The sequence below is a fragment of the Athene noctua genome, chromosome 1, assembly GCF_965140245.1.
Source record: "Athene noctua chromosome 1, bAthNoc1.hap1.1, whole genome shotgun sequence".
In the NCBI taxonomy this organism is placed as follows: domain Eukaryota; kingdom Metazoa; phylum Chordata; class Aves; order Strigiformes; family Strigidae; genus Athene; species Athene noctua.
Window position 1 is genome coordinate 100989763 of NC_134037.1, and position 72089 is coordinate 101061851.

A 72089-nucleotide genomic window follows, 5' to 3' on the forward strand; every position below is an offset into this window, starting at 1 on the left:
TATTTCTTTAATAGTTCTGGTAGCCTCAAAAAAAGATAGTGGGATCATTCAAATGTATCCCTGAGTTCATGGCAGTATCCTGTAGCACATCAGGAATTTAAGATTTAAGATTTTCAGGTTAAATATACCTAAATTGCACTTAAATATTTGTAATAAAAATAATTAAAAGCTGCAGAAATTAAACACACACTTGGCTTCAAACTCCATTTGCAGATTGATAATGATCAGCACCTATAAATCCTCATGGGCAGTGAAACGTTGGAAGGGAGAGAGAATGTTTTCAACAATAGCTGATGTCTGCATCAGCAACAAAAACAGTCTCTGAGCACTGGCATCAAGGAGCATTTGATGTGAACAAAGTGACATCTTGTTTCATCAAAGGTTAATGAGTACAGCAGCTCTGTCAGCAATACATTAAGACAGCAGTGTCACTGTTCGTCATACTTGCTGAGTTCAAGGCAGGCTGCAAGCATCACCATTTGTGGATTTGTCGGGGTTTCTTTTCCCTCCTGGTTCAGTAAGTTTAATGTGCAAGTTAGTATTTCCCCATAAGCAACTCTTTACACTGTTTTTCTGCAGAGCAAAAATGCTTTTATAAGCTTGGTACTTGTGCTGACTGGAAAACCAGAGTCTTTTCTCAGTAAATTTAGTTTGTTAAACTAGAAAGCAAATCAGAAAATGTAATAAAACATTGTTAGCTTTTTTTTTGTTTTTCAGTTTTCTGATAAAAACCTTTTGATGGATTTTTTTTTTTTTTTAGAAAATGCAATATTGCTCAGTTAAAGGTCTTCTTTACACAAAATTTATATGTAAAACTTTCAGTTCATGTATTTATCCATAACTGTCCATTAAAATAAGTGGAAAAAGATATAGCATCAACAGGGAGACAAAGAAACAGCAGCAGTGAAATAGTGTATAGCCAAAGTTCAGCACTTCACACAAATTCTGCTGCTAGATCCAGTGACACTGGGCAGTGCTCAGTGCTTGAAAATATTACAGCCGGCTTCTGAGCTGGTAGTTTTCTGTCAGTATCTCAGGAAATTATGGCTGAATAAGCACCTGACTCCAGGACAGGTTAAATAAGGACTGGATGTATGAGTAAGGCTCTGGGATCCAGATCTTAGATGCAAGAGCGCTTGCCACATTCTGTCATCCAAGTCCGTAACAAACAGCAGCTTGTTTTCCTGCTGGTTAATACCTTATCTTTCTCTAACTGCAGACAGGATATGGATGACACTTCATCATCTCTCATGGCATCAGCTTCCAGGACCCGTGACTGAAGCCAAGAATGGGAAACTTCTTTCTGCTTGGGAGCTGCCCAGGTGAGGTAAAAGTCTTTGTAGCCTTTAGCAAGTCAGTAATGTGGTGTTTACTATGCTAACATTTATGAGTTTTGCTCATATTGTTGCTGAAAATGCCTCCGAGTCCTGCAGCTATTGTCAAGTTGTGTCTATTTTCAAAGGCTTCGGTTCTCCCTCCTCTGAAGGCTGAATGACTCATTTGGGGCAGTTTATTTCGATAAGCTTTTTGTTATACACAAGCCAAACTTTCCGCTCTGTCAGTCTCCAGCTAGACAAACCTTAACAGCTTATTGCCTAAAGGTCTTATTTACATTATTGCATATCTGTGTTTCACAAAGCAATCTGGACTTTATAGAAGAAACATAGAAAAGGTGGTTCAAATGCAGCTCAGAAGGCCTTGTAGTTTTCAGGTATTAATGCCATTCCTGACAGGTATTTGCATAATCCTGTTTTAAAAACCATGTAACGACAGAGGTCTTGCCTATCTCCTGCACAATCCACTCAAACTTTGCAATAGATAGTTTCCCTCTCCCCCATAAAATATCTACCTTACCTCCTGGGGCAAAGACAACTTAATCACCATCAACATGGAAAACAAACTATTCCTCTCCTTTCTGTGGCCTGCTGTAGAGGCTAGCCATATATTCTTTTGTCTTTGGATAGCTCAACACCACATTGAGCCAGGACTCCTATACATAACTTTCGCCCATTTCCTCTACAGCTAGTAGTTGTACTGAATCAGTCTATGCAGCGATGAAGATTTTAACTGGTATCTCACCTGCTACATTCGTGAACAATGCAGTCCCATTCATATTGTAAATTTTATTCTTTCACTTTTTGGCTAGCGCCCCATCCCATTTGCTAAGGATAAAGATAGCTTTGAGTTTGGAGATACTGTTCTGGCAAGTCCATTCTCTGGTTTTCAAAGTAAATGGAATGAAGGCAGGCATGACTTTTGCCCTGGTTTCCTAAAGATATGAGACCTACACAATCATGCCACACAAGACTTTCTGTCCACCCATCCCACTTCCATAGCAATTTCTGATCCTGTAGGTCAGTGTCAGCCTTATTTGACAGGAATGAGGAGTTTAAAGACTGAGTTTCTGCAGGATTGGGGGTGAGGGGCAGGAGGGCAACCAACGAAAACTAGAGACTTGCTGAATCAGAATAAGCAGATAGCATATCAGACATTCAGAATCCTTCTAGGAAAGATACTTACAACAAGGTATCTGTTTTGGATGACAAATTTCAGATGAAGCTTGTTCCCTCTTAGAGCTGGACTAGGCTAGAGCACATATTGGGCTTCCTGGTTCCAGAACTCCTGGATCCATTTGCACTAACCTGGAACATAAGTTTGCCATTATATGAAATTCTCAGTGAATAGGGTTATTATTTGTTACTGTGAAGCTCCTTTCATCAGAAGATCTGAAAGCATGCAACAAAGAAGGCCTTGAGTGTTATCTCTGGTTTATGAATTGAAGAACAGAGAGGGGAAGCACCTTGTCTGAGGTCAATAGATCAATGGCAAACCCACCTGTCTCCCAGGCAGCCCAAGCAGTTGTCCATGCTGCTTCAGACACACCTCAAATAGAATCAGGTAACTTTTATTTTGCTATCCTATTTTTTCTGTTATAGGCTTGACACTCACTTGGAGTAGTGGTCTAAGCTAGTTATTTTTACCTGACAGACATGAACCAAAAAAGCCTAGTTTTGTAGAAAGTAGCACATCCTCAGATTTTTAAAGCTGTGTTCACGTGAACATCCAAATATTGAGGGATTCCAACACATAAGTTGGTTGCTTTGGAAAGTTATCTGTGTCTGAGTTAACAAAAGGAATTCAAGAATCACGTCCAGCCACATCAGTTCTCGTGCAGTCTGAAGGCAGAAACTCTTGCTGAATTCTGGGTTGGGTTTGCTATAGTTGTCCAGAAAAGTACCATTGACTCCCACTTAAAAATTGTGTAATGTCTGTGCATTCAAAATCTCAACATATTATTTGCTTACCTTTAAATACATTCTAGGAGATTATGTAGCTTTAACTGTTGTGTTCAGCTATCCTAAATAACTGTTCCATAATCAACGCCTATCTGTAAGCAGTGACTAAAAATCAACCTGAAATATTCTCACACTGAAAATCAAATTTTTCAGAAAATCCATGCTCATTTTATCAGAACCTGATTTATTATTCCAGACAAATCCATTCAGTGTCAGTGACTGAGAATAAAACCACAAAACAGTGTTGCCTCTGCTAAATAGCAACAAAGAATGATTCATTTGCAATAAGACTTCAAGATTGCAATAACTATATAAATGAGGTACTAAAAGCACTGAATCCCAATGATATCTAAGATGTCAGGAAGGGAAAAAAGCTAGCTCTTACCACACAACTGCATTTAAAATGAAATCATAGTATTTCATTTCAATGGCTGGTAGGAGACAGAGCCATCGAAGAGAGTTGAGAACAGTAAGTGGTACTTGAATTTTAACTCTAGTTACAGATACTTAATTCTGCTCATACCAAAATCATGACATGTCTGTGCCTTCAGCAACCCAGGTATAAAAATGCTAATGTCAGGATCACTGCTTGAGCCCCAGTGAAGCTGGTGGCCCTTCTCTCTGAGTCGTGATTGGCAGGCCTAGATGTCCAAGCAGCATCCTGACTAAGTGCAATGCTTCATCACAGCTATTCTAAATATGTTTTAGGCTGATACATTTACCTACTTCTGCCTGAATGTTTTTCTTTGACTTTTTTTTTTTCCATTGTTGTTTTGGGCATTGCTTCAGTGAACACTTTAGCAAATATTTAATTTTCATTGTGTAAGTGACTGAGCCACCTTCTACAAAGCAGAGCTTCTGCAAAGCACACAGTCTTTTTCCACCTTAATTGCAAAGAGGATTTAAACATATGCTTATGCCCTGTGATGGCCTGAAAACCTTGTTCTCATGACAGAAGCAGAGCTATTGGTAGCAGTCACCTTCCCAATACTGCTGTGTCACTAGAACTCTCACCTGATGTAGAAAAGTCTTTTAATCTCAGTGCCCATTCAGCTGCTGTGCCCTCTGCTAAGGGCATCACTAATAGATTTAAAAGACACTTCTCTTTTAGGTAACTGGAGCACAGTTTTCAATCACACACAGTTTTAAAAGTAGTACAAATATACTAGAAAGAAAAAAAGGAGAAAATTAAGATTTGCTTGCTGTCAGAGGAATCACTAGTGTAACATGATACCTCCTAAAACTAAGGATTGTACCAGACATGGACAAGAACAATATTCTGAAAATGACAGCACATAAGAAGTATCTATTTTGACATGTAATATACAGAAATGTTCTGATTTCAATAAAGAACATACACTGTTAATTAGGTCTGAGTTGAAAGTAATATCCAACACACTGTGGGGATTAGAGCAAAGTCTGAGTTTGCACTTACTCTGAGGGTGATTTTAGTATGGTTTTTTGTGGGTTAAAACTAATGAAAGAAGAGAAAGGGCCAATAGAACATGAATGGAAACTATTTAATTAACCCAAGTGATTTCTAGATGTATAATCAGTTTCAGAGCCTAATACTTAGTGCTTTCAATGGCTAATTAAAACTCTACTTGGGATGTTAAAGATTATATGTGTGCTTGAACAAAAGTAAGAATTCAGGATTTGTATTACTTTGATCATTTAGGGTATGGCATCACAGTCTCATATGCACATATCTAAATGGGATGGCTCATGTGAGTAAGGTTAGTCATCTGCATGTGCAGTGGCCACAGCCTTCACAAACACAGCAGGGAACTTTAGGACTAAGCATAAGTCTTCACATTTGGCTTAAGAGACAGACTCCCAGGCTAGGAATTGTTACAAATCCAATAATCTGTCTATCAAGCACAGAGATGATGTTGCCAAATGCTGCATTATACACCTTGGCAAAATTGTGCTTCTAATGTGCATGACAGATATACTAAAAACTTTATTTGCAGGCTTGGGTAGCCCTCTGAAAACCACCTGATGTCAGCAAATCAGAATAGTTGCAAGTTACAGAAGCCTTTATGTCAAATCTTCTGCCTGCTTTCATGAAGTGAAAAAATCATAGTTTAAAAATTTAATTGATCCACAGTTAATGTAAAAGTTCCACAAAACTACAAGGTACACATATATAACATAAACCACGCATGTAGCATTCACAACATCAAAACATCCACTAAAATGCATGCACAGCATGAGCATGTCTACTTTCTGGTGTAATAACTGTCCATTTTCCACATATTCAGGTCATGGAGACTTTAAAATATGAACATTGTTTTGAATCACATAATCTAAGATTTTACTTTGGAAACCAATCAGCATGTAGCCGGTTACATCTTTAACTTCCGTGAGCTCCCTTCCAGATTTTCAGATGTCAGAAAGGTCATTTCACAATGTAATGTGCTATGTAGGAGAGTTTCAAACTTTCCTACATCCATGCTACAGAGACATCACTAGCCTATAGACACACCCCCTTAAAATAATGAATAACACTGTATTAAGTTGTTGCTAGGAAGGCAGATTAAGATAAGTGAATCAGTCTTTTCATTAGGAGTCTTCACCTTCTCATTTCTTTATCCTCAATTTGAACAGATACAGCTATATCACATGTCCCCACAAATACTACAAAATAATGAAAGGTAAGATGGTTCCTTAAATCCAGCTCATGAATCCCTAAATTTACTTCTGTATGCCACAAGCACACACACACAAAAAAATACCTGTAAATCTTTTTTAATTGCCAGTTTAAAGTGACAGTGCAGGGAAGATAAATTTTGTAGTTACTCCATCAAGATAACAATTTTCAGCTTATTTACCCCAGATTCATTTATGTTGCAGATCATGCTGCACATTAAGGAAACAGGTCAGAGTGCTTCAAATACACATGACACAAAATAGAGGCTGAACAGCAAGACTGAGTGTGTGGTCACTGTGAATGTACAAGCTCAATATATTCCTCTCAGATGGGTGAATCCTGAGTGAGAATGAAAATATGAATGATGAAAATACAATAATGTACAAAGCTAACAATGGCCCACAGAAATGCACAGCAGGTGATAGAAAGCCATCTGATCTTGCTTCTAGGTCAGGTTGTGACTTTGAATGCTGAATTATATACAAAAAGATTATTTACTAATATTATATTTCCATGTGAATCTTTTGACAATATATGAGAAGAAATACTATATTTCTAGTTCTCTTTGAAAGGTTGATGGGATATCAAGATCATAAATTGTGCCAAGGCCAGCCCAAGAGGATAATTTCATTTGTAGGGGTGCTTGAAGGGAAATTGCAATTGGTCAGATTCGGTAACTGAAGTTTCCACAGCAGGAATTTGCTCAGGCTTCCTCATCTCAAGAGGAGACAGCATCACCAATGATACTTTGATCTTGCACACTAGGAACTGCTCATCTTACAGACTAGTGTTGACTTCTGGGTTTTCCTGTAGTGGTTCTGTCTGTCTGTCCATATTGCCTGTCTCCTGTCATCAGTTTGCACTGTGACATGCTCTGGGACAGGATCATCTTGCTTGCACAGAGTTTAGCACAGTTGAGACCTGACCCATGGTGAAAGGTCTGAGTGCTGAATATCAGAAGAGTCAAAAACTTCTGTGTGCCTTTCCTTTACCATTGCCTGGCTGCGTGTCAAGCAAATCACATCAGTACTTCTAAAAATGGGGTGTATACCACCATTTTTAGAGTAATGAAAATAACTTGTATAATACTACACATTTTAGACATGTGAAGTAGCTGGAGAAGTCAGTTCTTATTAAAAGACAGACTTCTCTTTATGGACACTAAAGAAAAGAAATGCTGACTAGAGGACAGACAGATTATTTAGATAAGACAGATATCTCCAAATAAGCAAGGCTTCATGAAATCCAGTCTTGACTACTTCAGGAACTAATCAAAATGGTCTTTGAACCATAGGAAATCACTTTAAGAGTATACAAAGGACAGGGATAAAAAGAAAAGAAGACGAAGGAATCACAGAATGATTGATGAAATCGCAAACCACTCAAGTCCTGTAAAGGTTCTGGAGCAAATGATTAAGCAAACAATTTTCAACTACTGGAATATAACAGTGATAGAAAAAGCTAGAAAAAAAACATGGCAAGTCAGTCCTATTTCCTTTGTTGATGGATTAATAGGTTTAGTAGATAACAGGAGAGTGGTAGATATCTTTCAGGTTAAATAAAATTTTTGACATGCCGTACACAACTTTATCAAAAATCAATGAAAGAAGTAGTTTAAATGTAAACACCATAGAGAGTGTTCACAGCTGCCTGAAGTATATCTATCAGTGATTCACTGCCAAAACAATTCCTACAGAAGAACAGGTATCTCAAGTATCCTTGAAGTATCCATCCTGGAAATAATTCTTATTCAGTGAATGATTTCAACAGTGGAGTAGGGCAGACAAATCAAGCAAGTCTAGATTCAGGGTCTAATCCTGTCTTCCAGGGCTCTTGACTAGTAAGGAAGAAGAGGAATATAAGGTGATAAAGCAAACTAGAACAGTCAACATGTCCAAAACCAGGAGATGAACTTGAGTAAAAATGACTTTGAAGTATTACACTTAGGAAGGAGAAAACAAATCACAGGTGCCCGCAAAAGAACAACTCGTGATGCTGTAATACCATAGAAATAGATCACAGACTAAACAGGAGCATATAGCGTCACGGTTTAAAACCAAAACATCTTATTTGGGTCCTGAAAGGAGTGCTGTAGGACACAGGCATTGTAAGCAAGATCTCAACTCATGTACCACAACATTAGACACCTCAAATTACGTGACATATTCACATACAGAAATTCCCTTCAGAGTAACTTGTTCCCTTGCATTTGCTTGGGAGCCAGCCTGGTCCCTGCCTTGCTGGGCTCTAGGTGCTCATACAGCAATAGCATCCGCAACAGCCACTCTGGTTGCTTACACCGCACCCCAGTGAGGAAAAAGGCCCAAATATTTATTATTGCTTTAGGAAATAGGAAGTGGAAGAATGTAAGTTCCACCATTAAACATGGACTGAAACTAAATTCTGTTGCCAAAACAAGTCTGAACAGATGGGCTCCTGGTCACAAAATCTTAGCTATGGATATATTCAATACCACTGCTAATGGGGAAAAAAAAAAAAAAAAGCCTCCTCTAGTAAAAGCATTGAAGATTAGTGTTCACAGCGCAACTGTACAATCAGCATCACTTCATGATTTATAGTTGGTCAAGCAGATTTTTAAAAAGCTGCACTAGGCTGCCTGCCTTTTTACAACATAGACCGTAGAAATTTCTCATGAATACTGCTTCATCAGTTTTAGCAAGGAGGAATGAGGGGCTCAGAAGTTTCTAAACCAATGTAAGTTAGGTTAGTACCATTACAACGAAATGACCAAGTGCTGTGCCAAGCACGGCTCTTGCTATCCCTGCTAAACTGAGCCATCAGAATCGGTTTTGATCATGAAAACTACCACTATGAGAGCTGGCAGAGCAGTAAATGCTACAAGCTTCCCTCCTCACGTTAATCCCTTCCTCATCTCTCCTCCTCAGAGAGTGCTCATGTTATGGTATCATTGACTCTGTAGACAAACAGCTTTTTAACCGCAAGATAACCAGTAAGGGAAACATAACAGCACCCTTTTCCCTAATGGCAATTTAAGCAACTATGTTCATTGCAACTGCAAATAGGTAGGCAAGTGAGTTTGGAGATACTATATATATATAGTACTGACACTCCGTTGGCCGCCCATAGGTTCAGAGCTATATAAACAGAATACAAAATACAGCCCTCCAGCCCTCCACAGACAAGAAGGCATAATGTCAGCATATTGCCTGAGAAAGCACTTCCCCATCCCCACCTGGCATGAAAACACAGACTAAGGAAGCATAACCAAGGTACCCAGCAGGGCACATAGAAAGAAAACTTTTCAACAGCAATTAAATTCATTCAAGTAAAGGCTCATTTGACTATGAGGGGGGAAAAAAACACCTAAAAACCCCACAAAGTAAACTTTCTACACCATTAGACTTTGCTTTCTTTGTTTGGACATTCAATCTGTCCTCACGTCAAATGACAGGTTACAGTGGAACAAATGAGACAAAAGCTGGTGACAGACAGCCATAAAGGATTTTTATAAGATGGAATCAATTTTATCTAGGAAATCAGTGAGGAATCACTCTGCAAAACAATTCAATCATATGTATATTTTTTCAAACATCTTTGAATGTTTTGGAATAAAGGAAGTAACATTGGGCATTCATGCAACTAGATGGAAATTCTTGTCAGAAGTTACAGGAGTACTCAAAAATTATTTCTTTTGCTATTTACCAAATAATTCACTAAGTCTTCTTCTCAAATATGCATTGCCATGTGGCAGGAGAAAAGCCAAGGCAACATAGACTGACTGGAGGTTTGAACACAAGGCTGCTTGTGAGGCTACATGTGAGAAATGTAAGCTATACTACGCTTCGCTTTTGGCATCTAAAAAAATCGTCTGACTGAACATACCTGCCAAAAATTACATTAGCAACAAGGTATCTTGTGTCTGTGCCAACACATTTCACTTCAAACATGGAAATAACTTACCCCACGTGTCTGGCCTTCACTGATGTCTAGAAAGCCGAGATATATCTGTTGCAAATTAATTTGAGTTTCTGCTTTGGATAAAAGGACAGTCTGCTGACTTGGTGGGATTTGAAGCATATAATATAAGAGGCTGAGAAGAGAAGAGGCTGAGAGAACTGGGTTTGTTGAGTCTCAAGAAGGTAAGGTAAAGGCAGATCTTATGGTTTTCTTAATCTATATAATGGGTGCTTTTAAAGAAGACAGAGCCAAACTTCTGGAGGTGCACAGTAAAAGGAAAGAGACGATAGACACAGGCTGCAGCCAAGGAAATTCCAATTAGATGTTAGGGATTTTTTCTTTTTTCACCATAAGAGTGGTCAAAGACTGGAACAGGCACCCAGGGGTCCAAGGAGTCTCCATCCTTGTAGATGTTCAAAACTCAACTGGACACAGCCTATAACAACCCAAGTTATCTGTGAAGCTGTATTTAACTTCAAAGTTGGACCCACTCTAAGCATGGCTGTTGGACCAGGCAGCCTCCAGAGGCTGACTTATTCCCTGACTTGTAAAGATCTGCTGCAAGGCTGCTCTCTTAGCAAAGTGTCTCACAAGAAACAGGGTCTGATCTTAACAGCAACAACAACAAATAAAGGGTCACCTCTTAGATGTTTCTCTACGGGGGATTGAAGATTTGCCCCAGAATTTGTTGCGTATGCTGCCAATGTACAGAAACATTCTTCAGTTTTATTGTCTCAAATGGGAGTTGTTCCTTCAGGGGATGCTACTTCAGAGGAAACACTTTACAGGAAAAGGAACATGCAGGTCTTGTTTGGTAGTTTGTTTGGTCAACCAACACCCCCACCCCCCACCCCCCGTACTGACATAACAGAAACCACTTCTTTATGCTTGCACTGGAATAGAATAACTCTGAGTCGGGGTTTGTTGGTTAGGGGGGTTTTGTTTGCTTTTGTTTTTAACATTCCTAAAAGCTTCCTAGTGTTAGAACTAAGAACAAGCAAACAAACAGAAAACCCAAATGGGATCTGAGCTTCATGTTACATTTGCATCCAGCACCTCCAATCTGATCTCGACAAAACAGGGGTTTTGTTTAGAATTAGTTTGGATTCTAAACAAGTGAAGACATGGAAGATACTCTCAAAACACATTCAATCAACAAAAATATGCACTGCACTGGACTTGGAGATCTTGCTTTAATACCCAGTTCTGCATGAATAACCTAAAGGACCTTCATTAAGACATTTTGTTTTTCTCTGCCTCACTTCTCCCTCATAAAAAGGAAATTGATATCACCTTTTTGCCACTCTGCCTTTCTAAATAGACAAGACTGAAAATCCCATAGGAAAGGAGTTCTGTCATATTATAGCATGAACCACAATGCAATCAAGTTATCAAAAACCTCTAAGTACACCTAGCATGATGAACAGAAACAGAAAGACAGAAAAAGAGCAAGTACTCCCATGCAAATATAGTCTTGATTTTGCTTAATTGAGAAAGTAGCCACTCCTGGATGGTAAATCTTTTCACACATCCTTACGCAACACTGTCTATCAGTTAGTTATGTTGTCCAGATTGTGTCCATGAGCACACAATAAAGGCCTCCTTCCTCCAGTGTAGCTTCTTTTACAAGAAACAAGAATTCCCACCTCTTTAAATCTCTCCCACCTAAGATCCAGATTTAGAAACACAATCCCATAGGATCTCTGTGAGGAACCTGATGGAATCTAAGCTGGTGGCTGGCACACAAGGACAGGGCACAGTCTAGTGTGGAGCCACATTGTCAGTTTGTCTCTTCACAGTTTGCATAGATCTGCAGAGCTGGTTTTGGATTATTATGCCTCAAGATATCACACACAGATAACACTTTGTAGAGTACAAATGTAAGTATTCAAATAAATGCGAAAGACAGAGCAGGTACATTGTGGAAGGGAAGTTTTCTTCATGTTGGTTTGATTTCCAGTGTTGTTCTTGAGAATATTCAAGCCTTCAGGTGAAGAGGTTCCCCCGTTTGACCTCAAAGCAAGCCCTCTCCTTGCCTTAGTCTATACATTCGTAGACATTTTATAATCCAAGCTCTGACACGTGTTATCTGGAAGCAATGGCCACAGAAAGGGCCTGCCTGCCACTGTGTCCTGACTAATGCAAGAGAACAAATCCTCCATTGTCGCCCAAGCACCATATGTCCATACAATAAAATCACTGTCTTCTGTACTCAAGGTTACATTTGTTTATGATTACAGTGTTTATTTCTTGCTGTGAGACTATAACTGTACATACTCTTTCTTCTGTTAAAATACATTTTTCCACCCCCACCCTGTTAATGCTTTTCCCACCCCCCACCCACTTTTCAACGTGTAGCCAGAGGAGGAAAATTCTCTTGCACATACGTAAAATATCATGTTTCTTTTTTAGAAGTATTAATAATTGGGTTATAATGGCATGCCTGCGGTGACAACATCTAAATACAAAAATGCATTTAAGCACTTGCTTTACTTAACTTTAAGCAAGTTAAGTAAAGCCAATGTGAACAGCTGTATATTTGTTGTTGGGCTGGGGTGCTACTGAAAGCACCACAAAGATAAGGGGACTTAGGTTTCATCCCATTTTGTTCCACTTGCCCTATAATTCTGCAGCAAGTCTCTCTTCCTGCCTGTGCCTTCAGAGAATATGGCTCATGCCACAGAAAATACTGTGTGATATTTTTTCTGAAGTGCTCTGAAACACAAGGATGGATCAATTAAAATACATTATCGGTGTAGATCAGAATGTCTGTGGTGCTCCAAAGTTTGCAGTGTGCTGGCCTTCCCACTTAATGGACAGAGTCTCTGTACAGGAGAACAACATTGCTTTCAAGTTTCCACCAAGGAAGAGTCGTTTTGCAATTTGGTGGCACCCACCAGAGTCCTGCAGACTCCAGACACCAGAGGAAGCTGCAGAATCCTTCATCCATGAGCTGGACCTGCTCTGGTCCTTGGGCTCACTCTCAATCAAGAGAGGATGTGGCTGCGATCCCACTGCTTACTAAGCATCATTTTCCTTTAAATAACACAAAGCTGTAATAAAAAAGCAAGACAAATCAGCCCCCCCCATTGTTCACAACAGGGTTAATCCTGTAAGTGCTCTCTAGTGCAATCAGCTGCTCCAGAAAGGATGCAGGATGCAGTACTGTCAACACCTGTACTAGTGAAAACCTAGTCTCCATTAAACTCCTGCCAGAGCAATAATAAAAAGTTTTCTGCAGTTTCTTATGGGAGTGAAAAGTCCTGCCTTGCCTTCCTGGAGTGGTTTTTGATAAAAGTCTGACTGGGGTCCAGATGAATGAAGGTAGCCGCCGGGTTCCACCCGCTCTCACAATATATACTTTGTTTAATGTGCCGTAAAGCAATACAACCTGCAAATAATCACCTGATGTTATATCTCTGGAGAAATTTCCTCTAACTGGGGCACCAGGAAGTGATTTTCCAGTTTGCAAGTTGGAATAAAGGGGAGGAAGGAAAGGTGGTAAAGTATAGTCTCTTTAAAAAAACAAAAACAAAAACCCCCACAAAAAAACAAACAAACAAAAAAACCCAAACTAAAACAAACAGGCAACAACATAAATTGTTTTGCCGATGCCACAGAGATTTCAAAAGGAGCTGCATATAAAAGGACAGGTACACTGCAGCTCTGAGGGATCTCGAGGGATCTCTTAATAAAGATAACATCTTTACTAGAAATTAACAAAGTACATAATTTCCTGTTAAAGATGCTCATGCAATACCAGTGCAACAAATAATCATAGCGAAATATTGACTATTCATAGAACAGCTTTCATTCCTGAACTCTGGACATGAGGTATTCATGTAACACAAGTTTGTGTCACACCAACTGTCAGACACGAGTCTTTATACAGAAGCACAATGAAATTATGACCCCTTGTCTGCCTTGGTTTCTTCTGTCTCCATTTACAAGGAAAAGTTGATCACAGTTTAAAAGACAGACACTACTCTGGATAATTTGTTTGGATATGGATAAGAAAATGCTCAGCAGCTATATTTCTATTTTTCCTGCCTAGCTGTTGACGTAAAACCTATTAGCTAATGAGATAGAACAGGTATTATAAAAACAAAAGACAACACAGGAACACAAAAGACTGACACAAGCAACTTAAAGGCTTTGTGAGTAATAAAACATCCAATGTTTGCTTTTAAAAATATTAAACTCCTGAGGGGCTAGGGAACTGTGATTTATGCAGATATTAATTTGCACTACCTTGGCTGATGACTTTGTACCAATCATGCAGTTAGTTAAATTCACATCTAGAAAAACATGAACCTAGAAATAAGGGATATGAATCTAGACTTATAATAGGTTGAAATATGTAACCTTATTGCACTAGAAAAGAAATAAGAAGTACTGCATACTAAGTATGGCTCTTAGGTCCTAGTCACAAACAACAAGATCTACACTTGGTGTTGTCTCATTCCTATGCCTTAATTCTCCAGCCTGGCTTTCTTATTTTCACATGTCATTGCCTTTCCTGTTGTCTGCTGTTATGATTTTCAAAACTATCTTTGAAATTAGTGCTTCTCCAAGATTGACTTTCATTACTTATTTATTAATTAAATATAGGCTATTTTTGTGGATTTATTTTTTCTACACTGTCATTTATTTATAACCTCATGTGCAGTCTTGAGCCATCCTATCCTTTTTGTCCTCTTATTTTGCCTTATACAAGACTGCAGTTTCCATATTGGGTCATTCTGCCTTGTGTTATTTTTCACAAAGAGGCAAACTGACAGTCAAAAATTCAGCTAGTTTGGAGCTAGTTAAATTTCATCTTCTATTTGCATTTCTAGGGATTGTTGGTTTTTTGGGTTTTTTTTCATTCGATATACTCTTGGACTCCTGTGTCATACAAATCATTTCAATAATGGTATAATACACATTTATTAATCTAATAACTGAAGAAACCCTCCTCTAGAGGAAACTGTGTCAGAGCTACATACAGGATTACTGTCAGGATTTGTTCTGTTGCAGAGATTTGGAGATTACATGATTTAGTCAAAGAACATGAATGCTAGCCTCTATAATTTTCCAGGTCATTGCTGAGCAAAGTTAACTATAAGGAAGCAGTGTTCTAACACACTGTTTTGAATCATCAAGTATTTGGGCAATAGTCCCTTTTGTTAGTATTGTGGCTGATCAGAAGTGTTAAAAGAACATGATGTTGTAGCTATTAGTGAAAGGCAGCGAAAAGAGCAAACTATGCAGTCTTGCTTATACCTTATTTTAGAAAGCTTCAGTGGAATTAGCTAGTGCAACAGAAGGGTAAACAAAGTCAGAAAATCCACACAAATTAAGACCAGAGATACAGGTAACAGGTGATATCAATTCAAGCATCAAGTCTCAGCACATAAGCAGAGAAGGGGGTCAGAGGTATTTGTGGTCCATTTATTCATTAACTGTACTGTTCTTCAGTGATGGAAATATGGGTAAAAGATGGGTACAAATAATTGGAGATGAAAAACATAGCTCTGTTCTGAGCACAGATTTTCTTCCTCTATTGAATTTCAGTTCATACAACTGTATGCAAATTTGTTATTAAACAACTAGGACCATGATGGGATCTATCGACAGCTGTTCCCAAAGATAGCGTTTTCGTAAGTATGCACAGTGCATTAAAGCTATGGGCAGGAAAAATGTTGCCATTGAAGATGATTTTTATATATATTTATATATAAGGATTATAAGGATTGTTCTCATATAAAAAACCCAGAATAATCAGTCTGAAAAGCTAATAGAAAAAAAGTCCATTAAATTTTCTAACATGATCCAAGAGGCACCCTGAACCCTCATTAGGCCACACTCAAGGGCATGTCACTGCAGGCCATTTACAAAATCACTGAGTCAGGAGTTTTTTTCAAAAGGAAACATTGGAACTGAAAATGTTTATGGAGTTAATTCAAAATTTTTTCAACCCTTTTTACTGTGAAAAAAAAAACAACTTATGAATATGAGATTCCTCACTTTTCTGTGCAGGTAATGCACAACCTTTGGTTTACAGTTTGGGAAGACTCATAGGTAATTTACATGTAGCATACTATCAGGAGGAGCTGAGGATGCTCTTAATAAGATGAAAAATTCTTGACACTTAGTAAAAGTGCTTGTCTTAGTTTATCCCACCTCAAGAACTGAGGTAAACATCTCGAGATACAAAATATCTAATGTTCCTAATAACAGCATATAGGATCCCGAACCACAAGGAAGCAGTCTGATTGCTGGTGACTTTCCTGAGCAGAAAAAAAAAAGACTTTGAAGATTCATATTAAAATATCTCACATCACACAGTAGTCACTTGCTCTGCTTATCTTCCCGTCGTAATTAATAAATGTAGAACTGTTTTGAGGTTTCAGAATGTTCAACAATTTTCATTATTAACACAGCAAATAATTATAAAACTATTGCAAAGGCAAACATTAAAAAACAAGAGTAACTATTGCTGGCAGTTCCAAAGATAGAATTTTAACGTCTATACTCAGTCTATTCCCCGAACACTCATGTATTTGACATATATTTTGGGAATGAATTGAACTGATGTATAATTACTTTCTGATGTTGAAACAACTGATTATTTTCTATGTATTAATGTACTGTTGCTACACAGGTCTTGCCAACATCTTACCAGGCATAGTACATACTAAAACAAATCAGCATTTTCAGTGCTGTTAGTTTATTAAGAACAACTTTCTGAAGTTTAGAGAACTGCAAAAGGCTAACCTGTTGTAATGATTTCCATAAAATTGTCCTGCACATATCAAAAAGGAGAAATCAATGGAGACTAAATGGAAGAAAGGCCAAGTTGTACTCTCATTGACCTCACTGTAAATCAGTCCTCTGACTTTAAGTCAATGATTTCAGATTTGTACTCCATGCAGCTGAGTACCTGATAAAATACAGGTACAAGGGTAGCTTGTCCAAATGATGTTCTCTTAATTTGAAAACACGAGGAGTTTAGGACATACAGGTATGACTATCTTAGATTACATCGTCTTGCAGAATAGAATACATCTTTCACTAATGTACCCATCACATTTTTTCAGGTACCAAAAAGAGAAGAGTTGACAGGGGGCCAGGCCAGCTGTTATGAATAATTATGGAATAATTCACTCCCGAAGTTCAAAAGTCTTGGATTAAATTTCAAAGGTAGGTACTGAAACTTTTCTCAATATATATTCATGACTGGGATGGAAAAGGAAAGTTTTGCTTTTGGTTGTCAACACCTCTGTGCTTCACTGATGCAGCCTGCAACCTCAGTCTACACATTTGTGACAGTGTTGGAGCTCCTACATGAGTACTAAATAGAGGAAAGCAAACACACAATCGCTTACTTAATTTCACTGGTATTATCAGCAAATGGCAAAGGATAAACTGAGTCTCCATTTCAAGTGTCTTCCATCCAGTTGGAAGATAAACCAAACTCTTGTTATTGTTTAAATGGCCTTTTATACAGAATACATTACATGAAATTCCTGAGTCTGCAGGAGCCAAAACAGGTGTTTCTGGTAGAACACAAGAGAGCTCCTACCACCGGTAATTCAAGTGCAGATGTAAATGATCAAATAAAAATTTGATCAATCTACTCTCAAGGTGTTAATACTTTTCTCAAATCGGACTTTGTTTATTATATAATTGAATGGCATGCTTCAGCATAAGCAGGCCCAATATCAGCTTTCACATCTTAGTAGAAATTCTAACTAAACTTATGTATTTTAGGAGTTTGGATGAAGCAATCAAACATATTGGGCCTGTTTCAGTTAAATACTCGCCTAGTAATTTTATTTCCCCATATTACAAAAACAGGTTTGCTTTTCAAAAATTTAATCACAGCAGAGTTGCCCACAAAACTACACCCGCCATGCTCTGCTCCATATTCCCACGCATTTTAATATTTGTCATATTTCATCTTTTAATGTAGTCCTAATGAGAGCATATTGGAACACCACAGAACCAGGCTCGTAAGAATGTGGTCTTGAAATAAAACGTGGAACAGAAGGAGCATTGTATTACAGCCTCTGTTAATGTTTTAATGGTTGAGAGATTTCCAACATGTTGGCAGTGTCAGGACAAACCAATTTAATAAATTATTAACACTAATCAAACATTTTTATGATGGCAGTCAAAACTTCCTTGGCAGTTAAGGTTAATTCTGTTGAAGTTTGACAATGATGTTACTGTTTGATAGAAACCACGTTTAGAACTACAGCCTCCTTCAAATCAAAACCTTGCACTGCACTGAGAAGAAATGGTTAAGCAACACGTCTCAAAGTACATAAAGAAACTGTGAAGGCAGGGCTACAGCCTCCATCAACAGCGCAAGAACTGACAAATGGTACTGAAATGTAAATTGATTACAGCGTATATAATATGCCTGCCACTGCTCGGGAAAGGATAGAGAGAGACTGTTATCGGGAAGAGATAAAGCTTGGGCTGTCAAGAGGAGAGCGCTAAATCAATATACAAAGAAAATCTAGGAATTCCAGGCACTTGACAAGAAGGGTGGAGGGGAAAATAAAGAATCCTGCCAGTTTTGATGTATTAAACTTTGGAGAAAAGGTATTTTAAAACATCCTTTCATTCAAAAGGCAACTAAGAATAACAACGCCAGACAAGGCCACATTCTCCCTCCAACTCCTCTAGCCCTGCCAGCTAGTTGAAATCCAGCACAGCAGAAGCTAATGAGGGGTATGGATTAACAATACAATGTTTCTTGGGCCTCCCCTGGGGCACCCACAGTCTATACATCATCAATCTACTGCAAATTGATGTAGTCAGCCTGTGACAAGGGTCAGGTTTCCAGGACCAGCTACCAGGCATGATCTAGTCATTTTGAGTTATCAAGACAAAGCTCTGTTCTGCAGAGCTCCAGCCATATAAAATCCACAGTTCCCCAGGCTTTCAGGGAGCTGAAATCAAGCCATAGAGCCGTCTCTGTTCTCCTCTATGCCCACTGAGAAACCAGCTCACCTTTCTGAAGTGACACTTAGTATTTTGTGCTCTTACAGATTATGCCATCTCAGAAACTGCAGGCTCACAAACAAGAAAAACATATTAACCCATCAGTTTATTATTAATAATAATTAATATTCTTATTTATTGTATGCTAATTATTTCAATCACATAAAAATAGTAACAATTAAAACCATACATATTTATTTTCAATATATGAGAGCAATGAAGAAGAAAAAAATATGATGGCTGATGTAGATTTCTAAATAAGTAGTAAGTTTCATAGGAGTACCAAAAACTTTTGTTCACCCACAATATTTTTCCTGAATAATCACACATGAGATCTTGCTTTTATCCAAGAACTCATGTGTCACAGCTTTTCCAAATACACTGTGGATTAGTTTGATACATGCATATTTATGCTGACGTCCCCTTAGCTTAGTAGAAGTCAGTGGATTTTCATGCAAGCCTGGTGGCAAGCATACCTTGGCTGACAGCACTGCAGCCTCAGAAATATATCTATTCAGATGGGAAGAGACACAAGGAGCCAAGTATACAACACACTGAGAAAAACGAGATGTTTCGTCAGTAAGATACGTGCAGCCCAAACTAAAGTAGATGTAAATCACTAGAAAGGCCCCTAATTAATTTCAGTGGTTTTGATATCATCCACCCTTCTATAGAAAATGCAGCAGGTAAGATTTACATAATATCTATAGGTTTAGCACCACCTAAACTTATAAGTTCTTATAATATAATAGTTCTTTCTGGAGGTAACTTTCATGGCTGTTTATCTACCTCAGAAGGATTAAAAAAACCCCAAGCCACCATACAGGGGGGGGAAAAAAAAAAAAAAAAAAAAAAAGGATTATTGGATCCCCTCTACCTAAAATATGGCAGATTTCTGAGGCACTCAATATGCTCAAGTTAACTTTAAATATTCACATCTACTTGTGGTCCAACACAGGTGTGAACTACCAATAGAAAACAGGCTCTTTTATTCATGAACTTAAATGAAATTTAATGTATTTTCTACTTATAATATTTCTATAACCATATCCCATTAATATATTTTTAGAATGTATATGTCTGAAAAGAATCCTTGCAAATATTACCTAGGCATTTATTAACAAAAAGTAAATCCTCAAATTAATTTTATGTTTTGTCTTCTCCGAATGGACAAGCTTTGAAAAGCAGTCAAGAGAACTGAGCAAGCCACTTGTGGTATGACATCTGATGAACATTTGTTCATATTTATTCATGCAAGCATTCTGGAATTTCTCTGTCATGGACAGTCTTCCAAACACAACGTCATGCATATGAATGTGCACGAAAAGCAAATAAAAAGATGCACTAATACCTTTGAAGTAACTTTGTGGCTTTTATCTGATGGATGCTGGCAAATACTTTGTTTCACTATTCACTCCAGTTTTTCACACTGCCAGCAAACTTCTACAGGGGAGAAAAAACCCCTCTAAATTACCAGGCAACCTTCAGTTCTCATTTTCCACTAACCCCTCTGGGCAATGATGTAGCTTGAGTAAGTTTCTAAACCATATCTATGTGTACGTGTTCAAAAATCTGGCTTGTGCTCAAAATGTTTCCATGATCTCTCACGATGAGCTCCTGCCCCCAGACTAGCCAGGGATGACAAGTTCTTCTCTTTATTATTCTAATGAGCTTTTACACTAATTGGGACATAACGAAGACTGTGATATTTTTGCAAAAGGTTGCAAGAGACTCTAAGAGAACTCTTGGGGGGCCTGTACCCAACCCATGGGCTGTAGCAGGTAGCGTTACATACACTTTTTTGAAGAACCAATACTTAAGCCTTTTAGGATTCCCAAAATGGCATGCTCTTTAACCTACATTTATTTACCTTTTTTTTTTTTTTTTTTTTCCATGTGTTTGTCTGGGGGTACATGTGCATGTTCACCTTTAAGTGCCTGTGTAGCACTTTAAGCACATATCCCATCAGTTAAAAGCAAAGTCTCAATTTAAGATTATATGAATGGAAGTTTGGAGAGAGAATGATTGCAGCTCTTTTTTTAGAACGTTACCACACATAAGTGATTTGACCTACTAACTTTGCAAGTCTTTTGATTTATTCTGTGCTAAAGACAAAAACATGTGTTCACATTATTATAGCTGATTACTGTTAGTGATACTATATGAAGCAGACATTTTCAGAACAGCTGATAATCAAAAATGAATATACATTTTGGAAGTAAGCATCAGCACTTTATAGAAATGCAGGTTCAGTTCACCTGAAGCAATCTGCAAGTTTAAGTTGCCTTCTATTTATTTTTTTCAGTTGTTAAAAACTACAAGGGGGAACAAATTTTCCCTTCAATGGAGATGTGCTCACAATTAAAAAAAAAAATAAAAGGAGACACTTTAGAAATGGCTTACAGAAATTACGCTAGCTACCCATCTAAGTACTTGACTATGTGTATCGTTAAGATATGCCAGAGGAAAGTAGTATGCAGGTGTGTTTCAATTAGTGGATTCTGCCCGTACATGGAAGCCCATGGAAAATACATCCCCTGAATGAGCTCTGCTCTGCTGACCTCCATTTAAAACCTTTGCTACAGCTTCACTGCTGCTGAGAGTGCTTGCTAGCTTTGATCAGTAATGAAGGATCAAGGCTAAAATCCTGATTCACAGCTGGAGGAAATTTAAATCATCATCCAGACATGAAATTTTACCTATCATATCTGGTAACAGAGCACACCAGCACCAACCATCTCCCCCACCTAAAACATTTGCCTCCACCCCTCCTCCCAACTGCAGCAACCCCTACTACACAACTACTCCCTACAGGAGTAGCAAATCTTACAGGGCTATTCCCTTGGAAGAAAACTGCTAAAAAAAAAAAAAAAATCTTACAGGGCTATTCCCTTGGAAGAAAACTGCTAAAAAAAAATCTAGCCTCCAAACCAGACTGCTCTAGTACAGACCAAAGGCTGGCTCTGGTCTGACTGCTCTCTCCATCTACTGAACTGCTACTGCTTTCTTTTTCCTATGCTAAAAGCTAAAAACAAATGTTCAGTGTAAGTCACCTTTCTGAGCAATAATAAATGTGAGTGGTTTTCCTGTGCAGCACACTGGAGAGAAGCTTCTAACACTGTTTACGGTAAAGTTCACTATTCCCCTCCCAGAACAATGCTGCTCCTCTTCCCACTTTAAAGGCTCCCGCCCTTCTTTGCTTCTCTTCCCACCTATCTTTGTTTGGCTGCTTTTCCAAGGGCAGACAAGAGCTCCATGCAATTCTCTGAATCTCTTATTTTCAGAGAACAAAATACCTTCTCCCATCTAAGGGAACTGATGCACTCTGCTGGCTTCAAACTTTAAAAATATTTCTCTGCTGAAGCAGTTGTTGAATAATTTATATTTCTTAGAACTGCGCTGAGTATACGTACATTTTTGCTTTGATATATACAGTATAGTTGTTTTTCCTTACTTTCCACTGCCATCTTGTTTTTCACTTAAAATTTCAATGTAGGAAATTCTGAAGACTTCAGAGTCTGGGAAAATGATTTGGGTTTGGGGAGTGAAAGAGAGAGGGAGAATGCAATTTGTTTGTGAGTTGTTTTTTTAATGAAAGGAAAAAATCCTGAACAGCTTGCAATTAGCAGCTCTGAAAAGTTATAGTTTCTTCAATGGCATAGAGCATGCCAAGTAAACCTACAAGAGATTCCTTAGCTTAACATGCCTGGAGCTGGATACAGTTCCTCTAAATCAAAGCACAGCTCGCACTAACAGTTGCAGTATGTTAGTGGCTGGATGGTTGCTTTATGAAGAATTATAAAGTGACACAGCAGTCTGGTTGAAAAACACACACACCACGCTTTGATGTTTTTAACCACTAACTTCAAGAGGACCAACAGAGACCTTCCTGTTTTTATTGCAGCCTCTCTATCATCCCTCCCCCTGCTCCCTCCCCTCCTCTCCCACTGTTAGATGGGGGACTGTTATCTTTCAGTCACTTTGTAAGCCTTGGCTTGTTTACAGACTGAATGTCTCTGTTTATAGGCCTGTATCCGAGAACAAACAGGGCAAGTGTGACTTCCTAGGATCTGAAATGCGATGCTTTTTCCTCTTGGGCAAGCAAGAGTGGCAAAAGAGAGGGGAAGGAAGGGGAGAAGAGAAATCCTGTAATTGTCCTTCTCCTTATCCCTGTTCCCTCCAGGTTAAACATACACACCTGTATGCTACTAAAGTATTTTAAAGGTACCAGTTGCTTAAATGTTACCCTACCAAAATGCAATGAAAATTCACAGCAATCGTCTCAGTAAAAAACAGGTCCACTTCAGAATCTCATCCACCACCAACAAAATCGATGCTAAATAAAGGCTTCTCTTAAACCACCTATTTTTAAAGTTTTATATTATAGATCCATTTAGACGTTCATTTGGGGAACCTTAAAAGCTTACTTAGCATTTTACTGGGGACATTTAAAGGGTGTCAGTGGGGTAATTATAAGCATGCACACTGTAATGATGAAATTTTAGAAACCATTAATGGCATGAGTTTGGATAGTCCTTACCTTGAATAATATTTTTCCTCAGGCATAACCCCAGTCCAGTCAATAAGAATAGTCCTTAATAAGGTACTCAAATGACATGAGAGACAGTTTGCTTATATTGCTAACAGCAGATTTCTTTTCAGTTCTCCATAACAATCAGGTTATAAACACCCAGAGGAGGTATGGTTTTGTCCTTACTAAGGGTGTCTTACTTTTACACTGGAAATTTTTATTTTAATTGTAGGATTCATTTTTATAGGTTTCTGGTTTCAAAAGGCTTACTTTTGACAAATGTGCACTTGGGAGCACAAGGGAGTTTTAAGGAGGGTACAAAGAAGCCTATCACATTTGTTCTTACAGTACTTTATGGTGAGACGCTGGGCCAGACAGTTTTGAGCTAGGTCTATCTAGGCTTTCTCTTGTAGGTTGCTCACAAAAGGAGACTGAAAAGCTTTTGAACTAAAAAAAATAAATAAAATAATTATTATATCTAGGAAGTTAACGCCTTAAGCACAATCCTTTCCAAGTAAATAGATCGGACAGGACAGAAGAGGAAAGATATTACACAGGGCTCTTCCTTCAACAGCTGTGTCCATGCAGGTGGGACCTTAGAGCATCAATCCTTGGTTAGACAAAGCCCAGTTATGCTGTGAGTAGCAGCAGTGCCCAGTCCGCACTGAATCCTCCCATCTACTTCCAGACCTGTCTCCTCCTTGTTCCTCACTATCTCTAACACTGTGCTGTGGCCTGCCAGTGCCTCTCATCCCCTTCAATGCGCTTGTAGCACTCCAGCAGAGGAGCAAGCCCCTCTCCCTCAGAGATACCAGTGTACATCCCTGCTTCTTATGGGTGGATCACATCCCTGTACATACCATGGACAGGAACAAATGCTGCCTGCACACACCTCTGCTGTGAAAAGAGACAGGCAGCCCAGTACTAGCTGTGTCAGCTCAAATGGCTGAATTTTTGGAACAGAAGTGAGAATTTAGTCTCTGATAGAGTTTGGGTACAATTTAATCAGTTTAAACACAGCACCCAAGTGGTCATCACCTAAATGTGTTCTGGTGCCACTCTGCACTATGTGAGATGTGTGCTTCTCCCTCTACAGTCTCCTTACTCCAGAAGCTGTGAAGATCTGTGAGCTCAGTACATGCCACTCCTGCCAAAAAGCAAGCAGCAAGCAAGGAGACAAACCAACCCTTCACAGAGCGCCAAAGTCTCACAGAGCAGCTTGGCGTAAAGGGAAGGCTGAGATTTGTGGCCACTCTATTTTGTTTTGAACTGTCTGGGCCATCCATACCCCTTCCAGTTTTTGGTCTCATCTGAGGAAAACAGAGGAAATTAAGCTATATGAGTAGAAGGTGGTTTTTAATCACAACCACTTTTCCCCCTAGAGACCAAAAGCAGATGCTTGAATTAATGGACTCTTTCCATTAATCACAAAGGGCCCAGGATAGATGCAAGAGAAGTTAGGTTTTCTTCATCATGCATAAACTTCTTCCAGCTCTCTTCAGCAGTTTCACATGGGGATGATGAAGCCATTTAGCCTAACAAAAGGCCTGACTAGAATCCTGGACCAGAATTCACACACACATTAATTTCTGGTTTTGGCATTCAGATATTATTAGCTCTTCTTCTGTCCATTTTTACAGGCTCCTCCTTAAAGATGCCTGAAAAAAGACTTTAATGTTCAGTTCTAAGTACAGAAGTAGGCCTAAATTTGAAACACATGCCTCTCTTCAGCATGGCCTGCTGGAAACTGTAGATGACTCTTTCCCCTATACCTCAGTAGTGTCAGATCCCGTACTGACATGTATAATTCTGCCTGTGCTAAAGACACTGAACTTTGTTACGGATTCTACTACTTAGGAAACACCTAGACACAACGTGACAGGATGCTTAGCCCTTTTTTCAGCTCTGGTCTTTACCAGGGAAGTCTGACAAGTCAGGCACTTAAATTTTTTTTCTTTTTTTCTGCTATGTCTGAAAGTAAAGCCTTGATAGCCCTGCCTAGCTGGAAAAGAGATGATCACATACTGTTCCTCATGGTCTAAGGATAATCAAGATTGAACTTGAAGGTATGAAACTATCTGAGATTTAGGTGTATTCATGCACCTTGTGAGTGTATCTAATTTTCAGAATAAAGAGAATTAATATTTGAAGTCCTCAGTCTTGAAACAGGTAGTATTCAATCAGCATTACTGCTGTAGCTAATAAGAACCCAAGGCACCTCACAGATGGACAAAAACATTCACATCCAAGCCTTCATCTTTCCCACTCATTCTGACAAATTCTAGCTGGATTGCCCTTCCACATGAATTACTTTGCTCTAGTCCCCATGGGAATTATTGCCTCTCTGAAAGTACTAAGATACAGGTTTAAGTATCAGGATCCACCAAAGAACCAGGGAAGACGCAGAGCTGATACATCTCACACAGTGTAAAGGTGTGTGACTCAGGGTTGTGTCTGAGCTGGGCAGGCAGGCTGACTGAACATGGGCTTCCTGAACTTTTGTTCCGTTAACAGATGCTGTAAAATCTATGTTTCTTCCTCTTCGAAGATACTTCTATATGCTTGCACAGTGTGCACCACAAAGTAGTGCTCATGGGCAATTATGTTTCTAGAGCATATAATCATGTCACAAAAAGTATAATTTTTTTTATTGTATGATTTTCTGAGCTACTTTGCCCCATGAAATCCAGCACAAACAGAGAGAACCTAGGACCTGAGAGGTTCTCCTGAGAGCTCATGTGCCAACTGTTATTTGTGTTCCTGTGCATATATCTACAGTGATATTCAACATCGCAGAAAGGGTCAAAGCTTTAACCCCAGGAGTGGAAAATAGCTGACAGGAAAACAGGCATCAGAGCTACAAGTTCCTTTCAAAAAAACCTGTGACTTACCTGTCTAGAGACCTTTATGAATGTCCTGCACCCTACAAGACTGGTTTGTTCCCCTATCTTGTGGGCCAAAGCAGGACGAGCTCTAGGGCAGGGGTTCCCCCCACCCCTCGACTATAGCTCTGTTCAGTGCCTGGGACTCCACAGCTCTATTACAATGCAAGTGCTAATTAACAGCCCAAGCAGGCTTTGTGCAATGGTTGCCAAGCCAAGTTCTTTGCCTTGTGCTGAATCGCTCACCCTGCTTAGCTTTTCAAGTCTTTAAATTCACCATTTACTGCAATATACTAAGATATCATAGAAATTTTAGAGGCGTGACTCCCCTCCACAAGTTACTTGTGAACAATAACAAGTCATCATATGCTAGTTCCTGTGCTCTGAGGAGCTTTGAACTTTAATAAATGATTAATCCTATTTAGAAGTAACTTAACACTGCCTTAACTGCATCTTTCCATGAAGTGTCACTTTGACATCCTCTGTTGCGTGTATTCATTGCAACTTTCACACGCTGCAAATTAAGAACATTTACACATGCAATTAGTGTTAAATAAATGCCTGAAGAACTCCTTGGGGATTAAGCAATTAGATGGCATCATGGAGTACTCTTTGTACTTAACGCTTATGAAGAAAATCATCTGCCCGTTTTGCACAAATTGCATACTGGGGTAACCATTGTGCTGGCAGGAAGTGCTTGGCTGAATTGCCAAATGCAGCCTTGAGTTCATACACACTGTCTTCTCCCTGGCTCTCCAATCCCTGCCCCACCAACTTAATTAACGTAAGATAAATTTGTGACCAGGACAGTACTTCATTATGAAATTATTCCCTCCATTAAAAAAAAAAAAAAAAGAGGATTTAAGAAGTTGAATTTTTAATGTCATAGTTAAATTATTTTAAAAAATCTGTCTAGAAAAAAAATATAGCTATGTAACACACAGGCCATTTGCACAGCCAGTGACAATAGAGACTTAACCCGTTCATATCCTATACTTATTTTATGGTTCATGAAAACTGCAGTCAGTATATGTGGCAAAGCATGTAGATTGTCTTAGAAGGAGAAATACTTGGTCCAGGGGAGTGCTTTGCAAGTGGGAGCATGTCTTTTATGTATACACCATGCACACACATTTTAAGCATACTGAAAATAACAGCAATCATTTGCTCTGCAATATATATGGCTGATACTCACCAAAAATCATAGAATGGTTTGGGTTGGAAGGGACCTTAAAGATCATCTAGTTCCAACCCCCCTTCCATGGGCAGGGACACCTTCCACTGGGTCAGGTTGTTCAAAGCCCCGTCCAACCTGGCCTTGAACACTTCCAGGCCAAAATGATTGGTTAAACACCAAAATTAAGGTGTTGGCAGAGAGAAGGATGATGAATTTTTATGCCTTGAAGTCCAAGGTTAAAGTGAATCCAATTCACCCTCATTCACAACACCTGTCATTCACAAGCAGCCTGAAGAAGAGGGCACATCTCACCTTGATAAAGTTGTACCTAACACATGGAATTAGGCACAAACAAACAAGAGATGGGCGCACACACACACACACACACACACACACACACACAAAAAGCGCGGCTTTAGGAACAGGGTTTTGAAGTTTGAAGTTACACCCTGAGTGTTGAGTCAGCAAAACTACAAACCCCAAGCTGACACCAGGACGGGGTGTTAATGAGCCTCAGGGCACCATGTCCTCCACCCTACCAAAACGAACCACTGCTCACAGAGGTCACCCCCAAAGCCACACATCCTCCTTACAAAGAAGCCCATTGTAACCAAAAGCTTCCCGAAGCTGGTCAGTGCTGGGATACAATGAAGGTGGTGTAAGACATGAACTGGCTGAGGCTGCATTTCACAGAAGAGAGGACCCTGTTTGCAGAGTAACAGGATTTCTAAGTGCCAAGCATTAAAAAAAAAAAAAAAAAAAAAAAAGGAACAAAGAAACCACACCACACCAAAACAAAACAAAAACAACCAACCCAAGAAAACATAAAACAGCTGCAGGGAAGTTGTTTTTCCACTTGATGCAGCCTATAGAAATTGTTTAAAAGGTACCCCTGTGGATGCGAAATCACCCACCGCAAGAAATAAATCCCAATCTCAGAGTGCCAGCGCCACCTTCTTGCCAAGGAATTTAGCGGCAGGCTCAGAGAACGGCGGCCCAAGGCTGCGAGCTGCTCCTGCCAAAGCCCGCGGCGGGTAGTGCCGAAGACGCTCAGTCTGCACCGCCGGGCGGGGGCCGCCGGGTCCCGCACCCTCCCCGGCCACCAGCCCCCCCGAGAGCAGCCGCAGCGCAGCCCGGCCCCAGGTCCCGCTCCCCTCGGCCGGAACAGGCAAAACACATTTTTACAGAAAGGGCAGCTTAAAACTCATGGGAAGCCATTTAAAATTGAACTTAACCCAGCCCCCTCCAAAAGAGGTATTATTTTTCTTGATCTTTTAACACAGTCTGTCTACTGGAAAAAATAAAGGGAGTTTACTTATCGCCTTTGCTGTAAAAAAAAAAAAAAAAAAAAAATCAATTTTCTCAGTAACTGTTCAGGCAGAAGCAAAATGTTTCTCTCATACAAGTAATTCTACCATAGGTAAACATTCCTGCAGCAGCACTTTAAAAACAACCCCAAGATATTAGTGGGCATTAAAAATATTTTAATAATATTTAGGTATGGTAGAATATAATATTTGGGGGGATATAAAGTTTTATAATCTTCTCTACTCAGAATCAGCAGTTCAATGCACTGTTTAAATCAGTGAAGCTCCCTGGAAGAGAGACTAAGATCCTTGCTAACGAACCCTTCAACCTACCAAGGAGCATCACTGACGAGAGCCCATTGGGAAGCCCATCTCCTCCTCCTGTGTTGAAAGAATTGTGCCTGTGGTTGGCGATTTTGTCTGTGTGAAACGAACCAGCAACATTAAAAAAATTACATCTCTCTAAGAATTACGGAGCTACGAAGTTTGCCAAACGGATGTCCTCAGAGCTCAAACGCTCTGGTGAGTTACAAATACAGCACAGAGCTGGCATCAGAGGGGAAGATTCTGGGGTTTTTTGTCTCAAAGTACGTTAAATATGATGTGAAAAGACATATAAGTCCTCAGGGTGAGAGAATAACTTCTGAGACTCCACAGTGTACTTCTCTGAAGCAATTGTCACCAAGGGGTTCTACTGCTGCCATCTACAATTAAAAAGACCCCCTAATTCTCTGAACAATTTTGGGTGCTCTGATCATTAAGTCATATGCTATCAATATAATTTCACTTCAGTCACCACGTGGCACAATAGCCTACACATTTTCATACATGTGACTTTTTCAATTTCTACCTGGGATGAATGTGGAAACAACAAAGTCCCAAAGCAAAAGGCTGAATATTTCTGTTCCGAGTGTAACTAATGAGGAAACATACTGCAAAGAGATATTCTTTTCTGATACAGTTTTGCATCAGATGATTCAGATAAATATTGCTGGATATTCATCAAAAAAAATAAGGCCCTGAACATTTCAAGACTTGCTCTCCCCTGCAGTCCTGAGGTTAGAAGCGGAATAGCAACAACTGCAAAGGATGTGACCTTTAGATCACATCCAGGAATCTGGAGCTTGCCTGTCCTTGCTGCATGGATTGAAGACATTAACCAAGCAAGGAAGAGAAGCAGCAGAATCAAAAGGAAGTGCACGTATGTTTATATAGGCAAAAATGTAGATTTTTCTAGGGTAAATGAAGAATTTTGCATTCTACTTCACAGCAGAGTTGACTGCATGTGGTGTTAAAATCTCTCACCGATATACTGAACCCATATCATCTTTCTATGAATTTAACCAACTTCAGCAAAGCTGTTAGAATGAGCTGTCTACTTTCTGCTCTTAGAACCCAGTGAGATTGCAGCCAGATTGTCAGTTAGATCTTTATATATATGACTTGCATATACCTACACACACCCCTGCAACTAGTTGTTAACTACACAGGGAGGAAAAAATACAAATGGAAAAATCAAAAGGCAAAGATAGAGGACACTTGGAGAAACACAAAAACAATAGCTGAGAATCTGTCAAATAAAAAAATAGTATTTTCAGCTTTTGAAAACTCCTGAAAATGCTGATTACTGTTGTGAAATATGAATGTATTTCACATCCCCCGCCTTCATCTCAGGAACATTCAGTCCTAATACACTTAATTGCTTAAGAAGAAATATCGGTTAAGCTCTCCAGCAAGTGTGCACGCATGCCTTCCCTGGGATTCCTCAGCGACTGGCTGTGATATACGTTTCCCTTGCGTAACTCGGATGAGGAGTAGTCACAATGAAATGGCCAAGATAAATTCACACAGTACAACCTGGAACAGCACAGCTAGACCCGGTGTTACTTCAAAACCTGAGCAGCACTTGAGTGCTGCTATTGAGTGGTGGGGCACTGGGGAAAGGTGCTGACCTTCCTTCTCTCCCAGTCCTGCTGTTGCTCGCTCCCTGCTCACCTTCCCCGTCTCTGGGGAAGATGTCCCTGAAGGCAGTTACACTCCTGGGGAGCTCCTTCTCCCTACCTGGAGGGTTGCTCCCATGGCTAAGGCTGAAGCCTGCCTCAACCCTGTGCATTTCCTGTTGAGAGCCAATATACATACATATATGTATGTATAATATGTATATATATATATTTAATATCAATTACAGGGAAGACAGGGCAGTCTTTCAAACTCCCAATATGTCAACATACTGTACAAGCAGGAAGTAACACTGCAGCAACAGGTCATTAAAAAGACTGCAGACCAACCAAGAATCAGGAGAGTCATTTGAAAAATGAGGGGGACGGGGCGGGGAGGGGGGGAGGCCTTTTCCACCATGGTTGGCATATCCTAGATCTCACATAGCTTCATGTCCTCACAGAAGAGATGTGTGTCTCAGGGAACTACCCGAGCAGTGTTATAATCACGTATTTTCACACTGCCTTCTCCTGTAACACCCTCCCTATCACTTAGTTGCCTCTGCTCTTTTGCTCTCTCCTTGATACACACAACAGTCCTACAGAGGGTGGGGAAAGAATGGGGAGAGAATGCTTAGAAAACAGTTCTCTCTCCTTTGGTAGGAGCCTTTCCATGGCACAAGCAGCCTGAAATCTGCCTTCCCCTCCTTGCAGGCTTTAATCCTTTCCCTTCCCTTGCCTTCCACCTCAAAATGACATTATAAGAAAAGTCACAACTGATTCGTATCTCAAGAAGCTGATGAAGGATAGCCAAGATTGGCTGCCAGCTAGAGGGAATCCAAGCAGGGGGTGGCGGGGGAGCTCTGACCCACCCAAGTTCTTGTTCATAACAAAAAGTACCCGCTATAAAATAGAAAAGCCCAGCATCTGCAGTATTGCTGTGAGCACTCTCATCTAGGAAGGATCCTCATTAGTATTTCCTATCCCATCAACTAGCTCAAGGTGATATATTCTACTTTACCAGTAACATCTAAATGCCAGTTCTATTTCTTTTTCACTTTTTTTTTTAAAAAAAAGTAAAATTAAAACCACCCTCCTTCCCCCCGAGTATTCACCATTTTATAATCCCAGCTGTCCCAATGCAGCATGAATATCCACACAACCAGCTATGTTTTTTAACATCTGCTTTTCATTTTCTTAACAGGAAACCAACACAATTTCCATGACAAAGGAGGATTCTGGTGTTATACTCTCATTTATCTGTCATGTGTACACTTGGCAGTATTTGATCTTTATTCTCTAGACGCTTAAGAAATAATCTAGGAATTACTGCTTCTTGACAATACAAACAAATAAAGCTATCTATAAATAAACCGCAGGAGGACGGGGAGAGGTTCACTTCGCACCCACAGAGGGACTGCCTTGGGGCTAGCTCTCGTTTATTTTTTGGCCATTGCTGGGGATCAGGAGGTCACTCTCCTTTCTGAGCCCTTTTGTGTGAGCCTGCGTGCAGGGAAGAGGGGCCCTTATACAAATCACCTCTGAAGAAATTGGCTGACTTTTTTTTACCCCTCCTTCTTGCCAGTCTCCCTGACGAGGAGCTGGGTTTTGCTGGGACTGTGGAAGGCAGGAGCTGACACCCCAGCAGGCAGGAGATCCCCTGCCACCGTCCCTGTACTTGCAGCACTGGCAGCCAGGCTTCACTTGCATGCCACTGCTCAGCAGAAGGAAGAAAAGCTTTTTCATGAACTATTTTACCTTACCTCCAATCTACGAATTTCAGTTTGAAAATCCAGGAAGTGTAATATTCTTTAAATAAATTACAGACACAGAAACACTGTTTAGTTTATGCTATACTCATCTAGGGCATCCTCGTTAGAACCCACCAGATGCTGCTCAACTTTTTTTTTTTTACTTCTAAATTTTACTGTTTGTAACATCTCCCAATGACTACTGTTTGCTTTGGGCCTGATCCAGACAGCTATGGGACGAAACAGCCAGGATGCCTATTGATTTCTATAAAAGTTGAATCAGGGCTATGGGCAGTAATGGATACAATCCACTGAGTCTTTTTTGAAGGCTATGAAATTAGTATCAGCCCCTTGATTTACATGTTACTAATGTTAGTACAGGTACATTTTAAAAAGAACAATCTTCTTTCCTCTCTCTTGCCTTCTATGTGAAAATGTTACTCATTACAGAAAGACACATTTGCAAAGAAACCTTCAGGTTCTATCAAAAAGAAGTTTTATAAGGAAATAATTTTGAGATAGAAAATTAAAGACACTAGTTAAAATTGTTCCAGTTTAATAGCTTCACTGTCAAATTATGAGACTGACCCTACAAATGCTTCATCACAGCTGTGATTTTCTTGGAAGTGAAGAGCATAAATCAATTGAGTGCATGTTCCAAAGTCATTTATAGACAGATGCAATTAAAATAAAATGGCGTATTGCCTACCTCCCTGTGGCATCCAGAGGCTGGAGGTGTCTCAGATTTCTATACAGTTAATGAGAGTTAAGAGCCTCGGTATAGAAGCTAAAGCAGCCTTTGAACAAGGAGACACAACTGACATAAGCGTGCTCAGCATGCAGCTACTTGAAACCATCCAGGAGAAAATGCTGAATGCAAAGCATTGCCCCACATATTTACCTCTCCCAGGGTTTCTGCCCCTCACTCCTTGGTACAGCAAGATTATCTTTCCCTATTTGAGACCAGCAGCCTGGGACACCTCTTCACAAAAGACTCTGCCTTGCTTTTCAAAGACTCAAGCAGAGGTTACCCTTTTAAGTGACATTTGGTACCACAAGCCATGTTTAATATAATAACTCACTAGTTGGAGCATTACCCTGGGAAGTGGGAACCTGGGATCTAGGTCTTTTTCAGCCTGGGGTTGTCCAAATATGTGAGCCATCAAAAACTGGCCGGAGAGATTAAGTGACTAAATATGAGTACTAGCCAGACATAGACCAACAATAGTTCTATTTTTATATACAAATTTATTTATATTCATCTTACTTCAGCTCATTTTCTTATTAAAAAAAAGCTATTTTTGTCCAGACCTGCTTGAGGTTTGCCAAACCACAACTGAACTTTTTTAAAGCAAAGGTTTGATGCCAGAGGTGGTCTTAAAAAAAAAATAATATTTAAATTACAAGAAAGTCCCTAAAAATAGAGAAACAAAAGACTTAATCAACTTCTGACATTTTTAAAAAAAAAGCATGCCTTGGCTCAAGGAATCAATCTCACCCTTCAAGGGTGAAAACAAGCAACCTCATCCAGGATTTACATTTGTATTTCAGTTAATAGAAGAAAAAAAAAAACAAAGCAAAACAGGAAAAAGTAGTTTTAAGTCTTATTTTTTCCTCTCTTCATGGCTGTTAAGCACATGAGCAATCTCACTAAGTCTTTTGAGTATTTCTATTAGTAAGTGCTCAATATTGTAAATAAGTGATACATAGTTTGGTCTACAGACAGCACAGCAAAGACATTTGGAGAAAATAAAATCCTTGTAAGCATACATATTAGTATTCGTGCCTTTATCAGCATGTCTATCGTGCCGAAAATACACACACACCCAAGCAAATAGTTGGTACCATGTGGGGAGAACAGTAGGGAAGACCTGAAAAAGGTTAGAACAGTATGGCCAATCAAAAAAAGAAAAAAATTCAACCTCTTTTGGTAATTTCTTTACATAATTTACAGATACTTCTTATTAGTTAAAATAATATACAGCAATTTAAATATGCCATTCAGATAGAACTAGATAGAACAGGTTGAAAGTGACAGTACCTGAGAGACAGTTTTCCATTTACACACTCATTATTTACGGGAAATATATTTTTTACTGTCCACCAGGAAAATTCTAAGAACATATGCAGTTTTAGGTGAATCCAAGTCATGATAGTTCAGCTGTCAAGAAGAAACAATTTCTCTGCGGTCAGTTCAGCAATAATTTTTGCCCCTGACTGAGAACTACAGTGATTCATGGAAAACTATAGATGGGATGTCTCTTCCTACTTGCCTTCATAGGCTGGCTCCATACTAGGTTTCACCTCCAGTGACCTCCACAGCCTTCCCTTTAGCTGAATCATTAAGTAGTGGACGATGGAAATCCTACGGGCACAGTATACTACGGCTTATGGGAAATGCAGTCCAGCTGTGAAGAGTGAGCCACAGAAAGTGACTTCTAGGTAGTACTCTCCAGTCTTCAAGCTTGTTTTCCCTTCTCTCAAGCCTCAGGCATGTCAGCCATTTTTCACTTCAGTAAAGTGAATTTTCACCTATGAGTAAAACAATTCAATAACCTGACTGGCGTAAAAACAAGTCTGTGCATATTGACTACTCTTCTAACCCAAGCTGTATCTTCCTCCTCTGGCCACTTTTAGCAGTCTGTGCAACCAGAGCAGAGCTGGAGATCTTGATTTGGGAACAAAGATGACACTTTACGTCATTATTTCTGTCTTACACCAGCCTTATAATCTTTCTGTTCATTGGCTCAACGCAAATGCTCCCATGAGCAGAAATCCTGCAGTGCATTTGTCCTTTAGGACCTTGCCGTCGGGGTTTCTCTTAGGGCTACTAATTGGAAGTGAAGTGAAAGGAATGAAGGATCTATTCAATTGGTTCCTCCAGGTCCCAATACTCATGCTTTTATGCAGTAGATAAATTACACTAGGTCTACTCTAATAAGCAGAAACTTAGAATAAAAGCAGGCCTGGAGTCTCATTCCATTATTCTGTCACTGTCCGCTGCCAAAGCAAGTATTACATCAATTATTATAGGTGCATGCATGTGCACACGCTCTCCACACACATTTACAAATACACTTTTATACAGGGAATGTATGAACATATGTGTGTATATAGAAAACCAGCTCACTTAGCATGTGGCTCACAGACAGCTTTTCCTGCCATCTAACTATGGCTATAAATGAATCATAACCTCAACAAAAATTTCTGCTTTCAGACTCATGGAAAATGTTATTTTTGGCTTATGTCAAAGAAAAGTAGGGTGATAAAAAAGAGTCGGTATAGTGAGGTCCAAGTCCATCTGCATTTTCATCTGTACATGTTTGAGATCTCTGTAGGCTCTGTTTACTTTCATAGAATCAAGAAGCATACTTAATGTTTAGATTTATTCTATGACACTGCAGATGAAAGAACCCATTTAGGAGTGTGCATTCTATATATATTATATACATATAGTAAGTATAATGATCTACAATTTGGTTCTATGATCTGCATAAATATTCATCAGTCAGACTACAAAAGCAGCAAGTTTGAGCAAATTATATAGAAATCGTAACATCTGACTTTATTTTTGCACCATTATTCATCCATACGCTAAGGAGCGAACTTAATCCTTAAAGAAAATCTATGTCAAAGGAAAATTACCTATAGCTTTTCACTTTCCTGCCATAAGAATGGATTCCAACAATTAACAGAAATAGCTTTCTAATCTATCCTGTCACCCTTACTCCTAGACAAATAAAAAACTCAATAGTGCTGCCATCCAGAGGAGAAAAGATATTTAAAGGTCAGACAGCTTTAAGAAAATGAGAAAAGTCTCCCCTGAAAGATCTTTGTCCAAGATGATGCTTCCTCCGAAACTAACTCAAAAGAAACTCCAGTACAATGTTTTTGTTATTGAATTATATGCCACTCCTTCATCCAGCAGGCTAGCCAGACAGCACATTCACAGCTGGCACTCTCTGCCATCAGTTCACAAATCCAAAATACTAAAGACAAAAGCTTGACAAGACAGAAAAATTATATCCAAATACTCCAGAATGTGGGGAGATAAAAATATGAGATGTGTAGTTCATGACATGGGCTAAAGCACTCTTCTTGCCTGTCTCAGAATACCTTGCTTTCATAAACGTGCTTCTTCCTCTTCCTGTCAGAAAGTCCCAAGACAAGCACTTGCAGCTATGCTAGTGTTTTTTGTTGGGGTTTGTTTGTTTGTTTGTTTGTTTTTCTTTTGCTACTACATGATAGCAGTGAAATGACTGGCTTAGGTCTCTACTGTTGTCACATCCTGCCCCAGCCCTGGATCTCCAACCTACATGTACTCCATCCCATCCCACGTCATATTATTTGCCCCATTTTCTTCCTACCAAGGAAAGATTATTAATGTTTACAATGGATCCAGTCATCCTCTTGAGCACCCAGGAGGGGTGGCAATGCAGACTCAGAGCAGGTGGATCCCTTCCTGAAGTCCCTTCTGAGGTGGCTGGACATACCTCCTTAGATGCAGCCTCATGCAGGAAGACAGGGCATGTATATCCAAGGAAAGGCACCCACAATGAAAAGAAAGCCTGTTCCCCTTGTGATTGACACTGCCTTGCAGTTTCAGACTGTGCTCTAGATGCATTACGGTGTCTAAAAACTGTCCAAAGGGGCAGCAAAAGATTTTCCTAGTATAGGAAAACCTTCCAGTTGTGAAGGGCTACTCTGATGTCACCTCACTGAGCCTCTTTTATAGGGATTAGGGATCAGAAGGCATTACTCAAGGGTGGAATAGCATGGGAGCTAAGAAATATTTTATTTCACTACAAGGTTGCTGCTTGAACCAGGGAGTTCACTAACTTACAACAAAGCATTTTTAGTCCTGCTGTCAGCTCAAGACTGATTGATAAAAGCTTCTCGTCTCCAAGACCCATTTTTTTCCCTCACCTCCTTTTGAATGCTGATAAACTACAAATGCAATACTTCTGCTATAGTGTATGATGCAGCTAAGCAGTTCAGGTGAGGATGCAAAACTTCCTTAAAGTTTCAGACACTTATCTGGTCTATGAAGGTTGTTTCAAGAAAAAGAGTAAATAAGCGTGCAACTATAATAATTAATAATTAGTGATTGTGAGACTTCAGGGGTAGAGAAGGGTAAATAAACCATGAATCATAGCTGGCATCTCCTCCCATATCCTCAGACCTCTACAAAAAAATACATCTTTGACATGCTTTATCATCAAATCACATACACATTTCCATGCTTTCTACCCCCTGGGCATTACTACAGCAGGATCACTAATTTTTCAGCTTGAAATCCCAGCCTGAGCACCGACTTTTACGAGCAAAAAAATCAACAGGCTAGTGGCTGGCACCACGGAGTAGGTGTACAGAATCAGATAGCGCAATAACCTGATCAGCACTAACCTCCCGGCTAAAGCCTTTATGTCACAGGTAATGAAAAAGATTTGTTATGGCCTCTGGCAAAGAAGAGTGAAGTTGATACATCAAAGCAACAAAGGAGACACTGACTTTCAGTCTTAAGTAAGAAATCCCTGCCTTTCTGCTAAGGTTTGGGCAACACAAGTGTTTCTTCAGTCTGTCCTACGGTTAGAGTAAAAATGCTTCTACACAGGGCGCCATTCTTATAATCTTCAGTGGAATTTCAGTCTCCTTATCCCTGAGCTGAGTTCGGTCCACAGAGTGCAAAAATAAATTTGCTCTGCCTGTTTCCAGCAGTGTACCAGTCACCGACAAAAATGGTTCCTGTTAACTATTAAAGGGAAACTTTACAGTTCCCCTCCCACACAGGTTTTTGTAGACCTTTTTAGCATGACATTAAAAAAAAAAAAAAAAAAGTAATTGCATAACTGCAGCTGGTTTTCCTTTAGACCAAGAACTATGTTTTCAGTTAGTTATGTTTTCACATTTGGATTGGAAAAAAGTTCAGAGTTTCACTCTGGCATTTGAATAAATATACAACATGCTCCTGCTTGTATGGGAGAAATAAGCATGCAAAAAACTACACAAAGAGCTTGCAAGGGTAATGAATGTTTGCTTGTAGATCTGCCAGGGGGTGGATTGGGGGGGGGGGGAATGGGGGGGGTGGGGTGTAACAGAGCTCACCTGCAAACTACCTTGTTGGCCAGTTGTATCACCTTAATCTTTGGATCACACTCTGCCTAAGGCTGCAATCTGAGCTACGGTGCTCTGTCTGTACAGGAACACGGCACTTTCAAATATAGTACAGGCACAGCTTATAAAGGTGTTCAATGTTTTGATAAAACTAAATCAGCTATAGCATTAAAGAATAATTTGACAGGGCAGTCATGTGTCTGTTGGACAGTTTGACTGGGATTGCTGCACTGGTCAGGAATCACACCTATTTGTATGCAGACTGACACAGCTATGCTGGCAGACATCCCTAGTACCGAGCTGGCCTCAAAGGAGATGAGGACAACTGAAAGGAAAGTTTATACTTGAAAATTGTCCAGCATGAACTAAAGTGATTTTACAGAGCAAAATCTAAAGTGTTTTGAGTATTCTACTGAAGGAGCCTCAAGAGCTCTGAGGCCTTGGGGGCAAGTGGAAGGACACAGTTCACCTTCCATGTAGCTAAACCTTCCACCCACCCTAAATGTGTGTCCCTGTTTTACAGTCTGGTGGGTGTTGCCCCTGGCCTATGCTCTTTCTTGGAGCTTGCCCAAGGACTTCCTAGGAGACTGCCAGTTGGCATGGATCAAAATCATGCCAGGAAACATGCTAACAATTAAAACAGTATGGAGCACCTGCAGAAGAGTGCTTGAGGCTATGAGCAGGACTTGTTGAGTTTCCTAGTATAGGCTTAGCCTTTCCATTGCACCACTGTAATAAATGCATAAACTCTACCCAGCACGTAGTTTATCTTGGAGATCTATAGGAAGCATAGCCCACACTTCGTTCTTAGACACTTCTGCACACCAAGTAGCTCAAAGACCTGTGAGTGCTACTCTGGAATTCTAATTTCACATGATAAGCAACGTATTTTGAGTTAGTTCTCTGTTGCCATACAGACACAGAGATAAAATACATGAAAACAGTAGTGAATAACACCTTGTCCGAGATACCTTTATAACAACTCATTTACTTTGCAAATAACGTTTCAAGCATCCTGTTGATTCAGATGCTACAAGAAATGCAACATACCAGCTTTGCTTTCTCCAAAGAAATATTTTTTGAACATATCTGCTACGTTTTTTTCTTTCATGGAGTTAATGAGATATTATGTAATTATATACCTTTCACAGAATAACACAGTTTGGGATAAAGAACTTTCAGAGCTCGATCTCTTCTGTAGATGGATATACTCCTAGCAAGCAACAAGAGCAACAGGTGGGATGAGAATTTTCACAGAAGTAGGCTAGCTGGGGAAGTGGCCAGCTGACCACTTACATGCATTAAATAGTCTATCTTCAGAATTACATACAGGTCTCCATGCTCATTGCATTTAGATCTCAGCCTTTTGTGTGAATGCACCACCAAAATATACCAGCTACATATTGTAGCACAGAAATGTCAGTACACAGTCACTTGCTATAGTCATTTAACATGTCGCTGAAAAATCATCACTGACTCGTATCAAAGCTTATAAACTGTACTATGAGCAGAAGATTATCCTGTAACTTAAAAGCACAGACTGTGGATGTAGAGTACTTCTCAGAAAACACAGAAATACAAAACAACTGAGACTGGGACAGATTTCTGTTAGTCTGCTTCAAGCCCCCAGTCAAAGCAGAGACAGTTTAAGAGTTACATCAGACTAGTAAGTAGCAGAAAAGTTTTAATTTCCCAGCCTCCAAGGACAGGGATTTCACTGCATTTCTGAGAAACTACTCCAGTGTTTAACCATCCTCTTAAGTTCCAATTATCCAAGATGCTTGTTCTCTACCAAGCTACATAACTTCTGATTGACCAACAGTGTTCAAAGATGACTCTTTTACATAAGATTTTTTTATGTAACTTCCATAGGCAATTTTTTACTGTGATAGAGTATAGAATTACTCTCTCTTGTATTTCCACAAATAATATTTGAATTGTATTAGAATGCTTTGATCTTATCAAATTGAAAGCAAGAGATAATTAGTACTAGGGAACATCACATTAGTAGTATAGGTCTGTGAACATGATATACCTGCATTGTGTAGGAACACAAGTAATATGGTAAGTCAGAAGCAGAAGATAGAGTCAGGACACTATATTGCTCACAGATCCCAACCAATCATAGCAGTATACTGTTATAGTCCACTTAGACTCTAAAATGAAGCAAAACGTTTTGGCCCAGTTTTGTCCCAAAAAGACACAGCAAAAATGAGATCATGCACTTGTATGTTGATACCTGCTTTTTCAAGAAATGGCAACCAAACAGGGGGAAAAAAAAAAAAAAAAGCGCAGCATTATTTGCTTTGCTTATTCATTGCTGGGATCCAAAAGACACAGATTTCAGTTGTGCAGCCACATCTGATTTTACAGTGCCAGGGATAACAAAAAGATGAGAGAACAATCAATATGTTTTGGCAAATAGTTGTACTGTGCTCCTTATCCCATTATACCACGATAACTATCAAGAGACTCTAGACTTTTAACTAATGAAGTGCAACACGTAGGTAGAATGTGAAGGATCCTCATTTATAATCCCTTTTGCTACATCATAGTTTTTTCAATAGTTCCTAGTATAAAGTATAAACAAGCATACAAGACTGTAGGGTACATCTTACCTTCTCTCCATTTTCCCCATCGACCTTTAGCATCACTGCAGCCTTACTACAACTGAAAGAAGGAAAGGACAGCTTGAACATGGAGAAACAGGAGCGGCTTGTAAGATGCCCTCTAAAAAGTTTAATGGCTTCTTCCAAACCAAGATAAGAAGTCTGATTTTCACACAGCTTTGCAGCTTGTATAGTCATTTACACATTTGTAAAACATTGCCTGTAGATGAGGTAGCATTTTGCACCCACTTCGCATTCACTTCAAGCAAGTGTAAATGACTATGCAACACAGCAGAGAGAGAACAATCCAGGAGGTTCTTGGAATGTGTGGAGGGTAACATCCTCACACAGCTGGTGAGTGAGCCAACCAGGGAAGGTGCCCTCCTGGACCTGCTTCTTGTGAACAGGGAAGAGCTTGTCGGGGGAGTAAAGGTTGGAGGCCGTCTAGGGTGCAGTGATCATGAGATGACTGAGTTTTCAGTCCTTGGAGAAACAAAGAGAGGGGTTAGTAAAACTGCCACCTTAGACTTCTGGAGGGCAAACTCTGACCTGTTCAAAAGACTGATTGACAAAATCCCTTGGGAGGCTGCCCTGAAGGATATGGGAGTCCAGGAAGGCTGGACATACTTCAGGAGAGAAGTCTTAAAGCACAGGAACAGGCTGTTCCCGTGTGTCAAAAAACAAGCAGGCGGGGAAGGAGACCTGCCTGGCTAAACAGGGACCTTTGGCTGGATCTCAAGAGCAAAAGGAGAATCTATTGCCTTTGGAAGAGGGGGCAGGTCTCTCTCGTGAAGACTATAAGGATATAGGGAAGTTATGCAGGGAGAACATTAGGAGAGCCAAAGCACAACTAGAGCTCAACTTGGCTACAGCTGTTAAAGATAATAAAAAATGTTTCTATAAATTCATTAACAACAAAAGGAGGATTAGGGGAAAATCTCCCTCCTTTATTGTAAGCAGAGGGAAACATAGTAACAAAGGGTGAGGAAAAGGCTGAGGTGCTCAACGCCTACTTTGCCTCAGTCTTTAGCAGTGGATCTGGCTGTTCCCTGGACACCCAGCCTCATGAGCTGGGAGATGGGGAGGGGAAGCAGAATGAGGTCAGCACAGTTGAAGAGGAGGTGGTCAGAGTCACCTGTTACACCACTTGGATGCACACAAGTCTGTGGGACCGGATGGGTTACACCCAAGGGTGCTCAGAGTTGGCAGATGTGCTCACCAAGCCGCTTTCCACGATTTACCTGAAGTCATGGCTAACTGGGGAGGTCCCACTGGACTGGAGGGTGGCAAATGTGACACCCATCTACAAGAGAGGCAGAAAGGGTGATCCAGAAAACTACAGACCTGTCAGTCTGACCTCGGTGCCAGGGAAGGTCATAGAGCAGGTCATCTCGGATGCCATTACATGTCATATAATGGACAACCAGGGGATCAGGCCTAGTCAGCATGGGTTTATGAAAGGCAGGTCCTGCCTCACAAACCTGATCTCCGTCTATGACAAGATGACCCACCTATTGGACAGGGGAAAGGCTGTGGATATTGTCTATCTGGATTTTCAAAAAGCATTTGACACAGTTCCCCATAGGATTCTCATAGAAAAACCGGCTGATCATGGTCTGGATGAGCAAATGATCTGCTGGATCAAGCACTGGCTGGCTGGACAGTCCCAAAGAGAGGTGGTCAAACCAGCTGGCAGCTGGTCACAAGTGGTGTTCCTCAGGGCTTGGTGTTGGGACCATTTCTGTTCAACATCTTTATTGATGATCTTGATAAGGACATAGAGTGTATCATCAGTAAGTTCGCAGATGACACCAAGTTAAGTGGGAGTGTTGATCTGCATGAGGATAGGGAGGCTCTACAGAGAGACTTGGATAGATTGGATCAGTGGGCCAACATTAACGGGATGAGCTTCAGCAAGGCCAAGTGCCAGGTCCTGCACTTGGGCCACAACAACCCCCTGCATGGCTAAAGGCCTGGGGAGGTGTGGCTGGAGAGCTGTCTGGAAGAGAAGGATCTGGGGGCTCTAATTGACAAGCAGCTGAACGTGAGCCAGCAGTGTGCCCAGGTGGCCAGGAAAGCCAACGGCATCCTGACTTGTATTAGAAATAGTGTGACCAGCAGAAGTAGGGAGGTGATAGTCCCCCTGTACTCTGCACTGGTGAGGCCACACGTTGAGTATTGTGTCCAGTTTTGGGCACCTCAATATAGAGATATCGCGGTGCTGGTGTGAGTGCAGAAGAGGGCAACAAAACTGGTGAAGGGCCTGGAGAACAAATCCTGTGAGGAGCGATTGAAGGAGCTGGCAGTTTGAGGAAAAGGCTGAGGGGAGACCTCATCACTCTCTACAGCTACCTGAAAGGACGTTCTAGAGAGGTTGGTGCTGGTCTCTTCTCACAGGTGGTTAGCGATAGAACAAGAGGGAATGGCTTTAAACTGCAACAGGGGAGGTTCAGACTGGACATTAGGAAAAAAAAAAATTTTCACAGAAAGAGTGGTCAGACAGTGGAATAGGCTGCCCAGGGAGGTGGTGGAGTCACCATCCCTGGATGTGTTTAAGGGTCATTTAGATGAGATGTTGGGGAATATGGTGTAGGGGAGAACTTTGTAGAATAAGGCTGGTGGTTGAACTCGATCCCAAGGGTCTTTTCCAACCTGAATGATTCTGTGATTCTGTAAAAGACATTAGAGGAGGAGGAGGCAGCTCAGGTGTTTCAAATGCTTAATTACTATACCACTAAAATTCTGGTGTCTCTCCTAAAGGATCATATTAGCTAAAAATTTTTGCTATTTAAACCCAGAATAGAAATATCTGGAACACAGAAGATACTGAAGTACCAACCACCAGAGAAGTACTTATTTAAAAGTATATTAAGACTTGTTAAAATTCATACTCCTATTAACACATTGCTTAGGAATCCTAAGGACTGCATATTCATTCAGTCCTTCTGAGAAAGGACTTGGGACACTAAATTAGCAGAACACTTACCCAGAAAAAAACAACCACCAAATACTTTTCTTCTGTGTTAGCAAACTGAATCAGTTCCTCAAGCGATCAGAGAAAAAACAGATGAAGCTAACAGGACTGCAAGCCTGAGCATCAGGCCAAAGAGCAGCTACCAGGGCAAGCAACAGAAGTAAGTCACAAGGTCTACTCACTCATCAGAGCACCCTGAAGTACAGTAGAAGGTTGGGAGCCAGAAAGCAGAGCAGACGGAAGCACTGAGATAGTCAAGCTATCACAATAGTCAATTACCTTGAATTAAGAGAAGTATTATCCCAACTTTCAACCTGAAACTAATTTATTTATTCATAACCCCAGTGCAGAGGGGCAGGTTTTTCAGTGCTAGACTGCATTGCCAGTTCTGTGCACTTGAATATCTCAGGAAATGCACAGAAAACCAACATTCTGATGCATCTGAAAGTCTCAGGTGTCTCAGCATGTACAGAGCTATGTAAACACTTTGCTGCCAAATGTGGGGATCTTATTTAATATAAAAGTATAAACAATAGTATTTTTTTAATATGAAACATTAATTTGTGCTTACTGCACATAGTCTAAATAGCAATTTGTTCACGTTGAGTTTTAAGATTTTAGTTTGTCCAGGTTGCACTTCTGTGTTCAACCAGTGCTATGGTAGTTTTGCCCTCTAAAGTTGATGTTTCACCTACAGTTAGTTTATGCTAGCTCTTATCCAAGTAGTGACTGCAGTGAGCTCCTATCCTTGTGCCCATCCCCATCCCCAGCTCAAAGAATCACAGAATCATCTAGGTTGGAAAGGACCCTGGAGATCACCTAGTCCAACCGTTCGCCTAGCACAGTTCCCACCTACAGCATATCCTTAAGCTCTAAATCAACCCTACTCTTGAACCCCTCCAGGGATGGGGACTCCACCACCTCCCTGGGCAGCCCATTCCAACGCCTAACAACCCGTTCTGTAAAGAAATGCTTCCTAATATCTAGTCTGAACTTTCCCTGACGCAACTTGAGGGCATTCCCTCTTGTCCTGTCGCTTTCTACTAGGCTAAAGAGACTCATCCCCAGCTCTCTGCAACCTCCTTTCAGGTAGCTGTAGAGGGCGATGAGGTCTCCCCTCAGCCTCCTCTTCTCCAGACTAAACACCCCCAGTTCCCTCAGCCGCTCCTCGTACGACCTGTGCTCCAGACCCTGCACCAGCTCCGTTGCCCTTCTCTGGACACACTCGAGTCATTCAATGTCCTTTTTGTAGTGAGGGGCCCAGAACTGAACACAGGAATCGAGGTGTGGCCTCACCAGCGCCAAGTACAGAGGTAAGATCCCTTCCTTGTCCCTGCTGGCCACGCTATTGCTGACACAAGCCAGGATGCCATTGGCCTTCTTGGCCACCTGGGCACACTGCTGGCTCCTGTTCAGCCGGCTGTCAATCAACACCCCCAGGTCCCTCTCTGACTGGCAGCTCTCCAGCCACTCCTCCCCAAGCCTGTAGCGCTGCTGCTGCTGGGGGTTGTTGTGGCCCAAGGGCAGCCCTCGGCATTTGGCCTTATGGAAACTCCTCCAGTTGGGCTCAGCCCATGGCTCCAGCCTGTCCAGGTCTCTCTGCAGAGCCTCCCTACCCTCGAGCAGATCAACACTCCCACCCAGCTTGGTGTCATCTGCAAACTGACTGAGGGTGCACTCGATCCCCTTGTCCAGATCATCAATAAAGATGTTAAACAGGAGTGGCCCCAAAACCGAGCCCTGGGAGACACCACTCATGACCGGCCGCCAACTGGATTTAACTCTGTTCACCACAACTCTTTGGGCCCGGTCGTCCAACCAGTTTTTTACCCAGTGAAGTGTGCGATTGTCCAAACCTCGAGCAGTCATTTTCACCAGGAGAATGCTGTGGGAAACGGTGTCAAAAGCCTTGCTAAAGTCAAAGTAAATTACATCCACACCATTTCCCTCATCCACTAAGCAGGTTGCCCTGTCATAGAAGGAGATCAGGTTTGTCAGGCAGGACCTGTCTTTCATAAACCCACGCTGACTGGGCCTGATCATCTGGTTGTCCCGCATGTGTTGTGTGATGGCACTCAGGATGAGCTGCTCCATCAGCTTCCCGGGCACTGAAGTCAAGCTGACAGGCCTGTAATTTCCTGGATCATCCTTCCGATCCTTCTTATAGATGGGCGTCACACTGGCCAATTTCCAATCTGTCAGGACCTCCCTGCTCAGCCAGGACTGCTGGTAAATGATAGAAAGTGGCTTGGTGAGCACCCAGCCAGCTCCTTCAGCACCCTCAGGTGTATCCCATCTGGTCCCATGGACTTGTGTGTGTCTGTGTGATGCAGCAAGTCACTGACAGTCTCCTGGATTGCGGGGGGTCCTTCTCCCAGTCTCTGCCTTCTGGCTGAGGAGGCTGGATTCCCTCAGTACAACCAGTCTTGTTATTAAAGACTGAGGCAAAGAAGGCATTAAGCACCTCAGCCTTCTCCTCATCACTTGTTACCATGTTTCTTCCTGCATCTAGCAGGGGATGGAGGCTCTCCCTGGTCTTTCTTTTGCTACTGACATATTTATAGAAACATTTCTTGTTGTCCTCGATTGCTGAAGCCAGATTAATTTCTAGCTGGGCTTTAGACCTGATTTCTGCCCTGCATAGCCTCACAGCATCTTTGTGATCATTGTGAGTGGCTAGCCCCTTCTTCCAAAGGCTGTAAACTCTCCTTTACTCCCTGAGTTCCAGCCAAACCACCCTGTTCAGCCAGGGTGGTCTTCTCTGGTGCCGGCTTCTCTTACGGCACCTGGGGACCACCTGCTCCTGAGACATTAACACTTCCTTCTTAAAGAGTGCCCAGCCTTACTGGACCCCTATGCCTTTCATGACCGTCTCCCAAGGGATTCTTTCAAGCAGGTGCCTAAACAAGTCAAAGTCAGCCCTTTTGGAAGTTCAGGATGTAAGTTCTGTTGCCCCCTCTAAGAACAGAGAATAAAATTATTTTGTGATTGCTGTGCCCTTGTCGGCCTCCAACCACCACGTCATCCACCAGTCCTTCTCTGTTCACAAAGAGGAGATCCAGCAGGGCACCTTCTCTGGTTGGTTCTCTCACCAGCTGCATCAAGAAGTTTCTCCCACAGATTCCAGGAATCTCCAGGACTGGTCCTGCTCTGCTGTGTTCTGTTTTCAGCAGATGTTAAAGTCTCCCACAAGAACAAAAGCAAGTGATTCAGGTTTTGTTCTTTAATTTTTACAGTCTCTGGACTGCAAACCCTCCCCCTAAGCAGTGGCTCTGTCTTCCTATGAAGGATCAGCAGGATCAGGCCCCACTTCTGACCAGGATTATTACAAAGGACATGGGAAGTGGGGAGGGAGCTTTTTCTAGGGAAGAGTAAAAACTATCCATGGCGCTTTACAAAACAAAAAGCCCATGGAACTTCTCTGGACCAACAGTTACACAGCTGAAACTCTTTTCAACTGGTCTGGAGACATTTACTTTTCGCTTCTATTTTTAGTGTTTTATCACTTGGCCACAAAAATTCACTTATACTGAAACCTGGCACTCAAGAGGTATGATAAAGAAGTGTGAAGGGTTTCATCAAAATCCTTTAAATTTAAATAAATAAATAAATAAGAGAAATATATAAGTTAAACATGCACAAAGAAAAACAAACAGGCTTCACAGTTTGAACTGCTTTCCCTCCCCTGTGCTTGTGTAACTTAAACAAGCTTTTATTTAAAACATGATATTTTCCAGACACTTAAGACCTTTGCTTGAATTAGGCATTTCTGGAATTTCTGATTTAAAATTGAAATGACTGAATGGCAAATACAGCAGAATAAGAACAGAAGCCCTGTGCTTTGGTAACTCTTTACTTATAGCATGCTTTATTACATGTATCAATATTAAAATCTCTCTATAAAGTTTAACTAAGGATTGAAATAATACTACAGGTAAGATTACATCCCCACTGAAGTATTCTGTTGGTTTTGGGTTATGGTAGGCTATGGCACATCACAAGACCAATGCCCCATTTTATTGTTAAACAGCCAGCGTGTTTCTTTGGGCCACAATTCACTAAAATATTTAAGTGTGTGGCTAACTTCAGTTATGCAACTAATTCCGTTGGTTTCAACAGGACTATTCACTTGCTTTATGTTAGACAAGTGCTCAGACATTTTGCTGGAGTTGAGCCGAGCTCAGCTTTACACAGAGCTCCTTCTTTAATTGACTGTTTGATCCACCATATCAGGAGAACACTGAGCATCATCCTGGGGAATTCTTAAGGGTATGAACAGATATTACCAGAAAATGTTAAAGAAAAGATAAAGACTAAGATGCTGCCTCTTCAAGTGAGAAAAATTGTATCTAACCCTGATCGTATTCATTAAGATATCTTGGATTAATAACATACCACTGGCCTTAAATTTGAGTTTCCTGGCCTTGGTGGGAGTGTGAGACATTTAGCTTTACTTAAACATGGAGGGTTGGTTTTGGGTTTTTGTTGGTTTGATTTTTTTTTTTTCTTTTTCTCTTAATTCATTTAACATGTACTCCCTTCGGTTTCATTATGGAGCAAATTTTGAGCAAGTATAAATCCTAGGAGTTTTACTACCTAATTAAAAACATGTTCCTGTTCCACACACTGATGGGAAACTCATGTCTCAAAGGGTTAATTAACAGTCTTTACACATTCTGTATTTAGCTCAGGGTACAAAGCCAAAAACATAAATAACATCTTAGACGGAAACAGGAGGTGCAGATGGTTTTTAAATTTGGTTCTTAGTGCATTTTACACTAGCCAGAAATATGTACTGTATAAAACCGAAACAATGACTCAGTAACCATGCTTAATGCAAAGCTATATTTAAAATGTTCTTCCCCTTTTGCAACTTCATATCTTTTAGGATTATAAAATAATAATTGTAAGCTTGCTGCAGTCAGATGTCTGTAAGCAAGAAGCCTTGAGATGGGAGTGAAACAAAGATCTTGTAACTGAGAGACAAATGACAAGTATGAAACTACACTGTTGTGTACATAACAGATAATCACTGGACAAAATCAAAATTAAACGCTGAGGTGACAAGAGAAATTAGCAGACTGATTTACCAGCTCTCCATTCAGAGAGCAAACAGCCTATAAAATAGCACTAATTTGGCATTAACTTTAAATGAAGCAGAATTATTAACTGAGAATACCGTCTTAAAAGAAAAACAATAGAGGATATTTCTGAGAAGCAATTACTTTAAAAAATTCCATTACAAAGGCATAAAATGGAACATCAGAGTCCTGCTAGTCCCCCATCACTGGCTCTCACTTACATAAATATTTTATTGAATCCAAATGGCAAAGGGACCTTGTAAAAGCCAACATTACTTGAGACAGCTGAATGAGACCATTGACTGAGGGGCTGCTAATTGGGTGAAAGTGTTTGCAGGTTTGAATTCACATACAATGTGCTATGGGACAGTGGAAGTGAGGGAAGCATGAGATGAATACAGAAGACAGCCAGACCATCTCATTCCCTGTTGTTTTAGTTATTTTGTGTAGTTATTTTGTTCCAACAACTAAGTGGCCTTGGACATGTCATGACATTTGTGTCTCAGTCTAATGTCTCTTAATGGGACTTAAACTTTAACTAAATCTCTAAAGGTGCCATGAAAGTGAGTTAATTTTTAACAGGCATTTTGTAAGAGATCCATTTAGTGTAGGTTTACAGATTTGTGAAATGCCAATTACACATGTTCTTGGAGTAAAAATTGCAATTTAGGATTGCAATGGCTTTGGACACAAAATACAAGTATTCCTACAAACCATCTACAACTAAACTAATACTCCACTTCAGAACTGCAGATCCAGCCAAATTGCCTGTCTTCCTGTGTCGGAGCATCTGCCTCAAAAGGGGGCTCCAATCTGTGGTTCAGAGCAGACATAAACAATTCTCTATAGCCTTGACTTAAAAATGAAAGAGCTTGGTGTTTTTTATGGGCTGACTATAAGTTGCTGTGGTTCTGCTAAGGGTTCCTTGCTCAGTATGCTGCCAGTTTTAAAAGCACACATCTAATCTATCTGCAGCTTTTAACTCCTTTAGTAAAGAGGCAACCTTGATACCTTGGTCTTCAGTATCTAAAAACTAGGATCTGTAGGCCCCCAGCTCCTTACTTTAGATCCTCTCAGGAACATGTGTTTGCAAACACTCTTCTGCATCTAAATTGTTAGACATCATCAAATGTTTTGTCTAGCTAGAAAACATGGCAAATCATCTGGAATCTGACACTTAAGAGGAGAAGATTAGATGGCTATTATCTCAAATGAAAATGGGGAACATGATAGTCAGGTTTTCAAGCATTTCTGATTTTGCTGTAAGACTTTATGAAGGAATGTAATTTGCTAAGACTTCAGATCACTGCATAGCACCTTGCATATCAGCTCACCTAAGGAAGCCCAGACTTGCTAAACAGGGTGCAACTTGTGCCAGGTACTCTATGTTCCATCATTAGACACGTCTGTCAACAAGAGGCATGCTTCTCCCTCTATGCAGAATGCCAGTCTCCCTGCTTTATCCAGAAAATGAAAAAAGCATGACAACATGCCCTAGCTAGAGTTGGTTGTATTCATTGAGAAAGAGCATTTTCCTACTTCTTCCAAAAGTAGAAAAGCATTCTGGCAGCACAGAGAAGGTAACATCAGTCCTGGATGTCAGGGCTAAGGCCCAGGCTTCAGTTTCACTGTAAAAGGTGAAGCTGGAGGCCCAGTGAAGAAGGTTTTCGGCTCCCATGCCTATGATGTGGAGACTCACACTGTGTTTGCTCTGTGTGCGTGATAGAGCCTAATGTCCTCTTCCCACTTCTGGGTTAGGGTCAGAGCTGTCCCAGGGGAAGCTCAACTCTCTGCCATCCCTGAGATGGCACAGTTGCCCCACTTGCAGGAAATAATGCTGCAGTGCTGTAGCAACAATACAGCAAATCATGCAAGAACCTGTGGGACAAGGGAGATTTTATTTTAAAACAAAGCTGATTTCAGTCATACCCTCACACCTGCAGCCTCACTCACAAGTGTTAAGGCTTGTTGCGCATGAGTAGTCTGTCCAGCATACAAGCACCCAGGTACTCATATCCAGGCGTCCTGTCCAGGCTTCTCTACAGTGACACAGAGGACCTGTCAACTATCAGCTCCACCTCATGTCTCCTCTTCTTCCTCAGCTGGCAGCCCTGTGCTTATTTTGGATGTGTCTTTTTGCATCCTTCAGGGCATGACAGTGATTAATCTCGCCATCCTGTTCCTCCTCTGTGAGTCATCAGGATTTACTCTACTTTGTCTCTCAGTCTGGATGACCTGAAAAACTGCACACAGATGTGTGTTGGGGTCCTGATGACCTGCTAATCCAGCTGCCATCAGCACATGCTATTCTTGTAACCCTTCTCCAGCTGTCAACTCATTCTGGTATTTCTGCAACCAGACATCCATTTACTCTCCTAAGATACTAAGTTTAACATTTCTACTATATGATTCTCCACATCCCCAGCTTTGGTGGGTCATCTGTAAGTAGCATATGGAACATTTTCTGCTGCACTCTCTGTATAACCAGTTGCCTCTGTCAGCAGGATGCAGCCTTTTTGGTTATGTAAAAGGGAAGGGGACAGCACCCTGCCTGATACTCTGAAAATGAAAGTACACCCACAAAGGATACAATCCCAGTAAATTATATCAGCTGATGATGCTGAACATATGGGAAAGGAAAAGTAAATTTGATGCACCGGGTAGAACAACACTCCATAGCCAGAACAAGTGAATACAGCCAGAAGAGATCAGAGGTAATGAGCATTAGAAGGAAAACAGCAAGCACAGTACAGAGCAGGAAGAAGACAAAAGAAAGAAGGAAAGAGATACCAGGTGAAGAACAAAGTGTGGATGAAGGAAAGTCCCTTTCAAGCAGAAATATCTGTGAACACTCTGGAGGAAAGCTGAGCTTCTCACTAAGGGGAGTGCAAGTTTGAAGTAGAAAAAAATCTAGGAAACAATGTTTGTGGCAAACAGAAATACAAGTTACTGCATATCTTGCATATGACATTATCTCATACGGTTGTTCTCGGTCAGAATACCACCATAACAGAGACAGAACCACCAGGCCAGTGCTTAGGCCAAAGGGGTTTCCAGAACTAGGACTGTTGGAGGCATTTATGTAGGCAGCCACTCACTATTTCACCTATAGTAACAAGCTGCTTATTCATATTCTTGTCCGCCAGTAAATACCTTAGGGCTCCATGTGGGACCTAAGTTCGCACCTGAAACTTTAAACAAGTGCTTCTCTGAATAATTATGGCCTTCAGCACAAGTCAAAGTCCTCTGCTGTAATATATAGAGCAATAACCAGGTTTTATCTGGGTCCAAAATCTGCTGTAAGATGTATAGAAATGGAATGCACACAGGGGGTCAAGTGTTATAGTTGGTGAGAAAAGGAAAAAAGGAAAAAAAAGAAGAGTGAAGTATTTCCAGAAAATATGAATGCAACATAATGCAGCACAAAGGTAAGGAACAGAGAGTATAAAGAGAGGAAGAATAAGCAGTTCTGTCTTTTAACCTTCTAGTATTAAACCCTGTATTCCAACTGTACTATGGTATCTCTCAAGTGCCTTGCTCAGTTTTCTCCTTATTGCATTCCCCACTCCCCAACCACCACTTGAGTCAAATAACTGTTTTCCATTCCCCTCACCTAGTCAGTTTTAGGAGACTTCAGGTTTTCCCAGCCTGTTTAGCTCTCTTGAACCCATCCAACAAAAATATAGGCATATTTATCCAGGATAATATAGACGTTGCAGTACTAAATGCTTAATTTTAGGGTTTATTGTTGCTATCTGCCAAAACTTAGGCATTTCATACTCTAATAACTGAACCATGAAAATTGCAGCTAATTTTGAAGCACTCCTGGGGACAGGAGAGAGGCTGAAAAGAACCCTGAAATTACAAAAATACTAGCATATTCTGGTTAGAAAATTGATAATTTTCCACATCTTGCTTTCTACAAAGAATACATGTGAATGCAGTGATTTTTCTTCTTTAAGTTTCTACTCTGGATTGCTGACTTTAACTTGCTGCTTCTTTTCTTTTCATCCCCTTTTTTACCAGTTTGCTTAACTGCTGTTTCTAGGAACATTTGACACCCTGCGTAATGGCAGACAGAAATCTCAAACTGTTGTGTCACAAGAGTAAAACCCATCTCTTTTCTGCAACTTATTAACCATTTTTTTCCAGTCTGGGGCATGAATCCAAAAGATGGAGAGTTCTGACCCTAGTCTGACTCCGTTCCCAAAAACACTGTGCTTGATGGAAAGAGAAACACATTTACACTAATAGAATTTTTTTTTTTAAGTCATCTAGATGAAAGAATAAATGCAAAATTCCAAGGTAAAGGACGGGGTCCATTCTGTTATGTATATAAGTGAGGATAAAAAGGGAAGAAAATATATGGTGTTAAACATGCAAATTGTTCGTCACTTGAATTCTTTAACTATTCCCTCCTTTTTTATAAAGAAACTTGTAAGTCACCTTTTCCAAGAAGTGACTTTTTTGTACCTAGAAATCATAGACCAAATCCTGCTTGTATCCATCTCCCTGTATTTCCATTTCAAGGCAGAATAAAAAGACAATATATTCCTAGAATGATGGGAAATGATCTCATAGTACAAGACGTTGTGCCACAACTTCTTTTTAGCTCAAGAATGTTCAACAAGCCCCTGCAAATTAAGTTTTGTTGTACCAGGAATGCTTTAATTCTGTCTTTTATTTGCTGTGCATGAAATTAGTTCACCCCCTAAAAGTTCAAATAATCTGGTTTACTGAAGAAAAACAACCTGGGAGTAAGTTTTAGCTCTTGTGAATCAGCAGCTCCAGTTCATGTATTGGAACAGCATTCACAGTTTCTGTCCCCGTTGAGCAAATGAGTTAGGACCAGATAATCTGAGGCTGGTCCAAAGACCAATGAAATAAAAGGAAAACCTCCTTTCTATTTCAATTAGCCTCAAATCCAGCCCTCAGGCATTGAGTCAAATCCAAGTCCAACACCAGTTTATGCTCTCTGCTCTGTCTAACCACATACTGTCTCAGCTCCAGGTATTGCAAACTTGAGGTGATGGAGGTACTGAGCTATTCCCCCATGCAAACATTGCAAAACATATTGTTTGTGCATGTCTTTCTGCTGGCCTCTGTCCCTTGGTGAATTTCACCTCTATATTTATATCAGGATCAAAACCTGAACTCAGTACTGCAGTAAGGAAATAATTTTTTGTTTTCTCAAATATCTGGATCATTTAAGATTTTTGAACTGAGTTGAAAAGTGAATAAGTAACATCTGTAAAGCTTGGAAATATCACTTAAGTAAGCTTTTGGTCCAGAGTCTTGGAACTGCGTCCAAAGGAAAATAAGATTTTGTATCTTAATCTTAAAAAAAAAGAAATAAATGGGAAAATTAAGTTCAAAATGGATTGTGCTTTATTTCTTGGCTTGCCAATGGAAAAACAAACAAAAAACAGTTAGTCCATTCAAGCGCACGTTATGTACTCATTCTGAGTAGTGTGTCTGTGCCAAGAACATTTTCTACTATACAGTTCTCTTACTATGTATAACTGTATATTTCATTTTGCCTAGAAATAACCTCACAGCATCACACAGAAGAAAAACAATGGCCAAGAAAATTAACTACCCACAAATCAACACTGCTGCATGGGCTTGCAAGCCAACACTTCAGATGATTGGGAAATCCAAGTCTATTTTTAACGTCATATTTCTCCCTCAACCATTGCTTCATCAGCATGATAAACACTGTAATTTGTGGCTCAAAAAAAAAAAAAAAGAAACCTACCCAAGCAAAACCATATTTATGCAACTCTATAAGCATCCAGAGTGGAACATGTGTATCCATAAATTTAAACAAAACAGTAATAAACAAACAAACTAGTTGCCTTCAGTGTTTTCATTTATGCTAGGCTGTGATACTATCTTCTGGCATTTAGTGCAACTAGAGGACACGGGAATCAAAGCTCTTAAGTTAGTTTGTAAACTCCCACTCATTGCTGCAAGCAATTTTGTTGTCTGCCCAATGTATTTACTTTTTCTATAACAAAATACACTGTGTGAGTTGTTGAAGAGGCAATCTGTACTGCATTTCACTATTAGTATGTTTAGTTTTTACCCCAGGCTTTCCTAGTCAAGAAAAACAGGCAATATTGAGAGACAAATCTGAAACACTGTGTTGATCCAACATTATATGCTTCATCAGTTTAAACAACCACCAGAAATAAACCTGTTTTTTGAAGCAGCCAGAATGAGGAAATGGACCTGATGAATGGATGGAGTATGTAATAGAAATGGCTACACAGAAACATGGTCTAAGTGTTACCAGGGTGATGAAATCACAGCAAATAGGTACCTGTTTGCTGTCACCACAGCTAGCCTGTTGTCAACCGTAATCTGGTTTTGTATGATATTTGGACTTTTCACACATAAATCAGCATCCATTATCTACGTGACTTAGTTTCTTAGTCGATCAAGCCTATGCTGACTATAAGCAGGTTTTATTTTTCCTAGTTTAGCTTTCTAGTAGAGAAGAATTTGGCGACAGTAAGTTTTGACATTTTCTTACTTTAAACAGTCGAACAAAGAGGGTCAAACAACCTTTAGGGAACCCCCTCAAGCCAGAGAGTTCAACAAAGACACCAACACTCCATCTCTGCCACTTTAGTTCTTCTATTCAGAGACCACAGAAAAGAGTGAACAAAAGGATATTCCTCCTTGCTTCAACTCTCCTAAAATAAAACATATCATTCGGAGCTCACAACAGAGGAACATTTCTTCTAAGTCTGAAGGGGTCTTTTTCAAGCTAAAAAAAGTTTATGAAACTATGTGGGAGCAGTTTCATGCAGTTACTCCCAATACAACACTGTAATGTGTATCTGTTGCTTGCACAAAAGTACACAGTCAGAGACACAACCACTGGAAGGACAGAGACATACATTTCTCCATCTTTCTGATACACTCTGTTAACATCTCCCTCAAAGTGGCAGAAAACACCCTAGATGTATTATTACTCATTCCCAACTAGGATGTTAAAAATATGAAGAAAAGGAACAGAGAAATTAACAAAAAATCAACAAAATGCATCAAATGTCCATTGGACTATAAAGAAAATTACTTTCTAGTATCTCTCACCCTCTTCTTGTTTCTTTGACCTGAAATAAACATAGCTGACAGTTTTGGAAGTTTGGCTTTCCTCTGGGAAAGCTGGGGATCCCCCTGCTCACCTACTATGAGGCATAGCTGAAACAGATATGTCACAAACACCTCACCTTGGTTAGGTAAAACCGTGCCAAGGTAGCTGCTTGCTATCACCACTTCTCACCAAAAAAATGAATGGCTGTGCAGTAGGCTGTAGCGCTGCAGCATGTAGGTCTGTGTGAACAATGGCCCAATCCTGAAAGTTTCGTGGGCAAAAACAACTTCCTAAGGAGAAAAAACTGCAAGATGATAACTAAAATTCAGAGACCCTGTCACTTTCAGCATTTTGAGTAGAGCTTAAATACCTCTGTAAGAATATTCCCTTTGTTTCACCTCAGCAGACTCCCCCTTACTTGGCAACTCACTGTAAGATCCTGTCGAAGAGAACAATACTGTTGGTTTATGAAGAAAAGCAGGTAATTTGGATAACTGAGTGGCAATTTGAAGAGCTCTGTCCTTTCTGAGGGGGACTGAGCTCTGGCTGGAGGCCCGTTGTGCCTGGTTGTTTCAGGGCAATTGGTGTATGGGGACACATGTGGGTTTCTGCGGAGAGCTCTGTTAAAGTTATTATCCCCTTCTCGTGGACAGGTCTCTTTTCTTTTCTTTGCCTTATTTCCTCCTTCTTGCTTCCTTGGCAGAAGCATATGACAATGGTCAAGAATCAAGAAAGAAACATTATCTTCCAATGCAAAGCAAGAAACATTGCTAGTATGAGGAAAACAGCACTTCCCATAGAGGTGGTCTGTTTCTCACCCTCCGCTTCACTGAGAGGAGCTTTTCCCTTGATCTCTCCCTGCTCCCATTCCCTCCCAACTGACTGCCCAACATTGTTTTAAAAGTTAAAGAAACAGTGCTGGTATCTTCACAGGATAAGCTCAGCTGTATTTCCAAATGGAGCTCAGTTTTACTCAGCTTCTCATGAGAAAAATAAGTTATGTCTAAAGCACCAAGCTTTCCCTGAAAAGAACTAATGTTCTTCTATGTCAAATTTACATTCTTCACTAAGTACAAAACCACATCTAAAATACTGTATTTCTTTGAAACGTGAGGTGAAACTGGGCTGTGCTGAGTTATTTCATGACATTGAGAAGTAAGAATAGTACCAAAAAGAAAACCTGACCACCAATTTCTAGCACTTTTCTCCCAGTACATGTGTGACATAAAAACTGTTAAAGTTGCCAAGTCAAACACTCAGAAAGTCAGAAATTACAATATACGTGACCTTACTTTGGTCCCCCTGTGAATATATAATACAATGATTACACATTCAGGGTTGGGACTTTTTTTTTTTTTTTTTTTTTTGAGTGGGTCTTTGTCTCATTTTGTGAATTGAAATGAAAAGTGCTCACATAAAAACAATGTTGAGTTGACTGTTTTGAATTATTCTTCAGTGTGTGATCATGGCCTTTATGTGCTTCACTTTATTCAAAAGCTGTTCTCAAGACAGCTTTATTAATTTCCTCAAGACTTTTTGTGTCATATTCAATACAATAGTATCTGAGTGTTTCATATGTATTAATTATCTTCACAGTACAGTTTCCATTTTGCAGCTGAAATAATGGTAGGAATTTCATTTTTTAAGTTGTGACATCTGGGAGTTAAGTTTTCACAATACTTATATGCCCAAAGTACAGGTCCTATTGCCTTCTGCTGCACTTCTGAACACAGGATCCAGAAATAAGAAACACAAAATTCTCAGTCATGTTTGATAAATTCTGGTGCTAGTGACTTATTAGTATCATCTCACAGGAAATCTGTGAGAGAGATGTGCAGAGACCATCCTTTATCTTCCAGTAGTCCTCTGACTTACTTGATGCAGATAAGTATATAATCTGTGAATCCACATCCACAGGCACCAGTCTTCTTGACTCACAGCTCTGGTGTATCCGAAGAGCGGACATATCTTGTATACTGAAAATGAAAGGGACCTGTGACTTTAAAACAAACTATATGATTAAAATGCAAATGTGTGACCCAAACTGAAATTTTATGTGCCGTCTCAAACTTCACTTTTGTAATTACTTGCATCAAATGTCTTAATAATGCTCTTTTAATGTGGTCTTGCACATGTAGTGCATAAGTAAAGCATTTTTAGTGGGAAGTCTTGCTGAATCTGTCAGCCTCACTATTACACTAACTGTTTTAACCAAGCATATGAGAAGTTTGAACCTGGAGTAAAATGCAGTATGGAATAAAAGCGAGAGGCAAAATCATATTCACTAAGGATCAAATTCATCTCTATAAGGCAAATATAAGTCCAAACACAATATTAATCCCAATGTCTCCTACTTTCAGAGTCCAAATAACATTTAATTGGTAAAAATATCTTGTGATGAGGGTATAAAATTGTACGTTACTTTTATTAGCTAGCTACTGTTTTTTAACTTTCTCTATTTATATAGAAAAAACCTTAAAATATTTATTCAACACAATGTGAAATCCAGTTTCACTCCACAAAAAGTATCTCTGCTAAGCCAAATGCTGTTTTCTTGACATGAGTAAGCAGCAACTGCCATTCACAGTTCTTTGCATAAACTGACTTTGTGTTCATCACAAGGAAATGTACCCAATTAAGTGAACACTGCATTCATACACTCCCTTCAACTTGAAGAGTTTGAAGTACTACACAAATATGCTTAGCTTTCTTGTAAGGTACAACTGTAATTATTTAAAGATGGATAAAGGAAAATTCTGGTAGACTCTATGGAGGTATCATTACAGTGGTATAAACCTGACTATCTTGGACCAAATACAGTTAAGAAAACTTATTAGAAAATTCCTTCTGGGATGAAAAGAAAGGAGCCAAGAAAGGTTCAAAGTTGCAGGTAAGGTTTTAAGAGATTTTTCCAAAGTCTGTAATATTTTAGCAGCACTCAGTCCCTTGGGAAAATACAGGAAGATATGCTTGGTGAGAATAAATATCTCTCTGACCTCCTCTATATACCATAGACAACATGGTGTCCCTGGAGGAGTCAGAAGCTGCACACAGCTGCAGCCCCTTCCTGAAAAAGGATCCAGGAAGCCTCAGTGAAGGCATGAGCACAGTTGCAAGAAGTTTCTTACTGCACACAGTAACAGGCATGAACTCATACCAGAGTCTCCGATCCAAAATCTTCTGAACTGCTTAATATCTGAGTCCAGATGCAGAACTGAATGTTAAAATTTCTCCTCTCTTTGTAATAGGCGTAACAATTCTCTGTCTCCTCTTAATGCAAATACTTCTGCAATTCAATTGTTTTTAAGTTTGAAGGGCAGAACTGGAATCTGTGGCTTTAGGACTCTCTGCAAATGCCTGCCTACCTCTGCATATTTGAAATTTCTTATAAGGATATGTTAGCTAGTTGTCTTTTACTGATAGTAGAATACTAATAAATATCCTCACTCCCCAGGACTTAAAAAAAAGTCTCATTTTCCCACTGAACTGAAAAAATTAAAAAGGCCCTAGATATAGGTAAGAATGGCTAAATAAGTGTTTATTTAGTCTGACGAAATGGAGATGACATTTGCAAACATCACAAATTCTTTCAGCTGAAGCAATAGGACCTAGGCTGCTGCCCCCACAAGTGGTCATGGCTGGCACACATGAAGTGTGCTGGTGACTGACCCACTTGTCACAGTGGTCCAACACTTTGGTAACTACCTTCAGGGAAAAAACCCAAGCATTTTCCAAGCCGGAGGAAAAAGGATGAATAGCTAGTCCTCACAATCCCAAAGCAACATTTTGAAAGAGTTAACAGCAGGAGCTGAAACATATTTTCTTCCCATGGCTTGACTAGCCCATGCCTTGGTCATGTGATACTATAAACAGCATTTTCCTATCTGAAACACCAAGGCATTAGGAGCATGCCTTCTACTATTCTGAAATTTAAGACTCCCTGTTGATGTTGCAATATTGCAGCTGTCAAACTGTTGGGCTCTTTCTTCACCAGAGCATAGTGCTATCAAAGCCTAAACAGAGTCTGTTTCTGAATCAAGAGTTTTAATATCAATAAGAATCTCTAAGCGGCTGGGAAAAGATGACAAGCTGGTCTGTTAAGGTGCATGTCAAGTGTCGCACTGGACTCCAGATACAAAAATACCGCTCAGTCTGAAGGGAGCTGCAGACAAAATGGGACAGAGTAGGTAGATTAGATATGACCCCACCAGACAGCCTCTCAGATCTTCTCTCATTTTTAGAAACAGACTGGGACCAAATGTTCTTAAGCTCTTGGAATTTCTGAAGAAGTGTTTTTTTCAATTCCACTGTCCAGCTAGGATGGGAAACAGAAGTGCTGAAAACTACAGGAAAAATGCTGCTCCAGCCCAGTTTTACAGTCTCACAAAATCTGGATAGCTTTTATAAACCTTGGATCAGTGAGTGCAGCTCTTTCTGAAGCAAACCTCTGAACTTTTGAAGTCTGGCCAGGTTTCAGATCATTTGTTGACTTTCTTCATGAGACAGTTAAAACACTGAATGTACATGTCTGTGTGGTTATGACCTGACACTATGTAAACACGCAGAGACTACTCCCTTCTCACCTGAAGAAGACAGTGCATTGTCACTTGGGGTCATCTTCCTATTCCTCGGGGAACAGCCAACACCACATTATATGTGAGCCCAGCAGTTAAGGTTATGTGTATCCATTTCCCTTACCATTCCTTGCCAAATGTGAATAAGCACAATTCACTGTGCAGGAGCCTTTGAATCACTGAGTCCTGCGATATCTACTGAAATAGCAAAGGTTGGTAAAGACTCTTTCCTGCTGGCCTGCTTGCATCAACAGGTCCTCAAAGCCTGGAACAGTTTGTCCTGGACACACTTCATCCTGTCCCTCTGAACACAGGGACACAAAGAATTGACTCGAGAGGTCAAGCACACTGCTGTCCCCTCAGCGAGGCATGACCAACAACACACAACCATTGAATCACCACCACATGATCCTCAACTTCAGACTTGAGAAACACAAGGTGACTTTGAAAAATGAAAAAACCAAGCAGCTTAAAACTAAGATCCAAACTTGTACCAAGTATTTACACATCGATGTTTATAAAACGCTCTACCAAGTGCTTGCCTTCTTTATTTACACATAAGCAGACTGATGAAACAGAAACAGTAAAAATAGAGAACTCAAGTAGAAATAGCTATCTACCAAAGTGGGTAAAAGGCAGTGCTTATCTTTTTTTCCCATTAAATCATCAAGAAATAACTTGAATAATACTCAACAGTTGTGCACTTATACTTTCTACAATATTCTATTCTTTTAATAAAGAGGTCATTGTGCATATAGTGTACTTACTAGCTCAGTACAAAATTAGCTATGCTGACTTAATTGATGCTATTTACTTTTGCAGTCCATTGGCAGCCAGCCATTTTCTGTGAATACTAGTTCTCCAATTAATTGTGATATTCCTTCAGCTTGCCAGTTTTCCACAATGGCAGCTGCTATCTGGTAACAACTATCATTAACATCGGCAAAAGAGCCATCTCTCCCTTATTTAATAATAGATTGTTTTATCACTCAAAGCAATGTCCTGAGGCACGATCTTCTGAAACCTCTTTTACTCTCATTGACTTGATCAGATTTTAGTGAAAGTCTGTCCTCTTGTTCTCTCTAGTGATGCAGTACATCACACAAGAGCTATTAAAAAAACCCCCAAACAACACACAACCCTTGATAATCGCTCAGGTAATATCTAGTTAAGAAATAGCACACTTTTATAATTAATCCATTTGATAACCATCTAGCAGTTTCTTAGGAAAAAAAAATCAGCTGAGTGAAGTGCAGAAGGTGAGTGGGAAGCAGTGTAAGAAAAGTGTTGCTTTTCTGAATCCAAAAATTCCTGAGGCCCGTGCTTGTTCCTCTCAGAACACTGCTGCAGGAATGAATGCTGCTATAGTTTTCTACAGGAAATCCTCAAACCCACTCATTCTGATGGCATGTTATGATGATCCAAGAAGGCGGTATTTGCAGAACTGAAAACCAGGAAAGAGTACATAGTATTTTGCCTTTGAAGAAATCAGCTGGATGTGGGCCCTCTTTTGACTCACCTTCAGCTTTCTATGGCTGATGTCTGTTCTTGTCAGCCTGGCTAAAATAATATTTTATCATTGCTGTTGTTATTATTTCACTGTTTAATGGCTAACAGATGTGAGCTGGTTCATCCCATTTCCTGTCACTGCATATACAAAAGTAAATGTCTCTTTGCAGTTCACATACACAGAGCTGGAAGCACCATCTCCCAGAGGTCTAGTAGGATAAAGAAAATCGATTTACTTATACATATATGCACATATACACGTATATATATGCAAACATAAACATATCTATTTATTCATAAAGAAATGTAAGCTGAGGAATGAATTGATCTCACAAAGAAATTTAAAAGTAAAAATATATTTTGCAAATGCATGTGCTGATTCAGAAGCATTACTTATGTGGTATGTTTTGACCATATGTGTCCTGATCCTATTGGGAGTTATCCAACTCAGAGTTTGGGCCTGATGGAATGAGGGTGGAATAAAGATGAGGCCAATGACATTCTCTTTCCATTAGCTGGAAAAACTGGCTAAGAGGAAAAGAGAGACGATGCAAACTGCATATCCTCTGTCAAATTTGCTGGATAGAAACACGTTGTGTGTCAGGCCCCAGGAAAATGACTTACTGTAACACAGTTACATCTGGGATTCTCTTTGCAAAAGATGCCCAGCCTACTCCACTGGATTTTGCTAACCCTTGGTGTTTTAGATGCACTTAATTCAATTTGATTACTACTAGAAGAGAACATGAACCGTGCTTAATCTAAAAAACAATTATTAATGACCACACCCTCCACTAGCTTCTATATTTTTCTCAAACTTTTCTGTTAGGTTACAAATACGCACACATTTCTGTGTTGGCTGTACACTGGCATATATATACACACATATGCCTGTACACACGCATGTACTCTTAAATCTATTATAATTGACAAAAGGTCATGATCTGTTTTAAGTTACACACAGCCTGTTTAATGTTATCTCTAATCTAACACACCAATAAAACCAAACCGATATGGGAGAAAACCTATTGAAAAATCTGTTTTCCAACTATAACCAAACTGCTCCTCAGAGTGCTTACATCACCTTTCTGCTGGAAAGCCAGCTGAGATGGGATATACAGTAAAATGTGTTGTACACACTATTCCCCTCCTGAATAACATGCCTGAACTCAGTGTAGTCTGAACTCTGAATTAAGCCTTGCAATGAAAGTAGTGAAATACTGAGGTAAGTAAGGCATAGAGTGTAACATTAGGTGCAAACCTGTGTTCTTAAACACCACTAACCTTTGGGAAGGGCTTTCCAAAGCCACTGTACTGTTTCTGCTTACCTGCAAGTGCTCACATTCATCACAAACCTTACTCCTGTGTTTGCTAAATTATAATTTTCCTCGTTTCTCCCCAGGCAATGCAGACTTACTAAACATTCTTGGTAATGGGGTGTCCCAACAACTGATACAAGTTATCATGTTTCCCACTCATTAGGGCAAGTGTTGGATCTAGAGAAGGTCAGTGATTTGCTGATTAACTGAAGCTAACTTGGAAATTATCACTTCTGAAACCTACTATGTTTCACTTAAAACTGGTGAGGTGTTTGCCAAATCCAGCATATGGTCCTGGGGTCATATGTGGAAGAAATCATGGTAGAAATAAGGAGAAAGTGATTAGGGATGGAGAAGGAAAAGCTGGAAATACACATCTCCAGGTCTTACTGGAACTCATGGCATCTGACCCAGGAAATACCTCACCTGACTCTGCTGTTTTGAGGGGCAGGCTGTTATTCCTCTTGCTAGTCCTGAGCACCAGGGTCAGCATTTGAGATCCCTGGCTCTCAGGGAAGAGCTTTCTAAACCTCTGCAAGTGATCTTGAAGCCTGAGAGCCTGTGTTTTAACAAAAACTCATCTCTACTCATCACTACTATATCTGTGTGCCTGAAATGCTGAACCGAAGAGATTCAAGATTCCAGGTAGTCAAATGTAATGATAATGTGGCATAAAAATAGAGACAGACTGGAATAAAGAGGGACTCATCTGGTACTCTGAGAAGCAGCACAACACATGTTGCCTCTGTTTTAAATATGGTAAAACCCGTTGTTGCAGAAGCTTGTTCATCACTTGGGCCTACTTATTAAGCTAAGAAAACCATACATCTAATAGCTCTGTTTCTGGTACCATATGATATTCTGTTGTTATGTACCCTGTTATAAAGTCAGTGTAAAATACATTTATGGATGTGGTAAAATTTTTCTAGTCTTTCCAAAACATTACCTCAGAGAAAATAAAACATTTCACCTTTGAGAATGTAGATGTGTTAAACAAGCCCCCTAAAAAAGAATGTAGAAAGCAAAGAATATTTAATTTCCATTTTCACATAAAGGCGGTTGATCTGCCTGTCACTCTGTGCCTCACTAGCAAATTCCATCCAAAAGATTCTCATGATCAAGATATGTCAGTGGATACTTTAGTTCTGGATTGATTCAGATGTGATCCTTTCCTTCAAAACCTAAGCAGCATTTTTATATATTCCTTGTGACATTCTCCAGGTAAGCTCTCATCAGCCTATAAGCCACATTTGTGTCTACCATAATTCATGTTTCAACAGAAACTGTTAAACTTTTTTTGCAACCAGTTCTAAACATTTGCAACTAGATACATCCATTACATTGCAGAAGCCTAGTTCAGCATCAATATCAAGTGTCGTGTTCTATGACCTTGAGTCAGATGGGAATTTAGAGATCTGCCACATGTTAGGTATCTCAGCCGGAGATGCAGGGAGTTCTCCTCTCTGCTAAGGAGGGAAATAGGGAATGGTGGAATTTCAAGCATTTGACAATGTGTTTTTGTTCTGTATGACACAATACTAATTGAGATAAAGAGATGCACTCCAATAACGTCTCTTGCCAGGTCAACTTCCAAAGACTAGTGTGAGAGAATATCCCAGTCAGCAAAATGTTTCAAGCTAATGCTTACCTCTGAGCATATGTTTAGTTTCCACTTATTTCAACAGGACTTAAGAAAAGGCTTTTCTATTGAGGGTTGACATAAAAAATAAGTTAAGTACCTTTCTGAGACAGGGCTAAAACTGGAATAAACAAATAACTCTTAAAAAAATCCCATGCAATATACAACACACTCCCATTCCACTCATGACTTGTTTAGACATACAGAAATATTGTCCAAATATTCATGCTGCATGCTGGCTGCCTACTCCAACACAGGTCAAAGTGTCCTGTTTAAAAAAAAAAATATATATTTTTTTTTGGATACCCTGCAAGTTTCCAAGGCTTATGTTACTGTGGAGGAGGTACAACGCATGGGAATTTTTTGTTATATTTTCTTTTAATGAGTCCTGTAAGCAATTGTTTCACAATACAGTCTGAAAGTCTAGAACAATTAAATGACTACAGATGTGTCAAATGATGCAGGAAAACCATGAGACACTTCCAAATGAGTAGGCGGAGGGTGTGAGGAGACCATATCCTGTAATATATGAATCTCAGATTCTTTGGCATGCAGCTTATTTTTATGGAAATGTCCCGGTAAGCCTGGAACAATCTAATGGTTTTCAAAGTATTTCAAATCAACAGCATAAAAGTGCTGTTGAGAACAATCTTTTCATGCTGTGGTGATTTTGAATTGGCCTGGGAACAGTATCGTAAAGAATATGCAAGAGCTAAAAGGACCAAATTATAATTGCATTAGCAAGCTGTAGGTGAGAAACAATTTCATAAAGATAATAGAGTTCATTAGTGCAAGAGGCATAGAGGAAACAGTGCTGGTTGCTTTCATCTACTTTTGCTGACTCTCAGCTTGGATCTCAGCCATGGACACAGCTTGCAGCAATAATAGGGTTGCTCTAAGTTATGCCATCTTCAAATGTTCCTCAGTGGAGCCTTGTCCTGCAAGTCATTACACAGCAGCCACATTTGTCACTTTGTTTTCTGAGTCTCCTAGTGAGTGATTATGTGAGGACCACTTCCAGCCTTTTTCTTTCCCATTTATACCTGAAGGAAAGCAAGTCATGTAACTGTGATTGTGTGGCCCAATCAAAGTTGTAACTTGGACTAAGCCACCCCTGATAACACGGGTGGGAGAAGAAAAAGCAAGGCTGTCTTAGCAGCAGGTAGGTTCCTTTGCACAATGAGGCTCCACACAAAACTGTGTGCCAGCACTACTTGCCCACTAAGCCAAACACTGTTGGATGTTGTAATGACTCCATGTGTGAACAAAAGAGGGAAACAGGTGGGCAGGCATGGAGATGACAAAGCTCCCTGCAGGAAGCATCAGATTTCAAATCATGGAGTCTTTCAAGGGACACGTCTCTCTTCCTGATGCTATTCTTTTTCCTCGTGCATAAAGAAGATGGATCAAGGCTGCAAAATCCCAAATGTGGCTAACTCTTCTCTACCATTGTATGGGTTTTTTACAGAATTTAGTAGTCTTTCTTTGAAAAAACAACCAGTCAACCAGCCAAACCCTGAAATCACAAACTACAATCACTGAAAATAAACCATTAGTTTGAAATTAGCTCTCAGGTACTACTGAGGGTTTATGGAAAACTGTCAGGGAAAATCAAACATGAAAAGTTGATCTTAGGTGAGCATGTTTCCAAGCAACCTATAGCCAGAACATTCCTGGATCAATAATGCTGAAGATTTTTAAGATATACCACTGCAAGAGAAATTACATGCCTGAGCTTCCGAGCCTTTGTGCACTAGCACTGGAACTTAAAAGAGAACAAATGTCTTGCCAAAAATACTTGGAGACCACTAGTGCCTGAAGAACAAGCCTCCACTACTTGAGATATTTTCTTTTCAATAAGTCCCCTTCCTCCCATTTTTTGAGAATGTAATTAGATATTCTAAAAGTCTGTGTGGACATTAAAAGCTTTTATATAAAGCACTCTAACAAAATAGGCATATGTATATAAACAGATGCAACCTGGAAGTTAAGTGACATACAGCAAATTTGTATGATTAATTTGTTTTATGCGCTGTGAAAGAAACAGTCTGGTTAAAAAAATGTTATATAAAATTATGTTGTACGCAGTTGTCAGCAGATACTAATTACTGTAATATCTTGTGAGTATATAATGGGGAAAAGTCATGAGGTTATAGGAGAAAACCCATTTTATTTAGTCTTGTAGTAATCAAAATAATGTCACTATTCATAAAGATCAAGTAATAAGAGGAATTTCTGCCATTGTTTGCTTGGGATTGTAAAGACGTACCTGGAAGATTTCTTCTGCTATCCAGCTGAATACAAAGGAAGGAGCCCCTTCCCTCTCCTTGTCCAGCAGCAATGTCCTATTGGAGAACCTGAACCTGATAAGGAATTCACAGCAAATTCTGTAATAATGCCACCAGAAGAGTCATTCTCATCATCAAGTAAAGAAAAGTGAAAGATCACATGCGAAATGCAGGACAAAGTATGGCACTATGACAGATAGAAGAACTACATAGCCACTATCAAGAACAGCCCAGTTACCATACCATTACTTTATAAATATTTCAAACACATGCAGTAGAAATTAAATTCTTCAGGTTTTACATTACCATTTCCATGACACTGACAGCAGTTAATCAAGACTAGATTGCCAGTAGAATGGCCCATTACACAGTCCATTTGCTGACTTACTCATAAATTTGTAATACAAATGAGATCTAAACTGACTTCAGCTTTTGATCAACCTTTTGAGAACTGGGGCTTTATCTGGATCTATTTTCCAGTTCAGAGAAATTAAGGTAGCAGACAGTCCTCAAAAAGAAATTTGGTTTTGAGTATTTTATAATGCAAATGGTAAGATGGCCCTTGTTTTCAGCATATAATTTTTATTATTATAAAATATAAAACTAACTCTATAAATGTTTTTCCTTATTATCCACCTGTCTTTGGTGGAGCATGATGAATTAGTTGAGAGTATTTTTCTTTAAAACATTAGCAGATAATTCCCTTTTGATATGCTCAACTATAAATATAACTGAGGACATCATAATATAAACAGATGTACATATATTGTATGAAATATTAGACATAAACACTAGCAGAATCAACCTCAGACTTGTGATATTTTAAGTGAAAACTTTTTTTCATTACAGAAAACCTCATAATTTCTATATTTGTTACACTGCCATCTTAAACATAGCCACACATCTTGTATTCAGCATCACTCAAGTCAGCAGAAATATTTTCCTCAGCTGTGAAGAACTGGGAAAAGTTGGACATGAGTAAAATCTGTGGCAGAAAGGTTTCCAGGTACAACCCTCTGCTATTAGCTGCTTTCACATGACATCTCCTTGGCTTACCAGTACACACAACAACTTACATATTGCTGGTTTGGATTTACAAGTTGTAATGCTTTTCATTCAAAAGAACGCAAAAGCACTTCACAAATTTAGAGCTAGTCTTGCAGTAATTTTATACATATGATCATCTCATGGATTACTCCTATCTTTATAGAACCGAAATGAGAAATATATGAGCTGTGTACACATTTCCAACTCACAGCAGAAACCTTGTCTTTGAAAAACTTCAGGGAATGCAGAAACCATGTACAGCTGTTTAGAGCAGCATCACATCTACTTTATATGTACTATATTTTCAATAGAATATCTCTAATATTTTACACCTTCCCCATGGTAAAAAAAGTGAGAGAAGGAAAAAAAGGTTCCCAAGATCACTAAGTACACCAGCAGCTTGCTCTACCTGATGGGAAAAGCAGAGATGAGCTTGAAAACCCGTATCTCACTTTTGGCTGAGCCTTCAGGCCAGACTGAGCCTTGTCCAGACTGTGTGGTCTGCCTGTAGCAGGTATCCTCTCCCTACAGGATTGGGCTCTGGGAGGCATCTCTGTGCTGTGTAGAGTGGCACAAAGTGTTTGCAACCCTGTATATGTATTTCATAGAATCCTAGAATGGTTTGGGTTCGAAGGGAGCTTAAAGATCATCTAGTTCCAACCCCCCTGCCATGGGCAGGGACACCTCCCACTAGACCAGGTTGCTCAAAGCCCCGTCCAACCTGGCCTTGAACACTGCCAGGGAGGGGGCAGCCACAGCTGCTCTGGGAAACCTGTTCCAGTGTCTCACCACCCTCACAGTAATGAATTTCTTCCTTATATCTGATCTAAATCTACCCTCTTCCAGTTTAAAATGGTTACTCCTCATCCTATCACTATACTCCCTGATAAAGTGTCCCTCCCCATCTCTCCTGTAGCCCCCTTTAAGTACTGGAAGGCTGCTACAAGGTGTCCCCAGAGGCTTCTCTTCTCCAGGTGAACAACCCCAACTCTCAGCCAGTCCTCCACCACCAAGGAAGATGCTCCAGCCCCTTGATCGTCTTCATGCCCCACCTCTGGACTCACTACAACAGGTCCATGTCCTTATGTTGGGGGCCCCAGAGCTGGACACAGCACTCCAGGTGGGGTCTCATGAGAGCAGAGTAGAGGGGGAGAATGACCTCCCTTGACCTGCTGGCCACTTCTCTTCATGCAGCCCAGGATACAGTTGGCTTTCTGGGCTGCAAGCTCACATTGCTGAGTCATAGTCAGTTTTCCATCCACTAATACCCCCAAGTCCTTCTCCGCAGGGCTGCTCTCAATCTACTCATCGCCCAGCCTATGTTTGTGCTTGGGATTGCCCCGACCCACGTGCAGGACCTCTCACTTGGCCCTGTTGAACTTCATGAGGTTTGCAGGGTCCCACCTCTCCAGCCTGTCCAGGTCCCTCTGGATGGCACATCCCTCCCTCCAGCCTGTTGACTGCACCACACAGCTTGGTGTCGTTGATGAACTTGCTGAGGGTGTGCTTAATCCCACTGTCCGTGTCTCCAACAGAGATGTGAAACAGCGCCGGTCCCAACACCGACCCCTGAGGAATCCTGCTTGTCACTGCTACCCACTTGGACATTGAGCTGTTGACCACAACTCTGACTGCAACCGTCCAGCCAATTCGTTATCCACTGTGCAGTCCATCCATCAAATCCATGTCTTTCCATTTTAGAGAAAAGGATGTAATGCAGTACAATGTCAAATGATTTGCACAATTTGACACAAATCTTTGTGTAGGCTTATTCCTCTTAAAGGAAAGGTACTCTAACATTTATGCTTATATTACCCATGGCTGTTACATTGTCACTTCTGTTGGTGACAAGATAGACCAATTCTCAGTATCTATTCCCTTCTGTTCGTTCCCTGCCACACTGCCGCCTTCTGTGCTATTGACTCCTGACAGCTGCTGCTATTACAGCTAATTCCTACTACTCATCTGAGCTATCAGCTGAAAAAAGACTTTGCCAGCTTTGCTCTTTAGTGAGCCCCTTAAACCACTATCAGCTGAGTGTCATATGGCTGAAATAAAATTTAGGCACTTTATTACAGAATTAATCATATCTACATCTAGAAATAAGACACTATAAACATTTCATCCCTCAGAGGACAATGTCTCAAGGCTCTTTCCCACACTTCTGAGTTATCAAAACTTATATTTTATAATGAAAAACTGGGGGGGAAATACTGAGTATACTGTAAGCAAAAATAAAGTGCTTTCTCAAAATTTTCAGCAGCCATGAGAAGCAAACCCTACAGATCTCATGAATGGAAGTGATGTTTCCTGTGTCCTTTGAATCTACACATGGAGTTTCTCTGTGGGTTCAGAAAGTAACTGGCTCCAAGCTAAATTAAACAGAAATCGCTACACTGAAGCAGGTCATAAAATAGTGAGCAATTTAATGAGAAACTTGGAAAGAAAGGTAAAAAAAAATTTTTTTCAAAAATTTATCACAAAAGTTCCATAGTTTTAGAATTTGTCATAAAAGTTCTCTTTTCCAGAAAAAAAAGCAGAGACTGTTCTTGGAGAGAAAGGTCATTATCTTTTCAGGTAATTAAATTAAGAAAAAAACTAAACTTCCCTTCAAAATGTTAACATTTTACTGCAGGGCAAAAAAAAAAAGTTAAAAAGGACAGTCCTTTTTAGTTGAAAATACCTTGAAACAAGAATTTCAATCCGCTTGCCTATGAGAAGTATAGTGCACTTGGATTAAGGCTGTATAGCAGATGTTTAATACGAAAATGTTTTTGAAAGCATAACACAGACCTCATAAGATAGACATTTTGGTTTGCAGGAAAAATGCCTAGACTTTACATTGGAAAACAAAACTCAGCATATGTCCATGTCATTGCCAGATTTGCTCAGTCTTGCAAGTCAGGGGCAACAGTCTTCCGAAACATCTTAGTTTTGTATAGTATCTAAAAATATATAAATATACAATATAAAATGCATATTTGTTCATTTCCTATCTGACTTCACTTCATCAGTCAGCCAGCTTGACTTCAGATGAAAGTTTTGTTTCTTTTTCCTTCTTAACCACAAGGGCTTCATGGACCTGTAATTAAAAAATGTATTTTCCTGACTATGTTATACAAAGTATGTTAAGTATTTGACCAGATGCTGAAGACTGGCCATTTTGATCAAAGAGATGGAGAAATTTCAGTAACAAAATATGACACTATTGGAATCTTTGGGAAGTTACTGTATCCACGTTGTAATTTATACAGAAGGGTTGCATGTCTAGCTCTTTAATGTATTTAACAAATTAGCAAACATTTGAGAAGAACTCATTGACTTTTTTTTTTCTTTTGTTTTACTCAGTATTTGAGTTAT

The 72089-nt window shown here is 40.0% G+C and overlaps 1 long non-coding RNA gene across 2 annotated transcripts; it reads left to right on the forward strand.

Moving 5' to 3' along the window:
* The first annotated feature begins 451 nt into the window (after positions 1-451).
* On the forward strand, positions 452-55017 carry LOC141969837 (uncharacterized). Of its 2 annotated transcripts, none has more exons than XR_012635104.1 (4): positions 452-517; positions 1220-1322; positions 16971-17073; positions 54793-55017. It is a non-coding gene; the product is annotated as an uncharacterized LOC141969837 (long non-coding RNA). The 2 variants fall into 2 exon arrangements; XR_012635105.1 differs by lacking the exon at positions 54793-55017 and adding an exon at positions 29031-29146.
* Positions 55018-72089: the final 17072 nt, after the last annotated feature.